The 72089-nt window shown below is 39.5% G+C and overlaps 2 protein-coding genes across 2 annotated transcripts; both read right to left on the reverse strand.

Moving 5' to 3' along the window:
• Positions 1 to 17276: 17276 nt before the first annotated feature.
• On the reverse strand, positions 17277 to 30142 carry LOC132105996 (gastrula zinc finger protein XlCGF57.1-like). The gene is made up of 3 exons (XM_059511578.1): positions 30085 to 30142; positions 29224 to 29457; positions 17277 to 18421 (listed from the first exon to the last, which is right to left on the reverse strand). Exons 2-3 carry the CDS (start codon positions 29396 to 29398, stop codon positions 17277 to 17279), a joined length of 1320 nt encoding a protein of 439 aa, XP_059367561.1. The 5' UTR covers positions 29399 to 29457; positions 30085 to 30142.
• A 21103-nt stretch (positions 30143 to 51245) lies between these two features.
• On the reverse strand, positions 51246 to 53501 carry LOC132106128 (gastrula zinc finger protein XlCGF8.2DB-like). Its single transcript, XM_059511772.1, has one exon. It carries the CDS (start codon positions 53470 to 53472, stop codon positions 52636 to 52638), a length of 837 nt encoding a protein of 278 aa, XP_059367755.1. The 5' UTR covers positions 53473 to 53501; the 3' UTR covers positions 51246 to 52635.
• Positions 53502 to 72089: the final 18588 nt, after the last annotated feature.

The following is a 72089-nucleotide window of genomic DNA, read 5'->3' on the forward strand; positions in this document are numbered from 1 at the left end:
GACAACATACAGCATAAACACACACCATGTTCAGTCTGGTCTTCATTTATTGCCACATTCAAAATTGGTATTATTTTTCATAGTTTGTAATAGCCTGGTAATACCAAACGAAGGTCATAATTGACAAGCATTTACTTTTTCGTGAGGGGGCACTTGTCTGAGGTTTAAAATCATTGGTTACCCGTAAACCAAACACATAATGTTTGGTTATGACGTGTGTTATGCGCTGGCTCAGCCCCCTCACACTTCCACTGTAAACACAGGTATTCTGCAAAAACAAAACCATCGAGCAAGTTTCGCTGCCTCTTTAACCTGATCCCCCATGAGAGCAACCAAGGGGGACACAATCACAATTATCACCTTGCCAGACTTTGGCCTCCCCAGATTCCCGCTGACAATTGGTAACAGTTGATAAATTGAACTTTTCCCAAAACCTGTCGGGAGTAGGCCCACAACATCGCCTTCCTTCAAAATGTGAAACAAACACTCTTCTTGTTCGGGCTTCAGTTGGCAAATGCAGGGAATATTCTCCACAACAGAGGGAATAGCATCCTGTGTCTCCATGTCCGCTGTCGTTTTCGATTTCCCTAACCTAAACTACGATCTTAAATTTGGTGTTTACGCTTAGTTTAGCGTCTACGTCACCGCTCTCAGCCCGCCCTCTGTTCGTTGATTGGCCGGCTGGTTTGGAGCTGGAGGAAAACTGGGAGATGGTTTTCTATCTCAGACTGAGTACAGAAGCGAACTAAAATTGAGTACGAAGTCAGACGTAGTCAGACTAAGTTTGTGCTTAAACTAACAGAAAACATTAGCTTTGCTGTTATGTTGGTGTAGCTAATAATTTTCACTCTGTTCTTATCAAATTTGTGTTTGAAATCAATTTTGTTTTGTGAGGAGAATTGAGGAAAAATAATAGAACCCTTTAATATTGGGGTCATATGATGTTGCTAAAAAGAACATTATTCTTTTTATTTGGTGTATTGCAGTGTGTTAATGCGGTTTGTTTCAAAAACAAATTATTTTACACTTACTGTACATTATTGTATTGTATGTATGCCCCGCCTTCGGAAACGCATAGATTTTTACAAAGCTCATCGTTTTAAAACAGTGAGGTGTGCTCTGATTGGCCAGCTATCATGTGCATTGTGAAGGAAATGTTACACCCCTTACCATAATGTGATGCCTTGTCCCGGCACAACGACACAAAAACAATAAAAGCTATTACAAATTAGGCATACAGTGGGGACATAAATACTTATTATAATGACTTATACTGTCTTGACGTGTTGCATTGTGTATCGCGCCGTGTAAACATAACACCATGTCTGCATTTTTGATCCTATAACTACAGTGAGAAAGTTACACCTTTTTGCGTGAACATTTGAGTGGCATTATGCAAATCTTCCCACATTGTGACGTAGACATGTTGGGGGTGTGTTAGAACGAGACGTTTTTGGGGGACGTGGTTAACTCTTAACTTTTTATAAAGAATATCTCTTTGGTTTTGAGACTTTAGACTTTGCAACTTTACAGATCTTCTTTATGCACCAAAAGTTTGTAACACTCCAAAGAGAAAGGAAAATTTAAAATGGCATGATATGACAAAACTTATTTTTAATAAACATGCATAACAAATCAACAATTTATTTTAAAAAAGTGCAAAAGTGGCAAAACAATTAATTTAAGTGACAGTATTAGAGTTCAGCTGATAAGGGTTTTTCTAGCGATCAGTGACCAATATATGATGCCGATATGTTTGGCCATTTTCTTTTATTCCCCTCTTCATCTCATAAAATAGAGTTTGAATTATTGTTTATTGCCAGGGCACAAAGTTGGAAGTAGTAGCCTAGTTCATGTAATTCATAGCTCAAAACAGGACTTTCTCTCTGTAGTGTGTTTCATCATTGTTGCTGATGAAACCGACCACAGTTGTGATAAATAATGTTACTGACATTTGAAATCATTTAAAAGATGAACAAAATAGTCGAAATGTGAAATTAAAACCGCCAGTAGATGGCAACAAGTGGCTGTTAATGAGTGAGTCATTGAGATTTAACCAATTAATTCAAATGGCTGATTCATTTAGAAACAAAGCATTTGACTGTGTTAGTGAATCACTGAATTATTTATTCAACAGATTTGTTAAAAAAAACTGATTCATTCAACAACACTTGGAAATAATTTAATTGGCAGAATTGAGCAAAAGCAAGTAATTTACTAGCTGTGTCTCAATTTGAAGACTGCATCCTTTGAAGGCCGTATTTGAAGACTGATTGGCCGCGTTTGAAGGCCGATTGCATCACAGCTGCGCGACGAAGACTGTCCCAATTCAAACACGCACGCTTCGAAGGCCGCGTTTGAAGGCAGATTGCGTCACAGCAGTGCTAAGAAGGCTGTCCCAATTCAAACTCTGCACGCTTCGAAGGCCGATTGTGTCACCGCAGCGCGACAAAGGCTGCTCCAGTTAGGTATGTCATTCAAATGCGCCGCCAAATGCGCACTTCATTTCTCTGACAAACGAAGGATACAAAAATGGACACTTCGTGGCCTACCCTTCCCCAGAATTCATAGCGCGCCGGTGACGACGCAACTTCACGCAAGTTTATTCCAAAAAAATGTCGGGTGTCAGTAGTGTCGTGGCTGAGGAATTCACTTATAAATGTAAGTATTGTGTTTTAATTTATTAAAATAGCTAGCGAAACAAGTGTTAAAAGCATGAATATGGACCAAGCACTGAACCCCCTGTGTGAAAACAATCAACTGAGTTAAATGAAGCAAATACTAAATTTAATTTCAAAATGCTTTTCTTGCTTAGTTGTTTGGTTTTGTTCTAGTATATATATAATCTTGTTATATATGAAAAATAATCTTGTTAACAAGAAAAATAATCTTTTTTTAAGATTTTAAGAATTTTCAGATGTTTTAACTAGAAACAAGACAAAATATTACATTAGAAAATATTTTTTGCAGTGAATTTCAAGGAGGATATATTCAAGTAAATAAAACAGGAGCACAAATCCATCTTAAATGTGGTAGATAAAAATCCCTGAAAAACATATCTTGCGTTTCTGCAATACATTGTTTAATTTACCTGAAATAGCTAGCGAAACAAGTGTTAAAACCTAGGGGTGTTTCTTAAAAAACCTGAACTTAAACTAAAAAACTGCAGCTTCATTTATCAGGTGGTCTGAGGCAAAACCTGTTGTAATTCTTTTTGTTTCAGGGACCAAGGAGCAGACGGCTGACTTTATTCGTTTAAGGGCATAACATGATTATTTATTTAAAGGGGCCAAAAACTCGGCCACTGTGGCTTGGAGGTAAAAGTCAAAGTCATTAAAGGCATTAACCATTTGTAATATTTCCACTAGCTGCCTCTTGTATGCAAAAATTAGCCCTCACCCTATACAAAGCCCACAGCAATGAGACAACTAGTTAAGGCAATGTTCTTTCTCTTATGTAGTTTTTTTGTATATAAACGTGTTAAGCAAATTTGAGGATCCAGGAGTATTTTGTATGCATGTACTGCTGTGTGATTTTATCTAATGTTAAGATTGCAACCCTGTCTTAATATTTTTCATAATTCTTTCCTTTTTTCTCCTTTTTTAGGAAAATTCTGGAGAAAATGGACCTGCTGGGGAAGGTCACTCCCTTGCAGGCCAAAAGAAAATGGGACAACTTAAAAAAAAAATACAAGGTAAGCAAGTTAATTGACACATCTTTGCTGAAATGTATTGTGGTGTTCTTGTTGTTAACAACATGTATGGTGTATTTGCTCTGCCTTAGGATTGCAAGTGTCCTGGGACAGGTGAGGGGGTGAGCGGAAAATCCACTGCTGAAACTTGGCCGTGGTTTGTCCTCATGGACGAGGTTTTGGGACAGAGGCCTTCCAACAACCCCCCTGTCCTAATTGCCTCCCTCCCTGAGGACAAACCAGGGCCAAGTTCAGCCCGGGCAGTCCCAGCAGCCTCGACAGCCTCAGCCGCCCCGACAACCTCAGCCGCCCCGACAGCCTCAGCCGCCCCGACAGCCTCAGCCACCCCGACAACCTCAGCCGCCCCGACAGCCTCAGCCGCCCCGACAACCTCAGCCGCCCCGACAGTCTTAGCCGCCCCGACAACCTCAGCCGCCCGGACAGCCTCAGCCGCCCCGACAGCCTCAGCCGCCCCGACAACCTCAGCCGCCCCGACAGCCTCAGCCGCCCCGACAACCTCAGCCGCCCCGACAGCCTCAGCCCCCCCGACAACCTCAGCCGCCCGACAACCTCAGCAGCCAGAAAAAGGGGCCATGACGATTCAAATTAATGGTACATAAATCAGATTGGAAAAAAAATGGACACTTTCAGCTGAACAGGGAGACTCTGATGGTGCTGCTTGGACTGGGATGAGCTCCACAATAGAGACCCTGGTAAAGCCTCCTGCTGGTGGGACATCGTCTGGGATGGTCTCCAGAGTGTTTGAGTGCATCTTTCCACTGTCCACTGCATTGTATTTCAACAGGTTTGCAGGGCTGACTTAATCAACGGCTGCCATCTCACTGAGATATTTTCAGAAAGAGGGATAAACATACAACATACATAAAATATTAAATATTTTAATATTAAAATTAAATATTTCGACATGCAACAACATTAAAAAATTTTCCTTATGCATTGTAACTTTACAATTCTCTTACTTGCGTGTTACAAATAGTCGTGGTCAATTGGCACCTCCTCCAGGGCAGACACCTCTGCAGACAGCTGGTCACGCCAGGGAGCACCACTGACCGTCTCCAAACCGTGCTCCCCCTCATCCTCTGCATCATCCTCCTCATGCTCATCCTCCAGGGCCATGATGTCACCGACCCCAAGGCAGATGTTATGGAGGATATGCACAGGCTGTTATGACCTGAAATGGAATTAAGGAATAAATTTATATTTTTTAACAGATTGCGTTTATTATTTTGCAGTATTTTTAAAGTGTATTTTTAATTCACTTACGTGAGGTACAAAGGTGTGGTGCACCTCCAGCGCTTTCAGGAAGATGGATCTGAACCTGGTCTTCATCATCCCAAAAGCACGCTCTATATTGGAGCGTGCCCTGGAATGATGGAGATTAAAGCACTGGGCTCCCACACCTCGTACTGGCCTCTTGTAGGGAGTGATGAGGGGGAGTGGGTGTTGGAGACATGGGTACCCGCCGTCTGCGAGGATGAATTGCCCTGGAGGAGGGTACACTGACCTCCTGAACAGTGGGCTGTGGCGGAGCACCCGTGCGTCATGCACTGACCCGGGGCAGCCCACGTAGGTGTCAGTGAAGCGGCCCTGATGGTCACAAACAGCCTGCAGGATGATGGAAGGGAACAGTTTCCTGTTCCTGTAGCATTGACCATCAGGACCGCTTGGAGGCTTGATGCGTACATGGCAGCCGTTGATTGCTCCTGCAGCTTTCAAGAAAGCCTGGTGTCTTGCCAGCCCTGCAAACCCACGGCAAACTGCCTCCAGGTCTTCTGGGGTGTTTGGGAGGTGAATGACTTGGTGGCGGATGGCCACCACCTCCTCAGCGACCCGGTGGACAATGCGGTGGACAGTGGAACGAGGCATGTCAAATGCTCTGGAGACGACCCTGTATGATGTACCACATGCCAGCCAGAAAATAAATATCAGGGTCTCTATTGTGGAACCCCATCCGTGTCGCCGGTCACTTCTCAACAGGTCCAGCAGCACTTTCAGGGCCTCCCTGCTCAGCCGAAAATCAGGTCGAGTGTCTTCCATTTCATTAAAAAACCTGTCCAGCACTGGAACGTTCAGGTTTATTCTGCAGTACAGGGGTCTGTTCTTAATTAGGGAAAGAAGGAAAAGAGAAATTTGTGTACCACATTGGGGAAAAACTTATATCATATTTACACAAAAACAAATTCCTCGTATGTGTAAACATACCTGGCAATAAAAGCTCATTCTTCTGAATAGGTTGAATGTTGTTATATTAAGTACTTTATAGCCTACTGTTGGGTAGTTTAATTTACAAAATTACATCATATTGTAAACGACCATGTTTTTTGTAGTATTGCTGTCCTGTGAGGGGAAAAAAGTACTTCAGTACTAACAAATGTAGTTCCTTACAGTCCACCATCACATTTACAAATTGTTGCTAACTAACTTATGGAGGTCTTGTTGCCTAGCAACTGTGACAGCTGCAAATAACTAGTTGCAGTAATGTGTTTCCCACATTTATTTTGTATTTTTTTTTTTAATGTTTAAACTGTGTAAAATAAAACAGGGTTCAAAATATGTTCACCATGGTCAAGAGAATAAACTATATAAAATTGAATCTTGGTAGGATTTAAGTCAACATTCAAACCGTTTTGTGTATTTTGTATTTTCATATGTATCATTAGATTATTCAAGTAAGTTGAACCAATAATTAGCTACATTTAAAAGTGTAATCCGTCAATTAAGGACGCAGCAAACCAGTTAAATTTACCTGCCCATGGTCTTGGCAAAGCCTGAAGATAAATCACCCGGCGGCGCCAGGGATGAATCCCTAACACCATCTCCTCCAGTAACATATAAAAAATAAAAATAAAAATGAGCAATTCTGGCTCCATATTTACTTGTTTGAATTTGGAATTTTTGAAATTTCACAAATGTCATGTAGGACGGCAGTTCTCCTCTCGCACCGTTTAAAAGGCGGCAATTGGGGACACCTGGTGGCTCAATTAGATATCCAATGAAGGCTACATTCGTAGCCTCCTTCGAAGGCCACGTAGGCTGCATCCTTCGAAGTCTGCAGGCTTCAAATTGGGACACAGCTACTTTCTAAAATGTAAGTCACTTATTTAAATATCACCTGATATTTGCAGAAAAACCCCGTACACTTTGTGTGATATAGAATAAGTTAGCAATATTAAATCTAACTTATTCTATATCACGCGATCTTCCCAGATGTCCTTCACGCGATCTTCCCAGATGTCCTTCACTGCGACGCCGGGACACCACGGACCCTGGGTGCATCCACAGCGGAGGACGCGAGCCGGGTCCCGGGCGACGACTTCTCCCCCTCCTGCCTTCGACATCTCCATCCGGAACCGCTTCGCTCCCCTCCGCGAGACAGGACGCGACGCTGTGATCATCGGAGACTCCATCGTCCGACACGTAAGTGCTACGTTAGCCGAAGGTAAAGTGCACACTCATTGTTTGCCTGGTGCTCGTGTTCTCGATGTTTCTGCGCAGATACCCGCGATCCTGAAGGTCGACGAGAGCCCCAGAGCGGTCGTGCTTCACGCCGGGGTTAACCACACCACGCTGCGGCAGACGGAGACGCTGAAGAGGGACTTCAGCAGCCTGATCGAGACGGTTCGCAGCACGACGCCCGCGGCGACGATCGTCGTGTCAGGACCACTGCCCACGTATCGACGAGGACACGAAAGGTTCAGTAGACTTTTTGCTTTAAATGAATGGTTGTTGTCATGGTGTAAAGAACAGAAACTGCTATTTGTTAATAACTGGAATCTTTTCTGGGAGCGTCCTAGGCTGTTTCGCGCTGATGGATTACACCCCAGCAGAATCGGAGCGGAGCTGCTCTCTGACAACATCTCCAGGACACTTCGCTCCATGTGACTAGTAAGACAATTCTCTAATAACTATTATGATGAGTTTTGTTCCACCCGCTTAAATGATAAAAGTACTTGTGCTGTAAAAACTATTAAGACTGTGTCTGTTCCCCGAATAGTGAGGTCAAAATATAATGTAGGATCTAGAAAAAATCTTATCGTAATTAAACCAGAAAAATGTAAAGTAAATGAACAAAAACAATTTTTAAAGTTTGGGCTCATAAATATTAGATCACTCACACCCAAAGCAGTTATTGTAAATGAAATGATCACAGAAAATAGTTTTGATGTACTCTGCTTGACTGAAACCTGGCTAAAACCAAATGATTATTTTGGTCTAAATGAGTCTACTCCACCAAACTACTGTTATAAGCATGAGCCCCGTCAGACTGGTCGTGGAGGAGGTGTTGCAACAATATATAGTGATATTCTCAATGTTACCCAGAAAACAGGATACAGGTTTAACTCTTTTGAAATACTTCTGCTAAATGTTACACTGTCAGACATGCAAAAGAAATCTAATGTATCTCTTGCTCTGGCTACTGTGTATAGACCACCAGGGCCGTATACAGAATTCCTAAAAGAATTTGCAGATTTCCTCTCAGACCTTCTAGTTACAGTTGATAAGGCGCTAATCATGGGAGATTTTAATATTCACGTTGATAATGCAAATGATACATTAGGACTTGCGTTTACTGACCTAATAAACTCCTTTGGAGTCAAGCAAAATGTCACCGGGCCCACTCATCGTTTTAATCATACACTAGATCTAATTATATCGCATGGAATCGATCTTACTGCTATAGATATTGTACCCCAATGTGATGATATTACAGACCATTTCCTTGTATCGTGCATGCTGCGTATAACTGATATTAACTATATGTCTCAGCGTTACCGTCTGGGCAGAACTATTGTTCCAGCCACCAAAGACAGATTCGCAAATAACCTGCTTGATCTATCTCAACTGCTATTTGTACCCAAAAATACACATGAATTAGACGAAATTACTGACAACATGGGCACTATTTTCTCTAATACATTAGAAGCTGTTGCCCCCATCAAATTGAAAAAGGTTAGAGAAAAACGTACTGTGCCATAGTATAACAGTAATACTCACTCTCTCAAGAAAGTAACTCGTAGTCTTGAACGCAAATGGAGAAAAACTAACTTGGAAGTTTTTAAAATTGCATGGAAAAACAGTATGTCCAGCTATAGACAGGCTCTAAAAACTGCTAGGGCAGAGCATATCCACAAACTCATTGAAAATAACCAAAACAATCCAAGGTTTTTATTTAGCACAGTGGCTAAATTAACAAATTACCAGACACCACCTGATTCAAATATTCCACCAACGTTAAATAGTAATGACTTTATGAATTTCTTCACTGATAAAATAGATAACATTAGAAATACAATAGCGAATGTAGATTCTACAGCGTCTAACACTTCAGTTTCATCCATCGCACCCAAAAATAAACTGCAGTGCTTTACAAATATAGGACAGGAAGAGCTAAATAAACTTATCACTTTATCTAAACCAACAACATGTTTATTAGATCCTGTACCCACTAAATTACTAAAAGAGCTGTTACCTGTAGCCGAAGAACCGCTTCTCAATATCATTAACTCGTCGTTATCTTTAGGTCACGTCCCAAAACCATTCAAGCTGGCGGTTATCAAGCCTCTTATTAAGAAACCAAAACTAGATCCTAGTGTACTGGCAAATTATAGGCCTATTTCAAATCTTCCATTTATGTCTAAAATTTTAGAAAAAGTTGTGTCTGCTCAATTGAGCACCTTCCTGCATAAAAATGATCTGTATGAAGAATTTCAGTCAGGTTTTAGGCCCCACCATAGCACAGAAACTGCACTTGTTAAAATTACAAATGACCTGCTTCTTGCGTCAGATCAAGGCTGCATCTCATTTCTAGTCTTACTTGATCTTAGTGCTGCGTTCGACACCATAGATCATGACATACTCATAGATCGATTACAAAACTATACAGGTATTCAAGGGCAGGCTCTAAGATGGTTTAGATCCTACCTGTCCGATCGCTACCATTTTGTTTACTTAAATGGGGTGTCATCTCATTTATCATCAGTAAAATATGGAGTGCCACAAGGATCCGTCCTAGGTCCCCTTCTATTTTCAATATACATGTTGCCCCTTGGTAATATTATTAGAAAATACGGAATTAGCTTCCACTGTTATGCTGATGATACTCAGCTATATATTTCAACGAGACCAGATGAAACTTCCCAATTATCTAAGCTAACAGAGTGTGTTAAAAATGTAAAAGATTGGATGACAAATAATTTTCTCCAATTAAATTCGGATAAGACAGAGATATTAATTATTGGACCAAAAAACACCACACAGAATCTTGTAGATTACAATCTGCAACTAGACGGATGTACTGTTACTTCCTCTACAGTCAGAAATCTGGGTGTTATATTAGACAGCAATTTGTCTTTTGAAAATCATATTTCCAATGTTACAAAAACCGCATTCTTCCATCTTAGAAACATTGCCAAGCTACGAAACATGTTGTCTGTTTCTGATGCAGAAAAGCTAGTTCATGCATTCGTGACCTCTAGACTGGACTATTGTAATGCACTTCTAGGTGGTTGTCCTGCTTCGTCAATAAACAAGCTACAGGTAGTCCAAAATGCAGCAGCTAGAGTCCTTACCAGGTCAAGAAAATATGATCATATTACCCCAATTTTACAGTCTCTGCACTGGCTACCTATTAAGTTCCGTATCTGTTACAAATTATCATTACTTACCTATAAGGCCCTAAATGGTTTATCTCCTGCGTACCTAACTAGCCTTCTACCACGCTACAACCCATCACGCACCCTAAGGTCACAAAACGCTGGACTTTTGGTAGTTCCTAGGATAGCAAAGTCCACTAAAGGAGGTAGAGCTTTTTCACATTTGGCTCCCAAACTCTGGAATAGCCTTCCTGATAATGTTCGGGGTTCAGACACACTCTCTCTGTTTAAATCTAGATTAAAAACGCATCTCTTTCGCCAAGCATTCGAATAATGTATCTCTTAAATTGTGAGTGTAGTTGCATCTGCATTTTTATTCTTCAGCTTGGATTAAACTAATTTTACTTTGTTGGATCAGCAGCTATGCTAATGATGTCTCTATTTTGTTTCTATGTTTTGCCACGGGATTTACATCCCGTGGTAACTAGGATTTACACAAGCTCCAGTCTGGATCCAGAACACCTGAGAAGAGATGATGCTGACCCTCAGAGGACCCCAGATGATCCTAACCTTGAATCAACAAACAGAACTAACAATTATTGCTACATGTGTGACTGCATCCTATAATTACTATTAATTAATAATATTGATAGTTCATCATCTAGCTGACTACGTCTTGTATTATTATTATTATTTTTATTTTTCTAAAATCCTGTCAAACGTGCACAAACTACTAGCTACTACTAAATATTGTAGAAACATAATTTTCTGTAAAGTTGCTTTGTAATGATTTGTATTGTTAAAAGCGCTATACAAATAAACTTGAATTGAATTGAATTGAATTAAATTATATAAACAGTCAATAAGCATATTGAGGCATTTTTGGCATCTACAATTTAAAAATGGCTGGAATTATTACAGACATCCCAAGTCTCCCGGAAGTTCCGGGAGTCTCCCGCTTATTGAAAGCGGCTCCCTGAGACCCGCAAATTAGTTAAAATCTTCCGGAATCTAGACCGAGCGAGCAAAAGCGCGCATGCAAAAAAGATACTGTGTTTCAAACCGTGTAGCGCACGCACGGCAGAGAGGGAGAGGGAGCAACTCGAGCGAGAGACCTTGCGTGTGTGTGCTAATGTGCGTGTGTGCGAAGCGCATGTAAGACAGAGAGCATCCTGATTGGCCTGTTTCTGCAAATCAACCAATCAATTGTCAGTGTGGGCGGGGTTTTATCTCTTCTCCGGAACAAAATTTTAATCAGTTATGTCTATCTAGAAACAGGAGCACCATGGCAGAGGGAGAGTGTCTATCTAGAAACAGGAGCACCATGGCAGAGGGAGAGTGCCACAAAACAAAAAAAGTATAAGACACATTTTACGGCAGACTACACGAAAGTGTACCCCTGTCTTATAGCCGTCAAACATAATGACAGTCTTGCTCAAGCATTGCCCATGGCGGGTTATATGATTGCAAAAGGCATGTTGAGGTGAGTTGACAGGTTTCTTTTCATCTGCATATTATTCAGGCTAGTTGCCAAGGCTACATGAAAACAAACTCCTTAGACCGGTTTAAAGTTGCAATGGAAAATAAATAAAAGCAGTTTACATAAATTGTATAAGCAGATTATATAAATAGTAAAGTAATCTACATATTTAAACATAATTAACGAATAATTACATAGGCCTATAGCTTATAGAAATGATATTTTATGCTTTTATATCTGTTAGGGACCACAACATGTTAGGGAGGCTAAGCGCAGGGAAGGCTGCTCCAATATATCTCAGTTCTCCTATTCAGCAAAGTCTCTCTGAGAAGGTGACTACAGCTGAGATGTATTTCCTTCTTGGGGGGGGGGGGGGGGGGGGTATCTCCCTGAAATGACTTTTTGCAGGTTGGGATATCTGTTATTATAATTTTTTTTATAGACTAATAAACCATGTGTGTGCACTGTGTGTATAACTTGGTGAGATACTTGATAATGTCAGATTGCACATCATCACAACAACACTTTATTTTAACACTTTATTAACAACATATCACAGACGATGCTGTATCGCACACACCCCTGACTTGACTTGAGTGGGTAATGAATCATGTGTAGCTAAAGTTGGCTAAAATATAGAAACTCAAATAAAGTACAGATACTCCCAAAAAAGACTTAAGTATTGTAACAATTAGGGGTGTAACGGTATGCATAAATCACGGTTCGGTACGTACCTCGGTTTTAAAGTCACGGTTCGGTTCATTTTCGGTACAGTAAGGGAAAGAAATGCAAACAATAAACTGAAGGTTGTTAATTACTATAAACTTTTTTTAACAATTTGTTTACACTTTTTTTAAAATACTTTTTAATAAAATATATATAAAATAAAAAAGAGGAAATTAATTACTGCTGCAAAGTTCTCCACTAAATAAAATACTCTCAGTCTCAAACCAATATCATATAGTAAAATATAATCAAAAATATAAATAAATAACTATGATTACAGTGCAGCATTACCAATCCCAGCTTGTAGGCCTGCTCATATTTAAAATATATATGTAACTTTTCCAAAGTGTAAAGTGCAGCATCAACAGTTTCAGTTTTTAGACCTGCTCAGATTTTGTTATTGCGTTGTCCCGATCGGAAATTAAGAGCAAAGGTCTGTTTAAATGCCGACGGGAGCTGTGTTTGAATTACAATCGTTTTTTTCCAAGTTGTAGTGATGTTCACACTCGCGTGATGCCTTTTGAAAACCTTAGGCCGGTGACACACTGGCATATTGCACCTGTCAAACATAGTCTATTTTTTCAATACTGTTGACGGTGTCCTTCAGTAGGCTTTTTATTAATGCTCAACATGAAGTATAGATATTGTTGTCGTGAAGACAAGATCCTGGTCTGTCGGCGCCTCGGCGACCTCCCTCTATGTCACCTAAAGTAGCAGTAGCACGCCAGCGCCGTGTCAGGCACGATTCTGGTGTGTAAAGACACAGAAAGCGCGAAGCAGCCGTCACGCAGCAGAAACGCCACACTCATGCCACGCAGCCAGTGTGTCTTGGCCTTAGAATCAGCCGCAAGGCGGGATTTGCGCTGAACTCCACGACTCCTCGACTTCCGCCACATAATATGTTTGTTTGGAAACACGAAAATGTACCTATGTTCCGCACACAAAATATTGCATTCGGTCATTCGGTACACACGTGCACCGTACCGAAACGGTCCGGTACCGTTACACCCCTAGTAACAATGTATTATTACTTTGTTACAATACACCACTGTCTTTAAGTTTGCGTGGCTGAAGTCACCAGCTATTATGAAAAAGTAATTTGGGTTATGTGTTAGAATTATTTTAGCTGTTTGCTGATGCCACTCTACAGCTTGCTAAGTACATCCTAGGCGTTTGCACATGGCAGATTGTAAACTGCGACAATAACAATGGCCGTGAACTCCAGTAGCAGATAGAATGGTTGAGCGTTTAACAGTGTTTTGTCTGCGATGAACAAAGTTTTGTCAATGCTTTGTCACTACCACAGCATTACTACACCATCCTTTGTTGACGTACAGACACAACCCAAGGCACAAGCCATCCCCCAGGAAACATGTCGTTTAACCTGGAAGCCGTAGTAAAACGTTGCACACCAGTTTGAACTAGAATGTGCCCCAGGTATCTGCTGGGTCAAGCCAAGTCTCAGTTAAAACTAAAAAATTCTATTCAATGATGCAATAAAATCGCATAGTACACACACTGAATATGCATTTAAGCCCAGTCAGAAAGTTAGCTTTATTTATAAAGCGCTTTGTAAAATATAGATAGAATGTTAACAGAAATGCAAGGAGTTAAAAATAATTTATCTTTAAAAAAATTTATTTTGATTATTAAGTGAACAAATAATGTGTAATATGATCGTTGTGTGTAGGTTATTAGTATGGCATTAAAATGGCAGTTTCCCAAATTAAGGACTGTTATTTTCAAATGATGTTTGTAATGTAGAGAACTGTGTTTATGGTTTTGCAAAAAAGTTTGTCTTACAATATCAAACTGAATTTAAATCACGAGTGAATGGTTCAACTGGAAACTGGACCTCAAGTATCACTTTTAGTCATACCTATCAACATGGGGGGGGGTATTTAAACATTTATTATCAAACAATTATATTAATTCAGTAACATTAATATATCTGGGTGGAGGCTATATCTTTGGAGTTTTAGAATTCACTATCTTCTTGTCGATCCAACTGTTCTTCACATTTACAACTACGTGTTTACTGCATAAAAATAAGGGTTAATTTTAACAAAGAGCAGAAGGGCTTATTGAAAAATGCTAATTAATTCTCTGCCAGCAGTTCCCTCTTTTGCCAGGAATACAGCCATTTCCCCGGTAACAACTGCAGTAAACAAAGCAGTGCATCACCTGACTTTAAAACTTGCAGCGCTCATATTTAAGATAAAGTGCACTTAATGCATGGAGGTGCCAGCAGTAGAAATACAGTGGGAACACCTTAAAATACTCCATCATTTAAAAACAAGGATAAAGGATCTACTTTTATTTGAGTGCACTTTGGTTTTTGTAAAATAAAATAGATTTAAAAAACAAACAATAAAAAACATACAAGATGTGCTTCCTGTCATCTCACAAAAATTAACTGGCGGAACTGGAGACTCGGTAGGCCATGGCAAATATGGAGACTTGGGAGGCCATGGCGGAGCTGCTTCAGAGTCCACGGCTCCAACCCCCGCCTTGGCCTCTATGGCTGGATCTCTACTGAGCCCCCCCAAAAAATACTTGGGAAACATTAAGGGGTACTCGGGGTGCTCAGGAGATGAGGAAGGGATGGACAGAACCAGGGGAGACACAGGATTTTATGCTTGGCGGAGACACAGGCGATACAGGGCTTAGGGCCAGGGTGGAGATCTAGAGGCCTCGGGGAAGGGCTGAAGTAAAGGAAGGAGTGGTTTATTTGGAGTGGTATGTGGAGGGAGCTGGAACACCCACATGCTTTCGGATGGGAGGATAAAGATCCTCCAGATCAATGAAGAACTTGGAACCATTTCAATTGAGAACAAAATAAAATCTGCTACGGGTCTGCAGCAATCTTGAGGAGTCCAAAAACAAAACAGATAGTCATCTTTTAGTCCCATCCAGAAGCATGCCTTGAGTGCGGATTCGCTCCAACTCACCAGAGGTATCAAGCTCAAGAACCTCTCCAAAGGCCTTCCCTCCTGCCAGAGGCCATAGAGATCCAGGTCATTCTCTGTTTTAGTCCCATCTTCTGTAACACATGGACTTGGGAACAGAAGGTTAAAGGTTGACAGTTTTTTTTTTAAAACAGGCATTTATGTAATTTCAGAAAGAGATGCAGGTGAGTAAATCTGTAAGTCACACATGACTGCGTGTCTTCGCACAGCTCCACATCCATTATCAAATTTGCTGGTGATACTGTGGTTCTGGGCCTCATTCACAACAATAATGAGACCGCATACTTGGATGAGGTAGAGAAATTAACATCATGGTGCCAGGACAACTGTCTCTTTCTGAATGTGAGCAAAACTAAAGAGCTGATTGTGGACTTCAGGAAGAAACAGCAGCAGCCCTATACTCCTATTATGATCAGCGGGACCCCTGTGGAGAGGGTGAGCAGCTTCAAGTACCTTGGTGTAAACATCTCCGAGGACCTGACTTGGACTACTCACATTCAAACACAGGTTAATAAAGCCAGGTAAAGACTGTACCATCTGCGACAGCTGAGGAAATTCAGGGTCTCACCAGCAATCCTGAAAACTTTCTATTCTGGGGCTATAGAAAGTGTATTGACTCAGTGCATCTCAGTGTGGTATGGGAACAGCTCCAGTCAAGACTGCAAAGAACTGCAGAGAGTTGTGCGCTTAGCTGAGCGCATCTCAGGGTCTGCTCTCCCCTCTCTACAGGACATCTACCTCAAATGCTACAGAAGTAGAGCTACTAAAATCATCAAGGACTCCATCCACCCTAGTAACCATATTTTCACTTTGCTGCCATCTGGTAAGCGAGGAGGAGTTTCAGGAGGAGTTTCTTCCCACAGGCCATCAGGCTCCTAAACTCTTAACCAGCCCCTTAACATCCTCATGCCTCCACTTAATGTTCACTTTATCTTTTTCACTTTATTCACTACCTCACATAGACACACTGACAGTGTCACCATGTTTGCACATTTGCTTCTTGTACATTCTTGTGTATCTTTATATTTAAAACCACATCAACTCTGGGGACCCACCGGTGGGTCCAATATTGCATATGCCTAATTCTCAAAAAATCAAAATAACAGCTGAAGTGGTTAAGACCACAGTAAAATGCATATATGCACATTGTACATCCCTGTACATCTTAATACTTAAGACTACAGTTTACGTTCATGCACATTATTTTGCGTTCTATATTTAATTCTACAATATACATCTTTTTTATATTTTATTCTTATATTTTTATTGTTTACTTTTATTTCATTCTTACATAGCTATAATTATGTATATTTTCATCTGTGTTGTTTTCTTTAACAATTGCACTGTCCATGGAGCGGACCTGACCCACATTTCACTGCTGGTTATGTATGCTATATATAATTTAGTATGTGACGAATAAAACTCTTGAATCTTGTAGAAGGCGTTGAGTATGGTATCGATGACTGGAATTGAGATTGGTTTTCTCTGTGCAGATAGTGGGGTGACCAGTATGGAGGAATAGTTGCACACATCTCAGGAGAGACGTAGCAGAGGAGGACTTAGAAGGGGAATCCCTGGAGACACACAGGAGTCTAGGAGGTTTGTGTTAACAAAGAGGTAGGTAGAGAGGTAAGTTAGAGAAGTCAATTCAGGTAACTTGGAACAGGGAGCTTTCCACTGTGCAGCTACGAGATCGGACAATGGAAGTGACTGAGGTGTGTGCTTTTATGTGGTGGTGAGTGAATGAGATCAGGTGCTGGTGATTAAATGATTAGATTGTGAACAGGTGCTGGTGATTAATAGTCGAGTGAGGGAGTGCCCTGTAGGTAATGAGTCTGACCAACTTGTGACAGTGTGTTAAGTTTCTCTCCAGTATGAATTCTCATGTGCTTTTTAAGGTTTGATTTTTGAATGTAGCTCTTTCCACACAGTTTGCAGGTGAAAGGTTTCTCTCCAGTATGAATCCTCTTGTGGTCAATGAGGCTTTGTTTATATGCAAAACATTTTCCACATTGAGAACATGAGTAAGGCTTCTCTCCAGTATGAATTCTCATGTGTCTTTTAAGGTTTAATTTATTAATGAAGCTCTTTCCACACAGTTTGCAGGTGAAAGGTTTCTCTCCAGTATGAATCATCTTGTGGTCATTGAGGTAGTGTTTATGTTTGAAACTTTTTCCACATTGAGAACATGTGTAAGGCTTCTCTTCAGTATGAATTCTCATGTGTCTTTTAAGGTTTAATTTATTAATGAAGCTCTTTCCACACAGTTTGCAGGTGAAAGGTCTCTCTCCAGTATGAATCCTCTTGTGGTCAGTGAGGTGTTGTTTACATGTAAAACTTTTTCCACATTGGGAACATGTGTAAGGTTTCTCTCCACTGTGACTTATCATGTGGTATTTAAGGATTGGTTTTCGAATGAAGCTCTTTCCACACAGTTTGCAGGTGAAAGGTTTCTCTCCAGAGTGAATCCTCATGTGGTTGTTAAGGGTTCCTTTTCTATTGAAACTTTTTCCACACTGTTGGCAGGTGAAAGGTCTCTCTCCAGTATGAATCCTCATGTGGTCAGTGAGGTGTTGTTTATATGTAAAACTTTTTCCACATTGAGAACATGTATTAGGTTTCTCTCCAGTATGAATTATCATGTGTCTTTTAAGGTTTGGTTTATTAATTAAACTCTTTCCACACTGTTGGCAGGTGAAAGGCTTTTCTCCAGTGTGAACTTTCATGTGGACTTCAAGATTTTGTTTTCTGGTGAAACTTTTCCCGCATTGTTGGCAGGAGAAATAACTTCTATTCGCTGTGTTTTGAGCTCTATTTTGTGTCTTTTCAGTATGTGAGCAACTAAATGATGTTTCTCCAGTCATGAAATTATATTTCTCATGCTCAACATTATCTTCCTTTTCATCGAGTTCTTCAGTCTCCACTTTCAGTGTCATCAGGTCTAATGCAAAAAAAGACAAATCCAGATTAACAATAATTTTAAATGGCACAAAGAACAAACATCAAAACCAACAACATGATGTTCCTTACTTACGTTACACACATGACTTTGGTGAGACCTTTGAGCTTTACTTTTTATCAACCAGATTTAATAATGCTTTTGCTAAGTGCCTTTGAAAATGTTTTACAACACTGAATTGTTTAAATTTGATATAAAAATACATAAAATCTTTCCTGGATTCTATAAAATCTATAAAAGTAATGGGTTGAAAGTCACGTCTCATGAGTTTCTATTTCAAAATTTTGATTCCTGCAACCATTTTTCTGAGACTATGTCTAGTCCCCCCCCCCCCCAAATATAAATAATATTTACCAACTGTATTGAAGGGTTATACAAACTATTTTAATCATTAAACATACCACTGCATAGTTTTTTTTCAATTATAAAACAATAGACAGAAACTTAGCCATCATGTAAATAATCTGAGCACTAGAAAGATACAATGAGAATAATTTTAGTAAGAAAAATAAAAAAAGATTTAACTTTGCATGCCAATTACAGTGGACCCTGAGATTGCTAGAAATGCATCAATTTACAATTAATTCTGGTCATAACTCAATTATCACGTGCTGATGTGCTGATGGCCAGTTATAGAGATGGTTATAATACAAATGCACCATAAAGTCAATAATTCGCACTCTTTATATAGATGGCGTTCACATTGATAGCCGTGATTACAAAGTAATAGCGAGGTGATTTGCACTCATGCAGATACAGTCGCATTCAACATAAAACACACTCACACATATATGAAAAATGTTGAAAAATAAATCAAATTAAGAAAAAGACGATTGCTAAGTTCCGCCTCCATCAGCTGACAGGTGCGTCAGAGCGGGTCACGAGCCGTCACAAGAGAGCACCAGAATTCAAATAAACCATCTTCCGCTTTTCTTTCACTTTTTTTTTAAGTGGATTGTCTCATTCTGTTTGTGACATTGTACGCTGCAAACCGTGCTGTTTTTTTACTACCAAGATGCAGTTTCTGAGCGTGAGTTATTCCATAACGGACTATAACAATTTTGTCGCTGAAGAACTGAAATGTAAACAAAGGAATTATGATTAATATTACAATGTTATTGCTTTGTTGGACCAAACGTGCTCCATGAGATGTCGTTCAGTGGACCCTTAACTTTCTAACTAAACCGGGATTTACAGCTGTGGATGTGTTTATGCTTTGTTATTACAATAAATCTGGTATGTACTACATTTTCATTCTTCATGTTTTGATGTGTACTGCTTACACAAATGTAGCAAATACAGTCTTTATAAGCTTTCCACTGAAAAACAGCGATCTGTCGTCGATGCTTGAGGCTTAGATCTTTATAATGATATATAGTTTGTCAAGATTAAATTTGTCCCATTTCATTTAATCTATTCGTAATTATTGACACGTGCAAACAAGGGGAGCTCAGGACGCCAGTGTCGGGGTGCAGGCTAAGAGGTTAATTTAATAAAAAAAATAATTAAAGCCAGTTTAAACAATGCACCGTGTGCATTGCACAAACATAAAATTTCATGTAATTCCTCCATGAAAAAACGTTTTCTATTAGAATTTTTTTTTTCATCATTTCACTGCCTATAGATGCATTTGTCATACACTTTTCAAAGTTTCAAAGTTTCTCACACAAGTTAACATGACTGCGATGGCTGAAACCACATATGCTGTTTGCTTTAATTATTTAACAGATGCGCGCCATTTTGTTTTTATTCTGAGTGCATACAAATAAACGTAGAGTCTTTACAGATTCGAAAGATGTATTACCTGTACGACCAAAAACTACGGAGTATTTTAAGAGCAAGTGAGCACACCAGTGCTTCCATCTGTCCCTCAGTGAGCAAGCTGCTGTTCAGCTTCCACACACACACACACACACACACACACTTCAATAGCGCACATTTCTGTAGGTTAACATTAGATTGATCGGCCATGTAAAGTTGTTATACATCTTTCAGATGAAAAGCTATATTTCGATGAACAATATGTGGGATTTTGGAGGTCCTGCCTGATGTTCTGTATTACCACATAGACCAACCAATCACCAGTAGGGTTTTCCCAAGTATTGTCTTGTGTGGTGTAATTTAAAGTTAAACTTTGCCTAGATCCTGGGCTACCTAGCTCGTAGCTTATAAACTATCATTTTGTTTGTATTTCTCGTTGGCCACAAAGTAGTATAAACAGAATTGTGAAGATATACGGATTTTAATGTTAAACTAATTAAATTTGCAACAAGTTCAATTAAAGAACTCGCTGCTGTGGTGAATCCGCGATGCCATAGAGCATGGTGGAGCTGTCTTCTGCCATGGACGCTCGAGGCGGTGGGCTGGAGTGAGTTGCCGGGGGGACATTTATTTTATACCTTGTGATACAAGGGTTTTTCTTTTGATTTTTTTCAGTTCTATCTAGTTCCTTGTTTTTGAGTTCCTGCCTTTTAGTTTAGTTGTTTTTTTTCCTACCCCTTTTGCTCCCCAGCTACCCCTTCGGCTCTGGCTGTTTGACACCCTACTGCCTGTCTCCTCCCTCCCATCCATCCCTCGCTGTTCTCGGGCCCATGGTGTTCATTGGAGAGCTAGACTGTCTGGTTGCTCTGGGACTGTTACTCTCTGCTATTTGACCAGGAACCCCTCCCCTAGACGCCTCCTTCTGAACTGACATTCACCTTCTTGGACTCGACTGGTTTTCTCTTCTGGTTATCCCCTTGGACTGAGGCTTAGATCCTGTTTTGTGTTTGAAACTCAATAAATCTTAGTTATTTCTGCAACTGATTCCTCTTCCGTTACCACCTTGAAATTAAGAGACTTTAGGATTTTTGACTATTAGACATACAAATAAGAGTGAGTGTGCACATTTTAAAATAAAATGTTTTTAAATGGTGTAAATTGATCACTTCTTCATATTAAAAGTTCAGATGCAAAAGCCTTTGTGCCGTTGAAAATTTTCTTCTAAAATTAGCATTTTGTATCAGGCTCCCATGTATATGTTCAATAGTTTCACCTTCAGTCAACTGGTCGAGGACAGGGCACCTATTATACCTCTTTTTACAAGATAGATGTAATAGAAGTCTCAGTTGTCCCCAGAATGTTTCTGTGAAATTTCAGCTCAAAATACCCCACAGACCATTATATCTGCTTCCTAATTCTGGGGAACTTTAATGTACAGTCGTGGCCAAAAGTTTTGAGAATTACATAAATATTGGAAATTGTAAAAGTTGCTGCTTAAGTTTTTATATTAGCAATTTGCATATACTCCAGAATGTTATGAAGAGTGATCAGATGAATTGCATAGTCCTTCTTTGCCATGAAAATTAACTTAATCCCAAAAAAACCTTTCGACTGCAATTCATTGCTGTCATTAAAGGACCTGCTGAGATCATTTCAGTAATCGGTCTTGTTAACTCAGGTGAGAATGTTGACGAGCACAAGGCTGGAGATCATTATGTCAGGCTGATTGGGTTAGAATGGCAGACTTGACATGTTAAAAGGAGGGTGATGCTTGAAATCATTGTTCTTCCATTGTTAACCATGGTGACCTGCAAAGAAACGCGTGCAGCCATCATTGCGTTGCATAAAAATGGCTTCACAGGCAAGGATAGTGGCTACTAAGATTGCACCTAAATCAACAATTTATAGGATCATCAAGAACTTCAAGGAAAGAGGTTCAATTCTTGTAAAGAAGGCTTCAGGGCGTCCAAGAAAGTCCAGCAAGCGCCAGGATCGTCTCCTAAAGAGGATTCAGCTGCGGGATCGGAGTGCCACCAGTGCAGAGCTTGCTCAGGAATGGCAGCAGGCAGGTGTGAGCGCATCTGCACGCACAGTGAGGACAAGACTTTTGGAAGATGGCCTGGTGTCAAGAAGGGCAGCCAAGAAGCCACTTCTCTCCAAAAAAAACATCAGGGACAGATTGATCTTCTGCAGAAAGTATAGTGAATGGACTGCTGAGGACTGGGGCAAAGTCATATTCTCAGATAAAGCCCCTTTCCGATTGTTTGGGGCATCTGGAAAAAGGCTTGTCCGGAGAAGAAAAGGTGAGCGCTACCATCAGTCCTGTGTCATGCCAACAGTAAAGCATCCTGACACCATTCATGTGTGGGGTTGCTTCTCATCCAAGGGAGTGGGCTCACTCACAATTCTGCCCAAAAACACAGCCATGAATAAAGAATGGTACCAAAACACCCTCCAACAGCAACTTCTTCCAACAATCCAACAACAGTTTGGTGAAGAACAATGCATTTTCCAGCACGATGGAGCACCGTGCCATAAGGCAAAAGTGATAACTAAGTGGCTCGGGGACCAGAATGTTGAAATTTTGGGTCCATGGCCTGGAAACTCCCCAGATCTTAATCCCATTGAGAACTTGTGGTCAATCCTCAAGAGGCGGGTGGTCAAACAAAAACCCACTAATTATGACAAACTCCAGGAAGTGATTATGAAAGAATGGGTTGCTATCAGTCAGGATTTGGCCCAGAAGTTGATTGAGAGCATGCCCAGTCGAATTGCAGAGGTCCTGAAAAAGAAGGGCCAACACTGCAAATACTGACTCTTTGCATATATGTCATGTAATTGTCGATAAAAGCCTTTGAAACGTATGAAGTGCTTGTAATTATATTTCAGTACATCACAGAAACAACTGAAACAAAGATCTAAAAGCAGTTTAGCAGCAAACTTTTTGAAAACTAATATTTATGTATTCTCAAAACTTTTGTCCACGACTGTACATTTATGTTGTGGTCACGATGCAGTGTCTAAAGAGTTTTTGAACATGATCAACTCTTTTGATCTGAGACAATGTTTATGATTTAAAATATTATTTTACTTTTATGTTACTTTTAGGATCCATTTTTCATAAATATAATGTGTCCTTTCAATGTTATGTGGATGACACTCAGATTTATCATCCAGTGAGACAGTCAAACTTAAAGGGTTATGCTCTTTTACCTATTATGCTCTTTTACGAAGTCTTGATTTTGTTTTGGGGTACACTAGAACAGACCCTCATACTAGGTTGTTAGAAAAACAAATATTTTCCACATATTTTACATTATTACAGCATTATTATAACACTATGGGAGCCCAAGACTGGTCGCCCATTGAAGGTAAGCAGAGTTGAGCCTGGTCAGTACCTGGATGGGAGACCTCTTGGAAAAAAACTAGGTTGCTTTTGGAAGTGGTGTTAGTGAGGCCAGCAGAGGGTGCTCATCCTGTGGTCTGTGTGGGTCCTAACGCCCCAGTATAGTGACGAGAACTCTATACTGTCAAAAAGCACTGTCCTTCAGGTGTAATGTTAATAGGGCTGCAACTAACGATTATTTTGATAATCGATTAATCTGCCGATTATTTTTAAGATTAATCTTTATGTACTTATATTTTAATTTTGCCCATTTTTTCCAATTAAATTATTAACAAAGGGCTTTTTCATTCAACATAGACTTTTAGAGATTTTAACCATTTTGCATTGTCATATCCTCATCAAAAATATACCTGGAGATTTGTTTTATTATGTGTTAGTAATCCTTTGTCAAACTCTTCTGCAATCAAAACACTGACCCAAACTCTAGCAAATTTCACAAGGAGATTTCAAATAATGTTTTCAACATGGCAGTCCTTAGAGCTCCTAAAGTAGTTTAACAGCCTGAACAAAGCTTATTAAGGAATCTTTAAGAACATATTTTCACGAAGAATAAGGATAAAATTGCAGTACATTGCATTTTATTATTTTTTTCCTGTAAACTTATACCTGGGAAACAGCTTTATAGCTTATGCTGTGAAATTGTAAACAATCCTTCGATTAAAGTGCCAGTGGCATGAAACCTGAATGGAACTCACATTTGAAAGTAAAATCCATCAGAAGGTTGTCCAGAAAAATATATAAACATTGACACACAAAAAACCTGCTGTGTGAAAAAGAGCAGTGAATACTTAGGAAAAAAAAGTGCATTTCAAATACATTTAAACATTTACCTCTCTCTCATTCAGTCATAATTAGGCTGCAAGACTGAATTATGAACTGGTAAACGACAAACTGATCACAGAACATGTTTGAAAATCTTTAAATGTTAACTGTTAAAAAGCAATTTTATTAGCTTTTACGACAAAACATTTGCAAACAACATTGTACTGGAGAATCTGCACAAATATAAGTCCTAAACAGTTCAGTAGTGCAGAGTTTACAGGTTACTCTTGTTTTTTAAAGGCACAAAGTAAAGTTCTCCCACACTTTGGATGACTTTGTTCGATTAGTTTTATCTTCCGCTTTTTTCTTTCTCTTTCTCAAGCTCACTCCACTGCCGTCTGTCTCCACCATCTCGCTGAATGCTGCAGACGCAGTTCGGGAAGCACGTGACATAAAACGAGGCCAGCTATTGACTATTCGCTACTTCTCCTGCTGTACTGGCTGAATAAAACCTGCGGTGGCTCATTACTGCCACACTTTGTTCATCGCAGATTTAACATATGCACAAAATGAGCCACTTGCGGCAAATAAAAGTTGTTTAGCAACTAATTGATGACTAAATTAGTTGACAGCTATTTTAATAATCGATTTTAATTGATTAACATCTAGAGCTGAAACAACTAATCGATTTAAACCAAAATCCTGACTCTCTGGGGTCATTAAAAGTCCCTGAATGTCTTTCGAAAGGAGTAGAGGTGTGACCTCGGCATACTGGCCAAATTCCCCCATTAGTCTCTGACCATCATGGCCTCCAGACAATTCCCCATATCTGCTGATTGGCTTCATCACTCTATCTCCTCTCCACCAGTAAACTGGTTTGTGGTGGGCATTCTGGCGCACTTTGGCTGTCGTTGCATCATTTAGGTGAATGCTGCACACTGATGGTGGACGAGGAGATCCCCCCTCGCAATATAGAGCGCTTTAAGTGCTTAGGAAAGCAGAAAAGCACTACATAGATGTAATGTTCCCAGTCTGGCATGAATGGATTGAATAGTTCCTGTATCAAACAAAGGCCTGCCTTCTGAAATACGAAATGTGTTGTGATTGGTTAATTGGGCCAGTGTGTGCCTGCGATTGGTTAGCTGGGCCAGTGTGTGTTGTGATTGTTCAGCTGGGCCAGTGCGTGTTGTGATTTTTCAGCTGGGCCAGTGCGTGCTGTGATTGTTTAGCTGGGCCAGTGTGTGTTGTGACTGTTTAGCTGGGCCAGTGCGTGTTGTGATTGGTCAGCTGGGCCAGTGTGTGTTGTGACTGTTTAGCTGGGCCAGTGCGTGTTGTGATTGTTCAGCTGGGCCAGTGCGTGTTGTGATTGTTCAGCTGGGCCAGTGCGTGTTGTGATTGGTCAGCTGGGCCAGTGCGTGTTGTGATTGTCCAGCTGGCCAGTGCGTGTTGTGACTGTTTAGCTGGGCCAGTGCGTGCTGTGATTTTTCAGCTGGGCCAGTGCGTGCTGTGATTGTTTAGCTGGCCAGTGTGTGTTGTGATTGTTCAGCTGGCCAGTGTGTGTTGTGATTGTTTAGCTGGCCAGTGCATGCTGTGATTGTTTAGCTGGCCAGTGCGTGCTGTGATTGTTCAGCTGGCCAGTGTGTGTTGTGATTGTTTAGCTGGGCCAGTGCGTGCTGTGATTGTTTAGCTGGGCCAGTGTGTGTTGTGATTGTTTAGCTGGGCCAGTGTGTGTTGTGATTGTTTAGCTGGGCCAGTGTGTGTTGTGATTGTTTAGCTGGCCAGTGTGTGTTGTGATTGTTCAGCTGGCCAGTGCCTGTTGTGATTGTTCAGCTGGGGCAGTGCCTGTTTTGATTGTTTAGCTGGGCCAGTGCGTGCTGTGATTGTTCAGCTGGCCAGTGTGTGTTGTGATTGTTTAGCTGGCCAGCATGTGTTGTGATTGTTTAGCTGGCCAATGCGTGTTGTGATTGTTTAGCTGGGCCAGTGTGTGTTGTGATTGTTTAGCTGGGCCAGTGTGTGTTGTGATTGTTTAGCTGGGCCAGTGTGTGTTGTGATTGTTTAGCTGGTCAGTGTGTGTTGTGATTGTTCAGCTGGCCAGTGCCTGTTGTGATTGTTCAGCTGGGGCAGTGCCTGTTGTGATTGTTTAGCTGGGCCAGTGCGTGCTGTGATTGTTCAGCTGGCCAGTGTGTGTTGTGATTGTTTAGCTGGGCCAGTGTGTGTTGTGATTGTTTAGCTGGCCAGCATGTGTTGTGATGGTTTAGCTGGCCAATGCGTGTTGTGATTGTTTAGCTGGGCCAGTGTGTGTTGTGATTGTTTAGCTGGGCCAGTGTGTGTTGTGATTGTTTAGCTGGGCCAGTGTGTGTTGTGATTGTTTAGCTGGTCAGTGTGTGTTGTGATTGTTCAGCTGGCCAGTGCCTGTTGTGATTGTTCAGCTGGGGCAGTGCCTGTTGTGATTGTTTAGCTGGGCCAGTGCGTGCTGTGATTGTTCAGCTGGCCAGTGTGTGTTGTGATTGTTTAGCTGGGCCAGTGCGTGCTGTGATTGTTTAGCTGGCCAGTGTGTGTTGTGATTGTTCAGCTGGGCCAGTGTGTGTTGTGATTGTTCAGCTGGGCCAGTGTGTGTTGTGATTGTTCAGCTGGGCCAGTGCGTGTTGTGATTGTTTAGCGGGGCCAGTGCGTGTTGTGATTGTTTAGCTGGGCCAGTGTGTGTTGTGATTGTTCAGCTGGGCCTGTGTGTGTTGTGATTGTTTAGCTGGGCCAGTGTGTGTTGTGATTGTTCAGCTGGGCCAGTGTGTGTTGTGATTGGTCAGCTGGGCCAGTGTGTGTTGTGATTGTTCAGCTGGGCCAGTGCGTGTTGTGATTGTTTAGCTGGGCCAGTGCGTGTTGTGATTGTTTAACTGGCCAGTGTGTGTTGTGATTGTTTAGCTGGGCCAGTGTGTGTTGTGATTGTTTAGCTGGGCCAGTGTGTGTTGTGATTGTTTAGCTGGGCCAGTGTGTGTTGTGATTGTTCAGCTGGGCCAGTGTGTGTTGTGATTGTTTAGTTAGGCCAGTGTGTGTTGTGAATGACAGCACTCGAGGCCTGATCGGGAAATGTCATGTCCTTTACCATAGCCACCTGCTTCAAGCTTCAGAGCAAATATTGCGTCAAAATCAAATGAATTTGAGCACAATTAAAACCCAGCTGTTTGTAACCACTCTTAAGTTCGTCTGCCTTTGGAAAGCTTGCGTCTCCAACATAGAGATAACACTTGTTGCGATTAAATCGATTAGTTTGTTTCAGCTCTAGATGTTAAACCAAAATCCTGACTCTCAGCGGTCATTAAAAGTCCCTGAATGTCTTTCAAAAGGAGTAGAAGTGTGACCTCGGGATACTGGCCAAATTCCCCCATTAGTCTCTGACCATCATGGCCTCCAGACAATTCCCCATATCTGCTGATTGGCTTCATCACTCTATCTCCCCTCCACCAGTAAACTGGTGTGTGGTGGGCATTCTGGCGCACTTTGGCTGCCGTTGCAAAATATGACGCGTGACCGAGCGCCAACCTCCCGCTCTCTCTCGTGAGGCCAATAAGGAAGTGACTAAAACTGCAATTCATCGACTGGCCGCTTGAGGCTGGCTGCAAATGGGAGTCTGTCCCATAGACTCCCCATGTTAAAATGCCCAACTTTACAGCAGGAAAAACATGTTTACAGCCTGGTTCAAAAAATGATTTTGGTCTAAATAGCTAATTTTGCCCTTCATGACAACTGTGAGGGGGGTGAATTTTTTATAACTCATCCGTTTAAATTATATTAAGACTTAAAGTTTTGCATAATTTGCACTTGAGTGACAGGTGGATTGCCGCTGCTGACACTGCCGTCGTGCTAGGTTGGTGTGGCTACAGCAACTAGCTCCCGCCTTTTTGCCCATTTTTGATTGTCCGGGAGAGTCGCGCGGTGACGCGCTGCCAAGATGGCGATGGCTCGCTCTGCACACTTTAAGCTTCAAAAACACACTTCAGGAGTCTACTGGTGACGTCACGGACACTACGTCCATGTTTTTATACAGTCTATGCGCGTGACGCGTACTTTGTCTGGAGTCTGGATGTTTGCACATGAAGCGCTGGTATCGATCCTTCTTTCAGAAGCAATCTTTGCACAGCTCCAGCGCTGAACTGACCCTCGTTTGTGAGGCAGTCTGGTGTTAAATGTTAGCACAAAGTATAGGACCTTTTATCCGGGACATTTCCTACGAAAATGAATTGTAACCACCATGTCCTCCTCGGTCTGTGGAGACTCCTATGTTCATTGGTGCATCCCAACAGATGACACTTTTACAGACAAAAAGGATTGGACTGCTGCTGATTGGCCAGCAAACTCGCCTGACCTTATTGAACCTTATTGTGTGAGCAGTGCCACAGACTGATCGACTCCATGCCACGCCGCATTGCTGCAGTAATTCAGGCAAAAGCCCCAACTAAGTATTGAGTTCTGTACATGCTCATACTTTTCATTTTCATACTTTTCATTTGGCCAAGATTTCTAAAAATCCTTGCTTTGTATATTGGTCTTAAGTTATATTATTATAATCATCAAAATTAAAAGAAATAAACATTTGAAATATATCAGTCTGTGTGTAATGAATGAAAATAATATACAAGTTTCACTTTTTGAATGGAACTAGAAATCAACTTTTTGATGATATTTTAATTATATGAACAGCACCTGTTCATATTTACATCTAAAAAAATGTGTTTTGGGGTTTCATGACACTTTAATTACCACAATCAGGAGATATTCACAAATATCATTAATTTTTTTAGAGCTGGACATTTTAATAAGGATCAAAGAAGTGCGTTCAGATTTAAGAATAAAAACCAACCTGTTTGTTCCTCAGTATCTTCATGCTTCAGACTGAATACTTCTTCAATCTTAATGTCTTCACTCTCCTCTTTAATAAACTCTATCAATGTTTGATCCCCAGTATCTTCTTCATGTTTGACTCTGAATGTTTCTTCAATCTTTATGTCTTCACTCTCCTCTTTAATAAACTCCATCTTTATAACTGTGTCGTGTGGATCTCCGTTACTTCAGCAGGAGTGTTTCTTTCTTTGTCCTGTTTAAGATGAGAATAATTAACAGATAGTGAATTATTTTCAAAATTCAATGCAGACTAAATCTCTGGGTGCATCTCAATCATCTCCCGAGTTCAGAGGTCAGTGCACTGATGAGGGAGTCAATCAATCGGAGTGAGAGAGTTAAAGGATTTAAAACACCTGATTAAAATATATATTTAAATGTAAGATCATATTTAGGTAATTATTATTCGTATTTGGTATTCAATTATTTGTAAATAATATGAAATAGATTACTCTTTTAAAAATTGCAGCTGGTTTGTAAAAGTTGCCATCACACAGTTTGTGTTTGTTCTCGTTTGTTTTGAGCACGCGCTGACTCGAGCGATTCGAATCACTGAATCATTTAACGATTGATTCGGTTCAGATGATTCGGATTCTCAGTTTCTCTCTTTTCTTTCTCGTACTTGAACGATGTATTGATTCACGACATCGGGAGTGAAATGAGACGCGCTTTTTCTGTTATTACTATGAGGATGAGCTTTACTCACTAAAATAACGTTAGAAAAATATTATGATATTTAAGATTGGCTCATCTTTATTTAGCTTGTAAAAACGTGTAAATTGATAGGAACCGTTTGTACTGAATAAAAAACTTAGGCACAAACCTTACTTCAGCCCAATCACAACAAAAGCAGGAGCGCGGCGAAGCTTTATGATGTCACATCGCCAGACCAAAATAAAAGTCCAGTTTCTTTTTCTTCTTCTCTTGGTTAATGACGGATTGCAAACAACTGTACAACGTTTTCCTTCTGAGCCCAGTACTATTTTCACCATTCTTTTCCCCATTAAAAACAAGATGCTGTTCGGTCCTGTGTGATCCACTCTTAATATTGTCATTATAATTTCTTCCTGCCTGTTGCTTCCTCTATAACTTTCAAGGCTGACTAACTTTTGTATTTTATAATATCCCCTTCCTTCTTTGTCTTCCTCCCACTATCTCTATCATATTTCAGTCCATCTTACTGCTTTTCGTTCACCTTTTCCAAGTGGTACTTGAACTGATATTTCTTTTTGCAATGCCTCAGTTGTTAATTTGTCTGCACCACAGTTTAACTTCTGTCCATAACGTATATTAAAAAAATAATAAAATAACAGTTTCAAAGAGTTTCAAAGTGTCTTTTTGGAACACAAGCGTGCAAACCTTTTCCTACCACATGACAAATAATAAAAAAAATTTATCAACAGATCGATGCATTTCTTACAGATTTCTGCTAATTCGAAATTGGATACAGATGAAGTAGCACTTTAAGATTACATTTGTTTGAATGCATTATTGAGAGAGTGAAAGTGTTTGAATAAGTGTTGTAGTACTTGTTTAAATCATGCTTTCAGCTGAAAATATTCAGTAGGTTATCTAGAAGAATCAAACATCCTTGAGAACTGTAACTTTCTGCTCACGTGAGTGATCCTTATCAAACTAGCTAAATATGTTTAACGTGAATTTATGCTAAATATGCAGTTATATATATATATATATATATATATATATATATATATATATATATATATATATAATATATATATATATAACATAAGCACATACAGAGGAACTAAAAAAAACTTATAAATCAGTCGTATTTCCAAAACAATCCTCATAATATTTCAAAAATCTATAACTTGCCTTGTTTTTAATCATCCCAAGATATTTAAGGAAAGGGTCGATTCAATAAAGAAATGTGAAAAAGACGGCTGCGATTTACTGAATTTTGTTTATGAATAAAAAACTTTAATTCACTGATGTACTAGTTTTATCATTATAGTAAAAAAATTATATATTTTCACTGAGAAGAATCGAGGTGTTTACCTATATAAATAAATAAACTATTCCAAAAGTATACAGCCAGGCCGGCTTTTGAAATTGGCTTGAAAAAGACAACTTACTGAAATCCTATTTAAACTTCTTCTTCTGAGAATACATTTTAAAATGTATCTCCTAGAGCTTTCAAGCTAGAACCACCAAACTCGGGTCAGACCTTCAAACTACCGTTTTCGTAAACCAGACTATCAAAACCACCTAAAATCCCATAGACTTACATTTAGGGGGTGAAAATTTTAGACAATAAGACTTGTAATGTATTTTAGCTGTCTACTACTATAGCAAAGCTTAAAACTCCCTACTGAGCAGCTAAACCAAAAGCATAAGCTGATCGGTTGCTTTGGCTGGTCTCCCAAGCTGGTGGTTTTTAAGTTGTTTTGGCAACTGTCATGCTGGTCTTAGCTGGTTTTGCTATTTTTTACTGACTCAACTGGTTTTAGCTGGATTAGCATAGAAACATGTTAACAAAATGCTAGTAACTTGCTAATCAGGCTAGAAACATGCTTTTAACATGGTTTTTAAGTGGTTTTGGCCACTGTCACGCTGGTCTTAGCTGGTTTTTTACTGAATCAAATGGTTTTAGCTGGATTTGCATTAAACGTGCAAACAACATCCTAGTAACTTGCTAAACACTTTAGCTGGTTTTTTACTGAATCATCTGGTTTTAGCTGGTTTTAGACTACCATCACACTTGCTAGTCATGTTGGCAAAATGCTAGACATGCTAGTCATACTAGCAATGTGCTAGCCACTTGCTAATCATGCTAACAACATGCTAGTAACTTTGCTCATCATGCTAGCAACATGCTAGTCACTTGCTAGTCATGCTAGCAACATGCTAGAGACATGCTAGGCTGCGTGCAAAATACTTCCCTACTATATAGTATGCAAAAAACAGTATGCGAGCAGAGTATTATGTCCGAAATCATAGAATTCGAAAAACAGTAGGCGAAAAGTACCCGGATGACCTACTACTTCCGGCGAGATTCCGAAGTGCGCATACGATGGACACTTTACTATCCCATGATGCCACGGGGGAGGAGTTGTCGTCATAATATTTGAAAATGGCGGAAAGCGCAGACGCGGCTCTATTCAAGTGCAAGTTCTCTATAAAACAATTTTAGTTTTTTTGTGGTTAAACTGTATTTGTTTAACATCATATAAGTAAACGATTGGCTTGTTAAAAGTTTAAAAAATGTAAATTGAGGGTGTCCTTTTCCAGCCAATTCAGAAAAAATATAGTTTTATCATTATTATTATGGAATAGTCCGAGCTAATGTAAATCATCTAGTTAACACTGTTTTCTTTAAACAAAGACGTTCGTTGTTTAGCAGTTTAATGAGAAGGTTACAAAACTACAGTAAACTAAAACGTTTTTATTTCTCCTGTTGATATTATGCAATATTTGTTGGTTACATAGCAAGCTGCTGTTAACAACTGTTAACAAGTTACCTCAGCTTTTCCATGTAACATTAATAGATTTACCATGGTTCATCACGTCTGTGTTGATTTTGCAGGGACTGATGAACACACCCGTGCTATACAGTGGAGATTTGCTAATGAAGCCCTCTTCACAGAAAGAGAAATGCTGCAATTAAAGGTTTTGAGTAAGTAACGTTAACGTTATACAAGACAAATTTAATATGTTAATTTATTCTAGTGTAGATTCAATGGTAAGTTAGTTGTAGAAGTTAAAACTTCTACTCAAGCTCTTACTGCATTCCTGTTATGCTTGATTTCTGTGCATTTATTGCAGAGTTTTTATCACAGAGCAAAGGCTGGAGGGCAAAATGTCTGCTCTTCAGATAAAAAAAAATGGGAGAACCTTAAACAAAAATATAAAGTAAGATTTTTTATTATTATTATTGTAGTTCACCCTAAAATGAGAATTCTGTCATGATTGAATCATGCTCATGTTTGGCCCTGTAATGCGATCATTTAACAAATCATATGTTTTACAATGTAATTGACTGTCTTGATGTTCTGTTTTCAAATATTTGTAGGATCTGTAATGTCCACAGACTGGGGTGAGCACTGAGGATGGGGGGGGGGGGGGGCTACAGCAGCATCCTGGAAATAGTCCTCCATCACACCACCCCAGATGCCATTGAAAGGGAGGAGAGGCGATGGAGAGAGATGGAGGAAAAGCAGAAAGAGAGCGACGAGAGCAAGAGAACAAAGAAGAGTGTGTGAGAGAGAGAAAGGGAGACAAAAGAGAGAGAGGAAAGATTTCTTCAGCTGCAAAAAAATAAAGGAATCAAATGATACACACTCTGTTTCATTTATTTGTTAGTAAGTTCACTGTGTCATGCTGGTTTTGCAAGTTTTATTACAAAACACTTAATTCCCAGGGATTTGCAGTAGCTAGATTGTCAGTTGTAAAGTGCTTAATATGTGGCATTAAGTAATTAATATTGGTTAAGTGTTTTGTATGTGTATTTTGTAGCAGATTCCAGATGTTTTTGAAACAAGTGCCGCACTGTAGAGAAATGCCCACACACTCCAGACACCAGTAAAATGGATTGGTTTTATTTTTGAGTATTTAACTTTTAAAAGGATACAGAATACAAAGCTTAAAACTAAATCGCACAATTTTGGCATAAAGTAGTATAATAGAGCTTAAAGCACCGCCAAAGGAAAAGTATTAAAAATATTTTTATTATAGTGTCATGATGAGGAAAGAAAATGAACTTCAGCAGCTTCAGTAAGGTAATTTTCACAGGTTTCTTAAAGATCTAAAGGGACTTTGATACTAGCAATGTCATTTTTTAGAGCATTGCTTTAAAATAATTCAATGTATGTTCCTTTCAAAGCATGTGTACAAGATGAGGACTTTACACCTTGGGAAATTTTGGATTTGAAGTAAATAATTTGTAATTACGCTCAAGTATGTGATATGTATTTAGAATGTTAAAGATTTGTTATACAAATTCACACACAGCCTAAGGCAGTGTGCCAGTGGTCAGTGGGTGTCACCTCTAGGGACCACTGTAGCTCAGAGATCCCCTGTCGATTCCGGTCTGCAATATCCCCAGTTACCATGTGCAGCCGCGAGGAGGCCGACAGGAGTCGCGGTGATGGAGAGGTTTTGTCCAGCGGCAGTGAGCTGTAAGACAGAGGGATGCACACAGATAGCCATGCACCTCTCTAACTAACTACTACTGGCCACACACACACACACCTAACTATTTACATAATAACTAACATAGACAAGCTGGAACACTGTCAATCTAAGAACAAGAACTGATTTTAACCGGTGTTAAGTGTCCTACAGGTAATCGTGCTCATGAAGAGCAGATACACCGTTGCCAGGTGCAGACACAGCTGGAGCTAAATTGTCCCGCACGTGCTCTCCTGCGCTGGCTTCTGTGTTGCGGGGTTCAGGTGGGCCATCTTCATCCTCCGCAACTTCTGGATCAACTATATACAGCATTCTGTACAGGCTCTCTGTATGGCGTCATGAGGCAGATCAGTGCACTCAGGCAAGGACACCCACCATCTCCAAGGATGCATTTTCCTGCAGGGGGAAACAGGCGGCCAGTGTACACCGGGCTGTTCTTCAGCACCCTGGCATCGTGCATAGACCCAGGATACCCCACAAAAATGTCTAGGAACTTCCCCTGGTGGTCAGTGATGGCCTGCAGCTGTACAGAACTAAAGAGCTTTCGATTAAAGTAGCACTGCATGTCACTTGCTGGTGGTTTGATGCGGATGTGACAGCCATCTATAGCACCAGCTACTGCTCTGAAAGCTGGAGACCCTGCCAGCTGGGCAAAACCTGCTCCCACCGCCTCCAGATCATCCGCACTGGGGAAAGCGATGAGCTGCCTCAAAATCCCGATGACTGCCTTGCTCATTCTGTGCACAATGTCGTGCACAGTAGACTTCGAATGTTAAAGGCGAATGACACTACCCAGTATGATGCTGCATGGGCCAGCCAGTAAAGGAACACCAGCACCTCAACGTCCTTTTCCCAGCCATGGTCGCATTCAGGTTTCACTGCAGCAATCAAGGACTGGATGGACTGCCGTGAAAGTCGGAGTTTGGGGCGGAGGTCAGCTCCATCTTCAAAATACAGCCGAAGAATTGGCACAGCAGCATTCAGGTGGCACTAGATTGTAGGGCTCACAATCTGTAAACATGAATATGGTTTTATTTTAGAATACAACTTTAATTAACAAGATACTTGTTTCTTCTGTTGGCTTATTTATAAATATAGTATGTCTGTATTTATATGTATACGGTCCATTTCTTATGTATGATGTATTTGAATATATGTATGTGTGTATATATTTTATATATTATAAATATAATGAAGACATCAGATGTAAAAGCCTCTAAGTGTCAATTGAAATCTTCTCCTAGAATTATAAGAGAAATTCTTTAAATGTAAAAAATTAAAATCAAGTTTTGACAAAACATTATAATTAAATTGATCAAGCTTGTATATTTATGTTCAGTTATTTCACTAATGGTAATGAAAAAGAGCTATTGCCATTAAAATTAAATAAAAATGTATCTTTATTGATTCATTCATTGATGGTAATTTCACAAGCTGTACGTTATATATAGATAAATAGAGTCAATAGAGATACACACATAAGTTACATAACGTTATCTCTATTGATTCATTCTTGTTTATTCGTCGATGGTAATAGCACAAGCAAAAAAATTACTTTTTCCTTGCCAAAAATCAACATCTGTCATCGTTCACAGGTTTGTGTGTTTTTCTGAGGTAAAATTTATTTGCTAAATAAATTATGATACTTACGTTATTTGGGAAATTCCGTAAAAGCTCTCGACGAAGGCGTGATCTGCGAGTAGCTGACTAACGCCTCCTCTGGATTGTGAGATTGAATGACATAAAAACGCAGTTGAAGGCAGAAAGCAGAACTAAAAACATCGCTCGCAGTTGGTGCAGTCAGTGGAATGGGCTCTTCAAATTTTCGCTGTTATGATAGCGTATGTCATGTGACATGCTCTGTTGGCAGTGTATGTCATGTGACATTTCCAATATGGCGCATGTAGTACGTCCGGACTCCTTTCATACTACCCATATTCATACTATATAAAACGGATATTTTTAACGGGCGTGAAGTACGTTCTCATTTAAATGTAGTACCTACTCAGAAAAGTATGTTACTTGCTAGTCACTTGCTAGTCATGCTTACAACATACTAGACACATGCTAGTCACTTGCTAATGACATGCTAGTCACTTGCTAGTCATGCTGGGAGCATGATAGTTACATGCTAGCTTCAATTTTCAAAAACCACTGTCACGCTGGTCTTAGCTGGTTTTAGCCGTTTTTTTACTGAATCAACTGATTTTAGACTACCATCACACTTGCTTATCATGTTCGCAAAATGTTAGAGACATGCTAGTCATACTTGCAACATGCTAGTCACTTGCTAATCATGCTAACAACATGCTAGTAACTTTGCTAACCATGCTAGCAACTTGCTATTCACTTGTTAGCAGTGTTGGTCATCTTACTTGAAAAAAGTAATTAGTTACAGTTACAAATTACTTCTCCCAAAATGTAATTGAGTTAGTAACCACATTGTAAAAGTAATTAGTTACTCAGCAAAGTAACTGTGACATTATTTTTTATGTTCTATAACGCTATTATGTCCTATAACATCTTTAATATATAAGATGTTTATATTAACTGATTGAAGAATAAAAACACTATAAGTATTTTAGAAAATGTTTTATTTATTTGAACTCAAAAGATTGCAGCCTGCCATATGATATGCATAGAAATAAAAACATATACAAAATAAATATTGAAAATAAAGTTCAAATACAAAGTTAAGACAAACAAATTTAAACTTCCGGGGTAAAATTAAACAAAGGGAAACCTGGCCATTAGTGCAAATCTCCGTAACTGTATATTAAGGCTAAAGTTACTACGACTACAATAAACAGGGGTGCGTTCTCCGAAAATACCTTAATGCTACGTCGTTCTTAAGTTGTACCTTAAGAAGTACCTTATCGTTAATACGTGGTTTTCCGAAACCTTCTTAGTTAAGTATACCTTCTGTAAGTCATACGTTCGTAAGGTTGGTCTGGAGCGCTCTTAGCTATACCTTATAGCTGCTGACGGTTCATACCGCTAGTGGCCACCACTACGCAAAAAGCTTTTTTACATCGCAGTTTAATTACACAGAAAATTTTATATGAACATTTAATATAAAATCTGATTTAGTATTAAAATTACATTTTTACTTTAAATTTTTACACATACAATACTTAAGTTGTTATAGCCTACACCCAGTGTATGGAAGTGTTTTCATTAATAAAGTTTCCATACACTAATGGTTGTTAGCTTTTTTAATTACTATCCTAAGGCACATCAGCTGGCGAACCATTTGACAGAAAAGGCTTAGGAGTCTATAAAGAAAGATGAGTTTACACAAACTTCATAGCTATGGCAGCGAGACAGCGAGTACTTGTTTTAAATCAAAGACGGCGCCGTCCGCGGAGGCAGTTAGTGTATGTCAATTACTTTATAAGAGAACACTTTAGTCCACTGACTACCATGTCAGAAGAGACCATTGTAAAAAAATTTCGCCTGCCACGGGAGCAAATTCTGCAGCTCTTGCATCTTGTTGGCCCAGATTTGTCAAGACAAACTCGACGGAGCTACCCCCTCAGCCCCAAAATTCAGCTGCTGGCGGCTCTTCGTTTTTATGCCGTGGGGAGTTTTCTGGAGGTTGTTGGGGATGGATATGGGCTGAGTAAGACATCAGTGTGGCTGTGCGTTCACTCAGTCACAAACGTACTGCTTCGCCACGCCACTGATTACATACGTATGCCTTTCACAATGCACGAAGTGATGGAGACACATCAAGGCTTCCATGCCATTGCGGGTATCCCGCGAGTAATTGGCCTTGTGGACGGGACACTTATTCACATCTCCAACCCATCAGCACTCGACCAGGCCTTCATTTGTCGCAAGGGCTTCGCGGCTATCAATGTCCAAGTGGTAGTTGATCACAGGGGAGTGATTACAGACGTAGTGGCAAAGTGGCCTGGTAGCACACACGACAGCTTTGTGTGGGCCAATTCAGCGGTGGGTCAAGACGCAGAAAGAAGAGTTTTTGGGCAGAGCATTTTTTTAGGAGACAGCGGCTACCCCCTAAGAACATACCTTCTTAATCCAGTCACCAACCCCACCACGCAGTCTGAGCACAGTTACAACGCTGCACATGCTCGTACCCGCAACTTGGTGGAGCGCTCGATTGGGTGCTGGAAGATGCGTTTCCGTTGCCTTCATAAATCTGCTGGAGGGTTGCGTCTGAAGCCACAAAGATGTTGTGCAGTAGTAGTAGCTACAGCCATGCTACACAACATTGCAGTTACTGGAGGTGCAGCTTTGCCAGAAGAGGTGGAAGAAGAGGAGGAAGAGGAAGCAGGTTTCCACAACCCACCTGAATTAAGAGATGCCCTACACGCTGCTGGTGTGCAAACGAGGCACCAAATGATTCACTCTATTTTTGGTTAATATTTTTTCAAGCAATTTCTTTGTTTAAATCGACCACTCAGGTTCCTCATTTATTTGTGTTTCTCTAATAAATTGAAGTTGTGCACACAGTTCATTTGTCACCTATTCCCATGCCATTTCACTTAAATGCTGAAACCCCAATCACCTTATTTTTTTACTTTAGTACTTCAAAAGGTGGTGTCACAATACCTAGGCTACCCGATCTCCTTGCGCTGTGTACCTACTATATACTGTAGCATGTGTGCTATTTGTACTTACAATTGGCTTTGCATGCATATATATAAAAAATAAATAAAATACACAGCATTAACCTCGTAGTGAAAATTGATGATGTGGATACGGGTATATTATATACTTGGGGAAAAGTGTCACTCATAAGGTGCTTTTTGCATGCCTAAAAACACCCCGGGGAAAAGTGTCACTCATAAGGTGCTTTTTGCATGCCTAAAAACACCCCAATTAAAAGTAATGTAAACTTCTTACACACACTTTCATGAGATGGAAAAGGATATTTCCTTTAAAGATGATCTGCAAACCCAACATTGATGACAACAGTTTTGCTTTTAATCGTGTTTTATTTGAAAATACTTTTGAAAGTAAATTTGAAAAGGCACACCACAGAAAACAGAAAAATGTGAATAAGCCTGTTACTGGGTCGGCGATGGTTCACCTGTAACGTAAAAGAATAGTTAGATTAAAAACAACACGACACTCATAAACATCATAAAACCTTACCTTGATCTGGGAGTATTATTGGAACGGAAATTGATGGCCTTTGAAACTGTGCCTCGGACAAAGCATACTGCTTTTCCATAATATGAACCTTTGCCTTTTCCACCTCCAGCGTGGCTCGGGCGATGTCGTTTGCCTCTTGTAGCCCTTGCTCGATTCCCCACAGAAGTTGTAGCTTCTCTTTTTCTAGCTTCACCAGCTCATCACTGCAGTCGCATCGGATTAAAGGACGCCTTCTGGAGCCGGATTGCTGGTGCTGGGCTACCTCAGTCAATGGTAGTGAAGGTGCGGACAGGTGTGGTGACGCCGGTGCTGAAGAAGCGCTGTCACTGCTGGCAGGGGAAGAGGGTGTGTTGGGTCGAGGAGGTAAAGATGAAGTGCTCTGCGGCAATGTATCCACACCTGCTCTCAGATCAATCCCCCCTGAGATACCCTGTGAGGCCGCTTCTCCGAGGATTGCCAGGGCCCTTTCCTCATCGCGACTGAGTGCAGGCACAGAGCTGGGTCCCCCACCAGTTCTTTCCCGGTCTCTCCGGACTGCTGCGCCTCTCGCTTTGGCAGCGCTGGCAAAATCGTGCCATTTTTTACGGATCACGTCCCACTGTCTCAATGGGCAGGAACCAGACGCTGCCAATTTCATGGCTATGCTTTCCCAGAGTTCTTTTTTTTTTTTGTTGGAGACCGTTGTGCGGAAACTAGCGAATAATACACCTTTGTGGTGTTCCACCTCATCCAGCAGTATAGACATTTCGGCAGCAGTGAAGCTGGCCGATCTCTTTTTGCGGACTTTTTTTCCCGACATAGTGAATGTCGGTATGTCTCTCATGTTTGCGCTTTTATTGAGGAAATCATCCAATTACACAAATGAGCGATTTACGCCAATAATGTGATACGGCTGGTGGATAATCAGCATACGTTGTGGAGAACATTAACACACTTATGGCCATGAGGGTTTGGGATTGCACACTTGCTAAATTATAAACACATACTCATATTTATTTCTGCATGTATATTTCAATGAGCCCCGATAAATGCACTTTGTACTATTTCTAAATAATACGCTTCTTTATAAAGAACATTGTTTTCTCAATACTTTACCTATACCGCTGTGAAGGAAAGAGCGCACAATCGATCATCGAGGCATCGATTTCAACCTATTCAGCACCTCCACCATGGACAGCACCTGCTAAGGTCGAACTTAAGAAGGTTTACCTTAAGCAACATCCTAAGGTATAGTTCGGAGAACACACGTAGGAAAGGTATACATGTAGTTAAGGTGTACCTTTTGAGTCTTCGTAGCGCGCTAAGAGACAACGTTATCGGAGAACGCACCCCAGAACACTATCCAACTCTTATGGTGCGTTCACACCAGACACAAATAGAGCGTCTGGCGCAAGTGATTTCAATGTTAAGTCAATGCAAAGACGCAAATAGACAACCTCTGAAAATCGGCGAAACACTTTTTTAAATAAACCACATATTTGAGTTTAAAACAACTACATTTTCGTATGAAATACTTTTAAAACTACATTTCATGATGCGATAACTCAAAATGTTCAAGCGTCCAACTACGCACGAATAGCGTGATTTATTCGCGCAAGTCGCGTCTAGTTTGAACACAGCATTAAATATTCAGTATAGTAACATGTTAGCATGTGTGGATGTGAGATGGTTCATAAGATTCGACTTGCTTGAGGCAGACGTGGATAAAGTCTTCTTTCCTGGGCATAGCGTGGATGTTACAGAAACATTCTCGCCTTTAATTTCCGGTACTTACAGTAAGAGAACGCCATTACCGCTGACGCCGTCTTGTGTTTAGTGGTTGTCAGAGCGTGCAGTGAGATAGTGTGAGCAGGGCACCGCCCACCCAGCCAATCATCATCGGATTTGCAACGGTGTCAGGCAGCTGATGTGTAGCCACTAGCTAAAGCATGACCTCTCGCGCTTTATTCAACCAAATTGTAGTAACGCAACACTTTACATTCTCAGTAAAGATAATGGCATTGCAACGATGGGAAAAGTAATTAATTAGATTACTCCGTTACTGAAAATTAAATTCCATTAGTAACGGTGTTTAAGTATAACTCCCAACACTGCTTGTTAGTCAAACAAGCAACATGCTACAGCCATGATAGTCATGCTAGCAACATGCCAGTCACTTACTAATCATGTTAACAACATGCTAGTAACTTAGCTAATCACTTGACCAAATTTTGCCTGTCATTGTATGAATTATACAGATTCATAAACCCTTTTTTAAATGTTGTGCGATAGCTCGTTGCAAGCACTATCTGTGTTCATAAGCCGCCCCTCATGATTCATTGTTTAACAAAACCTGGTGAGAAATCGTGTATTTTTCCATGTAAGTACAGAATTATTATTATTATTATTATTATTATTATTATTTTTAATATTGCTATTATTTTTTTTTTTTTTAATATCAGAATACATTTCATTTCAGAGCTGCATTACAGAAGGTCTTAGGCTGCGGCTAGTTCCCCTTGCTGAATTGACATGCCTATGTTGGCGTTTTCCAGTTTTCCTCTTCATACAGTTAACATTGTGGATGTTTTTTAGCCAGCATCACTACAGAACCTTAATGTTCTCATGCGTCACACGACACGACAATATCAATAACTCTGTGTCACATCTGAATGGATGAAGCGGATTATCACTTTACGTTGTTGCTCAAACGCAGCGCTGTGGGGGAGACTCTGCTCTTGTGTGCAGCTGGCGGATGCAGTGTGTAGCGCCACTTCACACTTTTTTGGCAGTTTGGTGTAATTTAGAAACAGTGCCTAATGTGGGGGAGGTTTCCCCTGCTTCGGCGATCAGCTCTCAACTCAACCGGTCCAGAAATGTCCCGGTGCTCCCGATGGCATTTGAGCGGAATTCTCTCGCTGTATCGGTCACACGCACTCAGTAGATGATGGGTTGGGAAATGTGAAATTACAGAACTGATACTGCACCGATTACAACAAAGAATCACTAGTTTCACAACTGTTTGGTACACTATTAAGGGGAAACGAATCATGATAGTAAATTACAGACTTTGTGAAGCAACAAAACAAGTGGGTATACTTAATGGCCCCGACCACACCACGTGGTATGATTAGTGTGTATGTGATCGTGTTCGGGCCACATGACTGAGCGCACGAATGAACACTAGAGGTTAAAATATTAGTCTGTTAATTCCAAGCAAGTGCCAGCAGTTATTAAAAATATTAATGCAACCGTTGGCGTTTATTCTTCTCCTCTTCTTCTCTGGTAATTTGCATGTCATCGTAGGCCACTTTGTATGTCCCAAAATTGAAAGCACGAGCACATGTAAACACCTTATCGGATTAGATAACATCTCATGTAAACAGTCCAACAAAATCTTTAAATCTGAATGAAAAAGTAAAATACATGTAAAACGTGGCTACGTACTTACAAGCCTATGTATAGAAGCCGTAGAGCGATAAATGCGTGCTTTTGAAGCTGCGTGCATCTGAACACTCACACAGCTAATGTGACATCAACCTTAGAAATAAACACCAGTGACATTGAGATTTCGCCGCTAAATACAGCGAACCCCTGTTGAAACGCTTACACGAGAATGCTGGTCTCATTTGACCCTGTTCTCATGGCCTTATCTGCGTGTCCTTAGAGCGATTGCATGCTCAAGCTGCATATTGCTCCAGGTGTATGAACATAGATGTATAAATGCTGCTGCTAATATGCTTAATATTCATTCTAGGGCTGTAGCTATCGAATATTTTAGTAATCGAGTATTCTACCAAAAATTCCATCGATTAATCGAGTAATCGGATTAAATGGGTTTTTGTTTAATTAAAGTGCAATATTAATTATGCAAGAGAAAATAAGACTCCTGGGTCTCTTAAAACCAACAACTAAGTTTCCTTTTTCAGAAAAAAATATTTTTATTTTTTAAATGCATAGAATGCAATGCACACATAAAAAAATAAACATTTAATTATTACCCATTGTTTCTCTGTCTGTACTTGTACTGTGAACAATGACAATAAAGTTGACAGATGAATTAAGTGCATTTAAGTGCCAATCGGTTGGGGTTTTAAATAAAGCATTTTCTGAGATGCACATTAAACATTAAACACATAAAACATTAATTTAATTTATCTTTTAATTATTGAAAATTAAGCAAACTTAACTTTTTGGTAAACAAAGGGGATTTACTATTAAAGTGTAACTAAACCCCTGCTCAGAGCCTGACTCCACCCACTGACAATATTTAAAAAATGCTGAAAAGTGGGCAGATCACAGCGGAGATAGAGGGGACGAACCGAGGGTGGGGCTGAGCGAGTGCGGCGTGATCCTGAGACTCACAGTGACGGATTGATTGACAGCTGCTGTCAGAGACGCTAAAATGGAGAGTGACTGTAATGACGCAAGTAGCTTTGCAACAGAGCGATCATTTGAAGTAGAGGACTTTTCTCCCCCACTTTTACCTGAAGTGGAGGGTGTCGAGGTGTCTGTTCATATCAATTCAAGCCGCTGGCTCAAACTGCGGTCTTAACTCCTGCACCGCGTCGCTTTTCAGCGCGAGCTGTGTGGAGAAGCCCATCTCCACCTCCATTGCGTTGGAGAAGCAATCCCGTGTAAAATGCAGTTTGCACACTAGAGCTCTAGGCGGGAACTTGCAGTCTTCCAGGCCAAATGCATGCAACCACTGGCGCTTAATTTTAAAGTCTGCTGGTAAACTATGCAGTCCAGCAGTTCTGTCACAACCAGCAACACACCTCCGTACCATCCTGACCACTGTACTAAATACAGATAAATCCACGCTAACTTGAAGATCTAAATAACTATATAATTGCTATGCTAAATAGATGCTATATTAGTCTATCCTGGTCGTTACCAATACTCGCAATTCCAGCTCCTGACTCACTACAGTGATTTTGATGGTTTTATACTGCCAAGGGCGTGGTAGCTCGTACCAAGGGGCGTGGTGAGCTGGAAACTGCATACGTCACCTGCCACCGCTTACGTCACTTGCCACCGCAACATCCAATAGGAAAAATCAACTGCAGTAGCCACCGTTCAACCTGATGAGGGCAGCACTCACACGTTTTTACACCATATATTGTAGAATTTAAACACTTTATACTCAAATGTCAAAAAAGTTACTCGAATCAATGAACAGCACTAATAAAGCCCCATTCTTATAGATCATTAACTAAAAAAAGTTGGTTTAGGGTTTAGTTACTCTTTAAAAAAAACATGGAAGAAATTTTGTGTGATTAAACCTTTAAAAACATAATAAAAAAACAATGTTTGAAACAGGATTTTTATTTTGATGGGTTGCAGTTCTGGAGATGTTGTTAATGTGTTCACATCCTCATTTAGTGAGACAGCAGACGCTGAAATCACCGCGAGCGTCACGCGCGCTTCAGTGTTTGTGATAAAGGAAGACACACTTCTGCTCCATTCATTAACAGAGACATGTAGAACATGCAGGATTCATATTTAAATAGACTGTTCCGGCGTAATATTTACAGATATTAGTCTATATCGTGATTTGATGTAAGTGCAATGACCTATTTTTTATTAATTCATTCAAATTTTGTCAAATTCCGTGCCATTCCGCATTAAACTGTAAATTCCGTTTTAATGACTGGATTCCGCGATTCCCTCCGCATTTTCTGCATCGCGGAAATCATAGGGCCCTAGTTGTGGTATGTCAGCTGTATCTTGCAATGGACACAACACCACAACATTCTCTTTACGTTTGCCCGCGCCCTCAAATCAAAACACTGCTGACTCCTTGCAGTATGTGATTTCAGACTCAGGGCTTGTGTCTCCTTCCGCTTTGTGGGTGACGTAAACGGGTTGTGTCACATTAAAACACATTAAAAAACATTGCGAAAGAACCTGACGTGAGATTTAAAATAAATTAAAAGAGGCTTCGAAGCAGAGGAATTTGCCTCGATCATTTTTTGTAATCGAGTTACTCGAGGAATCGTTTCAGCCCTAATTCATTCCTGCAACCGATGCAAAATTATGTTAACCACCAGGCAACATGCACAGCGATGTGGATTAAAAGAGCATTCACTTATCTTAGATGCGGATTTCAGATGTTCTGAAACAAACTGCAACAGTTTGATTTGCAAGCAGCGATGCGATTAGTTAATTGCAAGCAGCGATGCGATGGAAGAGACACTGAAGAATGGGAATTTAAATAGACTGCAGGTGATAGGTGTCAAGACTGGATTGGTACACGTCAGGAACAGCTGACTGTCGGCTGATGCAAGCGTGACTAACGTGGCCTGACTGAACTAACGCGATGCTCGATTTTCATCAAAATTTCACCATCAAGTTAGGCACATCAACCATAACTCCTTCAAAAACAGCCAGAAGCCTTGGAGTTATGATTGATGATCAGCTGACTTTCTCAGAACACATTGCTAAAACTGTCAGATCCTGAGGATTTGCTTTATTCAACATCAAGAAGATCATGCCCTTTCTTTCGGAACATGCTGCACAACTCCTTGTTCAAGCTCTTGTTCTGTCCAGGCTGGACTATTGCAATGCCCTCTTGGCAGGTCTTCCTGCCAGCCAGTAACACAATTGCTAACAAGTGCTACCGAGAACAAATATTCTGTGATAAAGTAACTCATATGAAAACTACACGGTCAAGGTCCAGAAAAGTAGCAAAAACATTGTCAGAAAAGTCCATCTGCCATCAATTTTTCGACCGTAATTTTATAAAGTCACGAGAATACTTTTTGTAAGCAAAGGGAACGAAAAGAACTACTGTATTCAACAATTCCACAGTCTCCTCTGTGTCTGTCCATATCACTGTATGCTGCGTGTGCTCTTCTGTGTCAGCCGCACAACAAGGATGCAGGGTTTCTATATGTATTTAGCTTTGATTTGAAAGAAAACAGTGCATACAATTTTGGGACTTTCTCAGGCTATAAATTGAATATCTCTAAAAGTGAATGCATGCCTGACTCTGCGTTCCCCTTTCGCTTGGCAAGATCTGGGTTTAAGTGTCTAGGCATCAGTATTGCACATGACTTTAGAGGAGTATTTGAAAATAACTTTATTCCTCTTTTGATTAAACTTAAATCTGATCTTCAAAAATGGAGGATTCTTCATCTGGCTGGTAGGGTGAACTGTACTTAAATGACAGTTCTCCCGAGATTCTTATATTTATTTCAATGTCTACCCATCTTCCTATCCAAAGTTTTTTTTTCAAAAGATTAGACAAACCTATTTCTAGCTTTATATTGGATGGAAAAACACCTAGGATTCAAAAAGAGTTTCTTCAGAAGCATAGGAGTGATGGGGGCTTAGCTCTCCCTAATTTCTTATATTATTATTGGGTAGCTCAAGTTCAAAAGATAGTCTACTCGATGCGCCCATCAGGTACCACTAATTGGTGTGAAACAGAATCTAATTCCTGCACAGAAACCTCCCTACAAGCTTTATTAACATCCAGCCTACCTATTAAAATAGCACAATATACATCAAATCCAGATGTTCATTCTACTCTTAAAATTTGGACTCAGCTACGCCAGCATTTGCAGTTGAGACAAGCACTTTTGCTTCAGAGCCCAATATGCAGATCATGCATCAAACAATGGCAAGATAAAGGCATCGTTCAATTTGGTGATCTTTATATCGATGGTCTTTTTGCTAGTTTAATAATTTGCATTCCAAATTCAATCTTAAGCAAGCTGACATTTTTCGTTATTTTCAGATACGTCATTTTGTGAAAGCCCAAAGCCCATCATTTCCACATATTCCATCTAAGTCTCCTGCAGACTCTCTGTTTGAAGCTCCCCTACATCTACATGGTTTTATTTCAAGAATATATACAATTGTTATGTCTTTAAAAAGTGTAGGAACAGACAAAGTTAAAAGTGGATGGGAGAAAGAGCTTGGAACAGTATTCTCAGAGGAGTTCTGGAGCAATGCCCTTCATAGAGTGAATGGTAGTACCTCTTGTGCCCGATTGAGTCTTACACAGTTTAAGGTTTTGCACCGTGTGCACCTAAGCAGGGCAAGGATTGCTTCTTTTAATCCTACTTTTGATAAGACTTGTATAAGATGTCACACTGAAGAAGCTGATGTGACTCACATGTTTTGGACGTGCCCTACACTTACTGTTTACTGGTCAACCATATTTGATACACTCTCTCAAATATGTAATGTACAACTGAAGCCATGTGCTGAATTTGCTATATTTGGTGCTCCAACTGATGAATCGAATTTGACTCGAAGACAACTAAACATTATTGCTTTTGCATCCTTATTGGCTCGCAGACGTGTGTTACTACATTACTACATCTGCAAACCCACCTAAAGCATCGCATTGGCTTCAGGATCTGATGTTATACCTACATTTGGAAAAGATTAAATATTAAATTAGATGTTCCCACAAATGTTCATATATCTGGCAACCCTTATTATCCTATTTCATCTGCCATAAATGTTCTTTCTGGGGAGTAGTGGGATTTACAATGGTACTATATATATATTTTTTTTTCTTTTTTTTATGTATATATGCACACCTCTCTATATGCCAAACTCATGGTCTTTGATGCTTTGGCACAAGTGCTCCAGGTGTTGCTCCAGGTATTTACTTGTGTAAATATACAGGGCTTGTGTTTTGATAGTGGTGTCCAGCTGTTTTTCTCTCTCTATTTATTTATTTTATTATGATTTTTTAAAAATCTATTTGTTTATTTATTTTTAATTTACATTACCATTGTTTAACTGTGGCATATTTGTATTATTTTATTTTAATCTATCATTATTATCCTTGTTATCATTTTCAAACAGTGCATCTTTGTAAAAGGTTTTTAAAGAATCCAGAAACAGTATTATACCATCAAATGTGAATAATCTTACAAATCTAACACAAGCCGAATATTATTATGCATTAGTCAATTTGGAAGAAATCCAGATTGTTTATCACTAATAAATTCACCTATACCATTTTTTTTTTTGTAGAAAATCTGAATATTAGAAGGATTTCTGAAGGATTGTGTGACTGGAGTAATGCAATGTAAAATTCAGCTTTGATTTATTCCTAATAAACTGTTTAACTGCACTCGCAAGTGAATCTCGAATTATTTTTTGGGATAATTAAATATATTCAAAATAAACTACAAACATAAAAATATATACATTTATTTTGTCCTCACATTCTTTCTTGTAACTCTAACCTCTCAGTCACATGCCTGACTGAAAGACTTATTATGCAGCTCATTTTGCAGGCCTTTGTCTTCTCAGGTGTAAATCACATGATATTAATGATAGTTGACGCCTACTCGCATAGGAATTTTACAAACAAAAAATGTCTTAGAAATTTTAAATCAATATGTTTTTTGTGAGTAAACAAGATGATTTTCACATCCTTTTGAAGCACAAAATCTAGGCTACAAGCTCCAGGTTTGACTTTGTCTTGTGAACCAATGTTCTTTATGTGTTTTATGACCTTATTTCGGTGACTTCAAAATTTTAGTTTTTCACTAACCACGCATAAACATTGTTTTCTCAAAAAAACAAAATCATGTACATACTTGCTATTTACATATTATTGTAGCCCAGTTAGTAGTGAATACAGTAGAGGTATTCACAGTGCATCCGAGACCCGTCCACCCCACCCCGGGACCTGTACGGGTTCGGGTCTATATTTTAAATGATCAGCCGGGTCCAGGTCGGTTCCGAATCTATTACTTCGGGTCCCGGGTCTGTTTAACATTGTGGGTAATACCCATGCGATCGGAGTCATTGGACTCGGAGAACACCTGGCCGTGATCAGACACTGCTTGTGTTTCTTGTAACTTGCAACTTGTAAAATTAGGAAAAGAAAAGTGTGAGCCAAAAAAAAGAAAAAAAAAAGCGATCTCTCTCTCTCTCTGCCGTTAGAATCAGAGCGCGCAGACTCAGAGTTAATGCAAGGGCACGCACGGTAATAATGCTTGCAGACTTAACACTTATATTTAATATATTTCAAATCAGCAACAAGATCTGAGGTGAACTGTCACATGAATGTTTTTCGATGACGCTCAGATTACGTTAAAAAACATATTTCAGGTTGATCCGGCCAGCACACATGTGCAGTCTCGAGCCCGTGTCATGTTTCTATGGCAACCAGTGAGGGACAAACCACGCTTTACATTTTCTCCCATTTTTATAACAATATAAATGAACCGTTTATTCTTAAAGTTTTAGTGGTCAGATTCAGACTCGATGCAGAGCAGAGAGCACAGAGATGATAGCAAATAAATAAGGTCAGGGGCCATTGCTTTGCACGAGCGATCGTTATTATAGTTAAAAAGGGCAAACAGTCGACATTATTATGCGAGTTAACTCAAGTCAGAATGTGCACAGTAGCATTTGTCATTCGTCACCGTGACATCGAGCGGACTTTTGAAGCTGAAATAATGAGTGGATTAAGCCCGGACTTGGAATAACGAGAGGAATAACATGGATAACTTTCTTGTCGGATGATTGTAATGCATCACAGACAGTCAGGTACAAGGAAGAGAAACTACGGCTCCTTAAATTAGGTAAGACAAAAAGCTGTATTTTTCGCAACAGGTTTATTGACTTGTAATAGCAATTTAAGGTGGAATATGTGACAATCCGGTCCAGTCGGTTCTGTGTCTTCCTGGTGGGTTCAGGTCCAGCTTTCAAATAATAGACGGATCCGAGTCGGGTCTGGGTAGGCATTTCTCGGATCTACACAGGTCCGGGTCCAGCTTTTTAAATAATAGACGGGTCGGTTCGGTGTAGAACATTAAGGGTCTCGGGTTCGGGCACAAACAAGACCTCTAGAATACAGTACAAAATTCAAGGCATGTCAAAACTTCTCCAGGCCCCCAAAACCCCCTAGACCTCAGAGGGTTAAGTAACGTAATTGGCATTAAATAGTCAATAAGAGTCTTGTCTACACACAATTATAGTCTGTTTCACTGAGGCTAGTAATGCATTATTTTCTAATGCTGTGTTGACACCAAGAATGGGACAACATTCCTATTCCTAAACTTAAGCAACTTGTCTCCTCACAACTTGACTGTTATAAAAAGAAGAGGGGATGCCACACAGTGGTAAACATGGCATTGTCTGAACTTTTTGGAGATGTGTTGATGCCACGAAATTTATAATCAACTTATAATTCCCCTAAATTATACATTTTCTCAGTTTAAACATTTGATATGTCATCTATGTTGTATTTCTGAATAAAATAATGAAATTTGAAAGTTCCACATCATTGCATTCTGTTTTATGCACAAATTTTACAGTGTCTCAACTTTTTTGGAATCCGGTTTGTAGAATATTATCTCAGTAAAGGTCTTAAAGTATGTGATATTTATTTTAGTTAAGTACAAAAAGTATATATCTTAAACATACTTAAGTAGTGAAAGTTAATGGAAAGAGGCAAATAAATATATAAAATATAAAAAATGGAAAGAGGCTAATAAATATATAAAAAATGTCTTAAAAAAATTTTTTTATCCATTTTGTACTTTTGAATGGAATAAGAAGCACTACATCTGTACTTAGTGTTTTTAATACCAACATACAAAACATTTCTGGAATCTGCATCTGAAAAAGCATTTAGGTGTATTTACAGTTTATGTATCTCGGAGAGGACGTGGATGCCAGCAGTGCAACACCTGACTTTAAAACTTGCAGCACTCATATTTAAGATAAAGTGCACTTAATGCATGGAGGTGCCAGCAGGATCACGTGCTTCTTTTTTTTTTATTACGTTGGAAACACTTTAAAATACACCATCATTTTTGCTCATACAGATAAGACTAATACATAATTCAATACAGTAAAGGATCTACTTTTATTTGAGTGCAATTTTGCGTTTGTAAAATAAAATACATTTAAAAAACAAACAACAAAAAAAACCATACAATATGTGCTTTTGTCATCTCACAAAAATGAACCAAACCTCAGTGAATAATAGCATCATACATAACAAATATATTGTTACAGCCAGAGTTATTTAGTTGTTTATTTGTATCTCTTTCATTGATCCAGTTCTCTCTTTCTTAATAGGCTCCGCCCTGCGCACCTGCAGCCAGTTTAGTATCTAGGCTGGATAGCCTATATAACATCAGAGTAAAGAGAGAAGAGCGCGTAACTTGATGGATGCATTGGTTTTCCACAGCAGCGTGATCGTTGTGATCCTGTGTTTTAGCTCTGTGAAGAGCTTGACGTACACTGGGGGAGAAGGACTTGAGATGATTGACGAGGAGTCCTGTGAGCATCATGATGTTTCTGCCAGCTGCTGCTCAGCTGTGTTTGAATGTTGTTTGGTTCTATGTTGCGTTAATCTATGTCTGTCTATCTCTGTCCTTGATCAGTTGCCTGCTGATACGTGAGTTTTGATCCAATAATAAACAATTTCAAATTGCTATCTTGACATTGCGTGTCTTTATGTTGCTTACCCCTTATAACGAGCACTTTAAAAACGGGGTTCGTAACATAAATGGGGGCTCGTCCGGGATCTCTGTTTTGTGTTTGCTTTTAGTCTTATTTCTCCTTATTCTCTTTTGTTTAAGGATGGCGAGTGATTGCCTGTTTAGTTACCACAGAGTACATAGAAAGCATGGGCAAGTGAGCTGACCCGGAAGACTTTTGCTGTGTTTTATTTCTTCCTCGAGAGATAGGTAGTTTTTTTGATGCTTGAGTTAGTGGTAGTTTAAATTAGTTAGCTCACCAGTCCTTATTTAGCATTTATTTGTTTAAATACACTTTTTGTTGTTTTCTTATTTTTTATATTAATTCACCTGTATAATAAAACTTTGACTTTTTGCCCCGGCCAATGTGGTGTTTGTTGCCTTGCAGAATGACTTTCTTATGTTGGTCCCTAAACAGGGTTGTAACATAAATTGGGGGCTCGTCTGGGATAAACTGATTCTGAAAATATATAGACCTAAACCCGCGACACACAAAATCGCGACACATCAGCCACTACATTCTCAGATCCTTTCTTCTAACGGATCTCTAAGTTATATGGTTGCACAATTAGTGCCCATCACATCATACGTTGATTGTGATCATACATCTTACTCAAGAAAATTAACGGATTGTGGTTCCACGTTTAGAACGTGATAGGTTTCTCTCCAGTGTGAACTCTCATGTGGTTGTTAAGGGATCCTTTTCTGTTGAAACTTTTTCCACATTGTTTGCAGGTGAAAGGTCTCTCTCCAGTATGAATCCTCTTGTGGTCAGTGAGATGTTGTTTACATGTAAAACTTTTTCCACATTGGGAACATGTGTAAGGTTTCTCTCCACTGTGACTTATCATGTGGTATTTAAGGATTGGTTTTCGAATGAAGCTCTTTCCACACAGTTTGCAGGTAAAAGGTTTCTCTCCAGAGTGAATCCTCATGTGGTCAATGAGGTTTTGTTTAAATGCAAAACCTTTTCCACATTGAGAACATGTATTAGGTTTCTTTCCAGTGTGAAGTTTCATGTGGTTGTTAAGGGTTCCTTTTCTATTGAAACTTTTTCCACACTGTTGGCAGGTGAAAGGTCTCTCTCCAGTATGAATCCTCATGTGGTCAGTGAGGTGTTGTTTATATGTAAAACTTTTTCCACATTGAGAACATGTATTAGGTTTCTCTCCAGTATGAATTATCATGTGTCTTTTAAGGTTTGGTTTATTAATGAAACTCTTTCCACACTGTTGGCAGGTGAAAGGCTTTTCTCCAGTGTGAACTTCCATGTTGACTTCAAGATTTTGTTTTCTGGTGAAACTTTTCCCGCACTGTTGGAAGGAGAAATAACTTCTATTCGCTGTGTTTTGAGCTCTATTTTGTGTCTTTTCAGTATGTGAGCAACTAAATGATTTTTCTCCAGTCATGAAATTATATTTCTCATGCTGAATATTATCTTCCTTTTCACCGAGTTCTTGACTTTCCGCTTTCAGTGTCATCAGGTCTAATGCAAAAAAAGACAAATCCAGATTAAATTGTTTTTGAAATGGCACAAAGAACAAACATCAAAACCAACAACATATAGATCTTATAGACACTAAGCTACAAAAGGAGGTGTTACTTTAACAATTCTTCCCATTATTTGAAGTGTTGATTAAAAAAAGAGCCAAGTTTGTTTGTGTAATCTTAGTTGCGTATGTTTATATAATGGGTCATCTGATCTCAACATGTCCACTCACTTGTTTTTCCTCCCTAACTCCTAAATAAAGAATGCAAGACATTGATTTTGGTTACAAATCTTGTGTAGAATGTAACTAGAGACTTTTTATATGCTACGCAAGGTTGTATCTGGCCAAGCTACGGGTGATTATTGGAAGCACTTCTAAAGTCTTCTGAGATGGTGGCTGCATTTTCACAGTATTTGGACAAAAATGGATTGAGCTCCAATACCTGATCTTCTTGCGAGTTATGGTATAACTTTAACTAGATGGTAAAACTGCATCTTGGTAGCAAAACAACGGCATTGTTTTGTAGTGTACAGTGTCACAAACAGAATGAGATGATGCACAAAAAAAGTGAAAGAAAAGCGGAAGATTATTTATTTGAATTATGGTGCTCTCTCGTCCCTGTATCTGCATGATCACCATCTGTTTGGGTGCAAATCAGCTCGCTATTACGGTGTAATCACGGCTATCAATTTGCGCTCAAACAAATGGTAATCATGCAGATACAGTCACATTTAACATAAAACACACATATATGAAATCTGTTGAAAAATAAAACAAATAAAGAAAAAGACGATCGCTAAGTTCCACCTCCATCAGATGATAGCTGCATCATAGAGTGCATCACGAGCCATCACAAGAGAGCGCCAGAATTCAAATAAATAATCTTCTTCCTTTCTTTCACTTTTTTGGGATGGATCATCTTATTCTGTTTGTGACACTATGCTATAAAACCATGCCATTTTTTTTATTACCAAGACGCAGTTTCTGAGCGCGACACAAACAATACTGTCCCTGAAGAACTGAAATGTAAACAAAGGAATTATGATCCATACTACAATGTTATTGCTTTGTTGGACTAAACATGCTCCATGAGATTTTGTTCAGTGGACCCTTACCTTTCTAACTAAACCAGGATTTACAGCTGTGGATGTGTTTATGGCTCGTTATTACGACGAATCTGTTATGTACTGCGTTTTCATTCTTTGTGTTTTAATGTGCTTACAAAAAATTTACAAATAGAGTCTTTATAAGCTTTCCATTGAAAAACAGCGATCTGTCGTCGATGCTTGAGGCTTAGATTTTTATAATGATATATAGTTTGTCAAGATTAAATTTGTCCCGTTTCATTTAATCTATTCGTAATTATTGACACGTGCAAACAAGGGGAGCTCAGGACGCCAGTGTTGGGGTGCAGGCAAAGAGGTTAAATGAATAAAAAAAGGAATTAAAGGCAATTTAAACAATGCAGTGTGCATTGCACAAACATTACATTTCATGTAATTCATCCATGCAAAAACTTTTTTTTTCATTTGAAAGTAGACATTTCACTGTCTATAGATGCATTTGTCATACATTGAGTTTTGAAGTTTCTCGCACAAGTTAACATGACCGAGATGGCAGAAACCACATATGCTGTTTGCTTTAATTAATTAACAGAAGCGCGTCATTTCGTTTTTATTCTGAGTGCATACAAATAAACATAGAGTCTTTACAGATTTGAAAGATGTATTACTTTTATCTGTTTTTTAACAAAAACTATGGAGTATTTTAAGAGCAAGTGAGCACACCGGCATTTCCATCTGTCCCTCAGTGAGCGAGCTGCTGTTCAGCTTCCACACACACACACACACACACACACACACACTTCAATAGCGCACATTTCTGTAGGTTAACATTAGATTGATCGGCCATGTTAAGTTGTTACTACATGCATCTTTCAGATGAAAAGCTGTATTTCGATGAATAATAGGTGGGCTTTTGGAGGTCCTGCCTGATGTACTGTATTACCACATAGACCAGTTGTTAACAATCTGTCCGTCACGGACTGCGTACCTCATTCACTTCAACTCTGTGGCCTCAGTGGGACCCACGTGTGGAAAAATCTAAATTGGATTCATAATTCTTTACTTTTATAGTCGAACTTAAGGGAGTGCAATCTTTTAATTTTTATATATTTATAACAATATTATATAATATAACATATATTCTTATAATTTAAATGTAATAAAAATTTAAATTCAATATTTATGTTACAGCTTAGAAAAATTTGGCCTTGGAGAGTACTTTATAAAGTGGGTGCTGATTCCCTTTATGGAGACTCTTCATGCGGTCATTACTAATAGTCACAGATCTGAAAGTTTTCCTTCATTTCAGGCTACAAGACAGCGCTGCCCCCTCTCTCCATTGCTTTTTGCAATAGCAATAGAGCCATTTGCTCAGATGATAAGAGAGAAATCTGCCAGAAATTATAGACCTTATTCAGGAGTTTGGGCAATTCTCTGTGTACAAGAAAAAATGTTTTTTAATCAGTTGCCCTGTTTTTAGGTAATAATAAGTACACAAATCAGTCTCCCTGATTTCCCTATAAATGCTTTGATGGTGGTTTTTATTATTTGGGTTATCATGTAACTCCTACTTTCAAGCAATTGTACAGGTGCTGGTCATATAATTAGAATATCATCAAAAAGTTGATATATTTCACTAATTCTATTTAAAAAGTGAAACTTGTATATTATATTCATTCATTACACAGACTGATATATTTCAAATGTTTATTTCTTTAAATTTTGATTATAACTGATAACTAAGGAAAATTCAGTATCTCAGAAAAATTTGAATATTACTTAAGACCAATACAAAAGAAAGGATTTTAAGAAATCTTGGCCAAATGAAAAGTATGAACATGAAAAGTATGAGAATGTACAGCACTCAATACTTAGTTGGTGCTCCTTTTGCCTGAATTACTACAACCTACCAAATGCAAAGTTTACTTTCATCAGAGAACATAACTTAGCTAGTCCTTTGTTGTCAGTTATTATTAGGGCTGTCAAAATTGCTCAAAAATGACGTTCGAATATTCCCTCTAAAAAACACACAAATATTCGAACTATTCAAACATCTGGTTGCACATGTTGTCAATGACGTGCATTATGTCAATAACAGGACAAAATAATACAAAGAGACATAACTACTTGTATAGGTAGTCTATTTAAGTTTAAACATATATGACATCGTATTACTTACACAAAAACAAGGAAATCAACTAATGGCAAAGACTGCAGCCATCTCGCTCTCTCTCACCCTCACGTTCTCTGCGCATAACAGTTTAAATGAACAAACAAATTTTTGTGCAAGCAATTTAAGGTCGCGACTGTTGTCCCAAATATAGCAGGCTTCATTCAGTGATTGAAACAAATATTATTAATATTAATTGAAGTTTTACAGCATATAGAACTGACATTGAATGCTCCGAGCGAGCTGTGCTGTGGTAAACATGAAACTTTTCCTTGACATGAAACGATAATCAAACCTCGGATCCATTGCTTGACAGAACTCCCCAAAGCGTGCCCCATCCGCGATACTGATCGGTCTCATGTCCTTACAAATGAACGAAAATAATTTAATCTGTTATGGCCTCTTGTCGTGACGTTTTGCAGAGAAAGAGCTTGCGGCAGGCGATGCAAAGTAACGTTAAGTGTCAAGACGTGACTGTTTAGCTGGAGTTCCACACATTATGCCATGCTCATTTGGGTGCACATTTTTGAGATGTGACCTCATGTTGCTAGTGGTCGAATGGTATGCTAACTGTATCTTAAATAGCTTGCATAGAACTTTATCTCGCGGGTCAACAATTTTACCTCATTTTCTCTGCTGCGGTCGAGTTGGGATCTGCACTTGCTGGCATCTTCCATGAAGACGCGTCAACTTTCAGCAGTGATGCTATGCCAGACAGTGCGACTCCTGTGAGGCTGTGACCTGTCCCTGAATCCTCAGGCGCGCTAGCGCGCCCACTCGCAAAACAAACAACCACGCCTCTACTACTGCGGGCGTTTTATCCAAAAAAATTTTTATTCGAATATTAATTTTCACCTTCGAAATTCGTTTTTTCTCATACATATTCAAATTTAGAATATTCGTTGACAGCCCTAGTTATTATCATAATAATTAAAAGAAATAAACATTTGAAATATATCAGTCTGTGTAATTAATAAATATAATATACAAGTTTCACTTTTTGAATGGAATTAGTGAAATCAACTTTTTGATGGCATTCTAATTATATGACCAGCACCTGAGCACCTGTACGAAGCCAATTTTACACCAATGCTAGGAAAAATCTGTGATGATTTGAACAGGTGGATTTCTCTCCCCCCGTCTTGGCTGGGGAGGGTGGCTCTGATAAAAAATTATTGTCCTGCCCCATTTACTGTATCCAATGCAATTGGATTTCTAAATATAGGCATCTGCCATAGAAAAATCCTTATCAGTTGACCTCTATTGCTGACACTTAAATTAATTGTTGTGCCACTTTTGCACTTGTAATTACCTGACTTGTAGCCTAAATTATTAACTACAAGATGTTATCAAGTGAACATCAGCGTTGTTAGTGCTCTGTATACAACAGCCTTACTAATGTGCTCTGCATCCCCAATAAAGAAGCCTACCGAATAAATATTAATGTGGATATGGCACAAAAAAAAAAATGAACTCCCTACAAATTGATACAGACTCCTCATCTACACTATAAAAGGACATGCAATTTTTACAGTGTCTGGTGTTTAAGGGGGGAGGTAGGGGAAACAAAAATGAATCTTGTTTAAGTTTGCATTAAAAGGATTTTTTTACTCAAAAAAACAAGAAACAGGAATAAAAATCGTATATAATTTTACTCGTATAAAAAATTCATCGTGATTTAAGAATTGTTTTGACATTTGTACTTGACATAAAATTTAAAAACTCTGTAAGAAGTATTTTTACAGCTTGAATGAATATCTTAAGTTTTTACACATCCCTTCTGCTAAAATGGGAGAGGAGACTATAAGAAACTCTGGGTTTATTGAAGAAAACCTGTTACCAACCAGGTTAGATTCAAAGACTAATTTAACATGATAACTGACTCTGATTATAGGGGGGCATTCACACTAGCACTTTCGGTGCGCACTCGGGTTCGACCGACGTCAGAGTTTGGTTCGTTTGGATGATGTGAATACTGTCTTCTGAACTTGGGTGTGAACCCGCTAACTTGTATATTTCCATGAGGATGTACAATTTTATCACTAAAATACATTTTTGAAGACCAAGAAGAGGGAGTGGTCATGGTGAAATGTCCAATAATTTTGTATCTCTGAAAAGCCCTGAATGTGGTCTGTACATGACATCCAGACTTGTGGCATGTATAGTCTCAGAGAAATTCACTGAAATATAATGTCCTCATATAGAGGGTCTCATAAGGTTAAATGTAGCCCTGCTACAGACAACTGAAGCCATAGTCACATTAGACTTTTAGCATGCACATTTTTCTTGGATGCTGCAACAATGTCATACTCTGCAGCGTTTTTTTTAACTTAAATTCAACACACATATAATAATACATCTAAAAATCTAAAAAAACATACAATCTACTCCACTTTCCTGCAGTTGTCCCAAGTTGGTCAGGCTCACCAACCAGCCAATCACAGCGCACTCCCTCACCTGAGTATTAATTACCTGCACCTGTTCACTCACATTGTTCGATCTCACAGCCAGTACATGGAACCTCTCTGGTACTCTGCTACTAGCATTTGCTCTCCAAACCAACCCTTATACTAACTTCCTTGATTACCTGAATCTCCTAGACTCCTTTGTTTCCCCAGCCTCCAACGACTTCTTTCAAGTCCTTCTCTCCTTCGTCTCTCCCGAGGTGTGCGCAACATTAACCCCATTCTAGTCATCCCACCGGTCATAGGGAGTATATCCCCCATTCACAATACCAAGTTCAACAGATTCTCCTTACTCTCCCATCTGCTACTTTCATTCAGCCATTTACATACCTGCCTTTAATAAATCAACTTAACATCTTACCTTCTGTCCCTGAGTCCGTGTGCTACGGAAGATCGGCCCTAAACAGAGGATGAGCAAACCGAACCCTTTCCAAGAGCTGGTGTATTCTCTACGGCAAATACTACAACCTGCCATCCCACCACCAGTTTCCACAGTCCGGTCTCAACCAGCACAACAACCCACTTTTGATTTCCCCCCTCAGGTGGTGTATGCAAGCCCAATCGTTGGTGCGGTGGAAGAATGCAACGGGATTCTTCAGGGTTCCCTCGCTATTCACACCCAGCCTCAACTATATCCCACCTAGCAAACAAAAATTGCCTTTGTGGTTTCTTCTCTTACAGGTCCCACTGTCTTCATTGCACTACTTCATCGGTATTTGGTACTACAAAGGGCGATTCTTCAACTGGTGAACAATTGTACAAACTGTCAATACATGAATATAACCTACAATTAAGAACTCTTGCAGTGGCCAGTGGATGAAATGAAGCACCCTGATCACTGCATTTTGCCAAGGTTTCGAACCCTGACTCCGTCTCAAGATGGCCTCAAGATGGCGTCACACGATGACTCTCAGGGGTTAGAAAATTTAATCTAACATGCCACCAGATGTTTCAACCTCTTAAAATCTTGCCACCAGGAATTCTCACCAACCAACGCTGCACCCCGTATTCACCAAGCTGACACCCAGAATCCTCCTGAAACTTTGGGTCAGCCGGGAACTTCATATCCGACAACCTCTGCCGCCAGCTCCACTTACCAATCCCCCGTACAGTAACCACCTACCAAATAATCTCCATCACAGGCAAAACATTGAACCACCAGAATGTCCGGTCATGTGTGGACCCAGGTCAGTTAACAATCGGCCTATTACACACAGAATCCATTGAGCTCCTAGTCCTTGAAGGCTCCACGGCTGATGTAATTCTGGGTCGTCCCTGACTGGTAAAACATAACCCTATAATTTCAAGTACTTCTGATGAGATCTTAAAGTGGGGTCTGTGTTTCCCTTCATGTTTATGACATAAAAATCTACAACGCCTTAGAAAAGCAAAACGTCTTAATCCTCACCAATCTCCTATAAACCCGGTCCTTGTAACATCAAGGCAGATGCCCTGTCCCGACTCTATGCTCCCAAGGATGGTATGGATGTGCCTGAAAACATAATTCCTATGCAACTCATTTCTAGCCCTATTCCTGGACCTCACCACCAGTCATTGCAGAAGCCCCTCCTGCTGCTCCTCTGGGCTGCCCCCCTGGACGTCAGTATGTTCCACGGACCCAATTCACTCCACTCATACATCCTTAGGCACTGGCCACCCTGGGGCTGACACTACTATCTTGCTGCTAAAAGACTGCTTCTGGTGGCCCAACATGGCAGGAGATGTTAGAGGGTTCATCAGGGGGTGTTTGTGTCGGACCGTGAACCCTAATTAATTTTCTGAGTATGGAAAGGTGTGACCGTAAGCCTCTCCACCGGTTACCAACATCAATCCAACGGTCAGACAGAACTTAAGATTCCAGAGGTGGGAAGATTCCTTAGAACCTTCTAGAACTCCTTGAACCAGTTCCTGAGCTGGGTCGAGTATGCCCAAAACTCACTACGTCAACTATCTTCAGGGATCACACCATTCCAATGTATTCTCTGGTACCAGCCCCCTCTCTTACCCTCGTCAGGAGATGCCTCCGACATTCCTGCTGTGGATTACTGGTTCTGGAAGAGAGAGAGAGTCTGGAACAAAGCTCATCACCATGTTCAATGGGCAGTGCGCAGGCAGAAAACGGTAGCCGACCTTCGCAGGGCATCTACTCCAACTTACCAACCAGGTCAGAAGGTATAGCTGTCCACTCGGGACATCAGACTATATCTGCCGTCGGAAACTCAGTCCCAAAATCGTCGGCCTTTTCACCATTCTGGAACAGATCAATGCCATCATGTACAAACTCCAACTTCCCCCACAATACAGAATTCACCCCACGTTTCGCTAATAAAACCTTTTCACCCTCTTGTCTCCACGGAGCCTGACCGGACAGTGCACCCCCTCACCTGAGTATCACCTGCACCTGTTCAAAATTATCCAATCAGCTCACCACCTCATTTAAGCACACCTCAGTCACTCACATTGTCCGATCTCGTAGCCAGTTCATGGTACTCTGCTACTAGCATTGACTCTCCAAACCAAGCCTTATACTATTTCACCAGCAATCCTCGAACATGCCTCCAGCAACTCCTCTCCTATGTCTCTTCCGAGGTCTGTGCAATGTTAACCCCATTCTGGTCAACCCACCGGTCATATGGAGTATACCCTGATCACCATACCAAGTTCAACGGATTCTCCGAACTCTCCCATCTGCTCCTTTCATTCAGTTATTTACATACCTGCCTTTTTAATAAGTCAACTAGTAAACATCCTACCTTCTGTCCCTGAGTCCGTGTGTTATAGCATGGCAAATATAACATGGCTAATTTAACCTTTTCGGTTTACTGTAAATGTTTTTCTTTTTTGTCATCTTTAATATTGTGATTTATTCTTATGATTTGATAGCTTATTCTCATGGTATTTGGACAATATTATAATTCACAAAATAAATACAAGTCTAGCCTAACATTAACAAAAATTTAAATAAATGGAATAAAGATCAGACATGCATCGATAGTGCTATAGGATATTGGGTGAAAAATGATTTCCAATCAAATATTATACCATGAATAAAACATGTTGTGAATGGTCACTTGACACTTTTTACCTCAGAAAAGACAATATCAGTTAAGTTAACAAGCTGGAGAGCACTTCAACCTTTAGAAAATTTATTGCTGTTTTTAATACGTTAAGAATGAAAGAATGTACGCCACATATGTATTTTTTGCGGTGTAGGTGGTTTCTTGTTTACTTTAATATTTTTAATAATTATTTAATTGAACAGGTATTGAAAAAAATATATATATTTTTATTTTTCCTTCTTTCTTTTTTTTCTTCTTTTTTCTTTATATACTTTGTATATGTATGTGTGTCTCTTGTATTAATCACTACTAGTGGAAAAGTGCCGCTCATTTGATTGATAATTATGTATAAAGGGTAGGCTTAATAAGCTGAGGCTTCAGCCTACACCTTTTCGGTTATTATGTATAACTATTTATTTTTGTATGATTGATTGTCTGTGAGGACCGAATTAAAAAAAATCATGCAATATACTGGTTTTGCTATGAATTTATTCACAAAATATTTTAACTTTAATGTTATATTTCTACTTTTTTTCACAATTGAAAAAAACAGTCTTCCAGAATGAATGCATAGATGATTGTGGAAATCACTCCTTTTTCTAAATCTTGTCACTGACGAAAATGTTGAGTTTGCAAATTATTTTTCATGCTGCTTTTACATGTGAAACTCTTCTCACACGTAGGACACTTGTAAGGCTTCTCTCCAGTGTGAACTCTCATGTGAATACGGAGGTTATCTTTTGAAAAACTTTTTCCACAGTGATGGCACATGAAAGACTCTCCTCTGGTGTGAGTTATTACATGATTCTTAAGGTGATTCACGTCTTTGAAACTCCTTTTGCACAGATAACATTTAAAAATTTATTTTGAGTGAATCTTCTTGTGACTATGAAGGCTTATGTTTGTAGCTCTTCCCACACAGTTTGCAGGTGAAAGGCTTCTCTCCAGTGTGAATTTTCATGTGGGCATTAAGTTGTTATTTACGTGTCCAACACTTTCCACACTGAGAGCAGGTGTACGGTCTCTCTCCAGTGTGAATTTTCATGTGGGCATTAAAGTGACTTTTCCATGTAAAACATTTTCCACACTCAGGACATATGAACGGCTTCTTTTCATTGTGAATTTTCTTGTGGACTTCAAAATTTTCTTTTTGATTGAACATTTGTCCACACTGTTGGCAGGTGAAAGGTCTCTCTCCAGTGTGAATTCTCATGTGAGTTTTAATGCTTCCTTTACTTGTGAAACTCTTTCCACACTGTTCACAGGTGAAAGGTTTCTCTCTAGTGCAAATTCTCATGTGGGAATTAAGGGCTTTGTATTTTTTTTTAGCTTTTTTTGGTGAGGAGGCCTGTGAGCAACTAATTGATTTTTCTTCAGTTTTGAAATCATGTTTTTCATTTAGATCTTTGTCTTTCATTGACTCTTGACTCTCCTCAAGAGAAATACACCAGTTTAATGCAGCAGCATGTCTGCCTCAGTGGTCCAACAGCGCTCATCAATGTCAAAATGATTGAGATGGCCTGTCAAATTAAAGAATGCGGGTCTTACTGTCAATAAGCCCTTTCACACATACAGACTTTTCAGAAAAACATTACCTGTAAATTGCCGTAAAGAGATCGTTCTGGCAATTTACTGGTATGAGAAGTTGTAACATAACCAGTAAATTGCCGTAATTCTGCTGTGTGTGAACACAGAAGGAAAATTACGTTATGAGCACGTATGAATTCAGAATGCGGTGACGTAAGATGTCTACTCCGGGCCAATCATAAAAATTTGTCGCATTCATGCACTGTTTATAAAAATAAATGACATTCAACTGAAGCAACAGTGAAATTAAAGCACTTCTCCTTATCCAGGCGAATGAAGAAATCTGTTGTCATCTGAAAGGAACTGTTAGTGATGCAGTAACGTATGATAGGAGACTTACGGTTTGCCCCGCCACTCACTTGAAGATGTTCAGCCTGTCTTTTTTTCCCCCTTCTCCCAAAACAGCTTATACTGTTGTTTCAGCTATTAAAATAGTTCAGTTCTGTATGTTTGGAAAAAAATTTTTTGTCTTTATATAAGCCTAAAAGTTTTTTTTTAAGTAGGCCTAACTACCAAGCGGCCAGCACAGAGAGTGAGCTGATCATAGCCCATGTTTGATAAGTTTAGCCTGCTCAAATCATCACGACTTGTCTAAAATAAAATCCAAAGATATAATACAGTTCACACAATGTAACAATGTTTTAACGTTAAACCCAGATAAATGTCCACTATATCCAATAATTTTGTGCGGGTAGTGCAAGATAAAGCATGCTTTTTGGGACATAGAGGTGCCAGCGCGATCATAAAATAAAAAAAGAAATATAAAATAAAGAAAACAAACATGATACGCTTTCTGCCATCTCGTCTTATCTTGAACAGGAGCGCTTACAAAAAAGAACCGAAACTCAGCGAATGTCGTTGACTGTGTGAACAGCGCATTTTTGATTTTACTGGTAACGTCGTTCCAGTAATTTTACGGCATTTTACTGGTATTACTGTGTGAAAGGGTCAAACATCACAATGCAACTACAGTTTCTGGAAAGAAGTAGTACTGTATTAGAAAACAACGATATAAATGTTGGACAAATGACTGACAGTAATAGACTATCTACTGATGCAAACTACTCAACATTTTATGAAATTTCAAGTTTTGAATAAAAAATATGAGATCATGATTCATGTAAATCATAAATTGATGCATCAAGAAACTTTTACATTTTTGACTATTAGACATACGAATAAGAGTGTTCACATTTTAAAATAAAATATTTTCAAATAGTGTAAATTGATTACTGATTCATGTTAGGAGTTCAGATGCAAAAGCCTCTGTGCTGTTGGAAATTTTCTTCTAAAATGAGCATTTTTATGAGGCTCCCATGTGTAGGTTCAGTAATTTCACTTTAATTGCAATTGTTTATTTCCTTTCCCAATAAAATAAAATAGCTGAACATAAACATAGGACCATGAGAAAATAATTTTAGAAAAAATGTTGGTTTCACGGCATGGCAGAAAGCGCCGAGGAAAGAACAGGGTCTGGGTCCAAATGCAGGGGAAAAAAACTCCTTTTAATAAACAAAAACCCAACAAGGCAAAAACAAAACACTGGCCAGTGTGTGTTGTGATTGTTTAGCTGGGCCAGTGTGTGTTGTGATTGTTTAGCTGGGCCAGTGTGTGTTGTGATTGTTTAGCTGGCCAGTGTGTGTTGTGGAGGAGGGCGTCGGGGTGCAGGCTAAGAGGTTAATATTTTTTTCAGAACATGTGATACTTTTTTAGTATACTTTGATGAATAAAAAGAAAAAAAAAGGAAAAAAAGCTATGTTTTAAAAATATAATTATTTTGTAATAACAATATTCACTACTGGTCAGTAATTTGGGGTCAGTCATTTTTTTTTATTTCTTTAAAAAAAAAAAAAAAATCAATACTTTTATTCAGCAAGGATGTGTTAAATTGATAAAAAGTGATATTAAAGAAAATATATTATTAGAATATATATTATTAGAAAAATAATTATTTTGAATAAATGCAGTTCTTTTTAACCTTTTATTCATCAAATATATTAGACAGCAGAACTATTTCCAACACTCATAATAAATCAGAATATTAGAATGATTTCTAAATGATCATGTGATAGACTGGATGTTACATGTGACACTGAAGGCTGGAGGAATGATGCTAAAAATTCAGTAGAGCTGAAACAACGAATCGATTTAATCGATTAAAATCGATTATTAAAATAGTTGTCAACTAATTTAGTCATCGATTCGTTGCTAAATAACTTATTTGCCGTAAGCGGCTCATTTCGGGCATATTTCAAATCTGCGGTGACCAAAGTGTGGCAGTAATGAGCCACCGGAGGTTTTACTCAGCGAGTACAACAGGAGAAGTAGCGAATAGCCAATAGCTGGCCTCGTTTTATGTCACGTGCTTCCCGAAACAGCATCTCTCCAGCATTCAGCGGGATGTGGGAGTACTTTACTTTGAGCCTTCAAAAAAGAAGATTAACCTGTAAACTCTGCACTACTGAACTGTTTAAGGGGCCGTTCACATATCGCGTTTTTTGCGCGCTCATGTTCGTTATTTCCAATGTAGGCGCGCAGTATGCGCGCTCATAATGGAATCGACGCGGTCGCGACGCGCCCGTTTTTCCAGGAGCGTCCGCACCACATCGAGTTAAAAACATTTAAACTTTTCAGAATCCGGCAAGCGCACCGCGGGTCATGTGACAAGAACTAAATAATCAGCTTCATCCTTTCCCGTAACAACGTTTAAAGCTCGGCCAAGATGAAGGAACAGCTGATCATAGCTGTATATGGATTTCCATTTTGAAATAAATTTAGTAGCAGAGCTACTGCAAGCGATTTTTAGAGCTGCAAATCCATTTATCCTTTGCTGAAATTTCCGCGTCTTCAAGGAGAGAGCACGTCATGGTTGCTTAGCAAAGGCAGACGCCTCAGGGGCTCAACTGCACGAGCGCTTTGGAAAGAAGGAGAAAGCAGTGCGCCTAGCGTTTTCCACGCGTTTTTAGGTGCGATTTGTGAACGGCCCCTAAGACTTTCATTTGTGCAGATTCTCTAGTACAATGTTGTTAGCAAATGTTTAGTCGTAAAAGCTGATAACATTGCTTTTTAACAGTTAACATTTAAAGCTTTACAAACATTTCTGTGATCAGTTTGTCGTTTACCAGTTCATAATTCAGTCGTGCAGCCTAATTATGACTGAATGAGAGCGGTAAATGTTTAAAGATATTTGAAATGCACTTTTTTCTAAGTGTTCACTGCTCTTTTTCACACAGCAGGTTTTTTGTGTGTGTCCGATTTTTTTTTTCTGGACAACCTTCTGATGGATTTTACTTTAAATTGTGAGTTCCATTCAGGTTTCATGCCATTGGCACTTTATTCAAAGGGTTATAAAGCTGTTTCCCAGTAAATAATAAAATACAACGCACTGCAATCTTATTCTGTTTTATCCTTATTCTTCGTGAAAATATGTTCTGAAAGATTCCTTAATAAGCTTTGTTCGGGATGTTAAACTACTTTAGGAGCTCTAAGGACTGCCATGGTGAAAACATTATTTGAAATCTCCTTGTGAAATTTGCTAGAGTATGGGTCAGTGGTCTGATTGCAGAAGAGTTCAAAAAGGGAATACTAACACATAATAAAACAACTCCAGGTATATTTTTGATGAGGATATGACCATGCAAAATGGTTAAAATCTCTTAAAAATCTATGCTGAATGATAAAGACCCTTTATTAATAATTTACTTGGGGGGGGGGGGGGGGGGGGGTGGAAAAACTAAAATATAAGTACATAAACCGATTAATCATAAAAATAATCGACAGATTAATCGATTATCAAAATAATCGTTAGTTGCAGCCCTAAAATTCAGGTTTGCAACACAGGAATAATTTTTTTTTTATTAAGTATATTCAAATATAAAACTAGTATTTTAAGTTGTAATAATAATTCACAATATTACAGTTTTTTCTGTATTTTTGATCACATAAATGCAGGCTCGATGAGCAGAAGAAACTTCTTTCAAAAACATAAAAAATAGTAATGTTTCCAAACTTTTGGTCTGTACTGTATATCTGATATGAATTTAAAAAAAATCTGCAAATTACATTTGAATGGATTGTTATTGTTGCTTCCATAGACATATGTGTGTATTTTTTCAAACTCTAAATGTTTTGTTTTACTAGTATTTATATGTCTGAAACATAAAATAAGCATTATGTGGTTAAAAACACTGTATAGTTGTGATAATATGACAAGAGCAGTGCAAGGCTGTCTCTGGCTCAGCGCCAGACAACGTATGAAAACACAGTTTGAATTTGACAGTTATGTGACGTCACCGAACGTTCTAAATCCCGTCTGTGGGACCAGACCAGGGGTCATCAACTATATTTGTCCAAGGGCCAGAATTTTTCTCTGCAGACACTGTAAGGGCCAGATACTCGTAACATAAAATACAATTTGAATTATATCCTTATATGTTATTATTTGATATACTAATTCTAATTCCAAATTTATGTTATTTTTTACATATTACCTGTACTGTAGCAAGACACAAGGGGGCGATAGCGATATTTTAGGCTTCATATTTGTGAGGCTGTCAAGCTGTCCATCACTGTCACATGCAGGTCGTAGTTTGTGGAGAACATTAGAAGAAAGGCCTTCTGAATTTGAATGAAAAATGGCACTCTCAAAGAGCCTTAAGCGAAAAGTTGATTCAGATAACCGTAGTTTTAATGAAGAATGGACTGATAAGTACGTATTCATATTGCCTACATTTAGAAATGCTGTACCTGAGTGCCTCATTTGCAACGAAACTGTCGCTGTCGCTAAAGAGTACAATCTGAGGCGTCAACACAGCACAAAGCATGCAAGCTTCAAGGAGTCTTATCCTGAACAGTCAGAGGCCCGTCAAAGAAAAGTTGCTGCTTCGAAATCTCAGTACTCCCATGCCAGCGGAATTATTAACCGAACTTCAACTGAACAAGAGAGGGCAACAAGTGCGACTCTGCAGGCTGCCTGGATACTCTCCAGGCATAACAAGCCATTTACCGATGCAGAGGTTTTTAAGGAGTGCATGGTGGCTGTTCTGGAGGAACTTGCCACTGACAAATCTACGGACAGGATAATTGCGTCTGTTAAGCAGATACCTCTGTCTGCTAAAACTGCTGTTCGCCGTGTCCATGTTTTAGCAGAGAATGTCCAGCGACTTGTAATTGATGAGATCAAAGAAGCCAGATACCTATCGCTGGCTATTGATGAGTCCACCTACAATACTGACATTTCCCAAATGTGCATTTTCGTCAGATATTTTAATGGCAAAGATTTCAAAGAGGAGCTGCTGGCCTTGATTCCACTGGAGGGCCTGACCACTGACGCTATTATCTTTGGTAAGCTGGAGGAACTATTTCAAAAGCATGGACTGTCATTTGAAAAAGTCAACCTGGTTGTCACAGATGGTGCTCCTGCCATGATTGGCAGAAACAGGGGAGTAGTGAGCAGAATTAAGGCTGTCGCTCCCAGCATTAACGCACTTCACTGTCTCATTCACCAAAGCGTGCTGTCGGCAAAATTAAGTGGCGATCTTAAAGAGGTTATGGACAAAACAATGAAAATAATAAACTTCATCAGGGGGAATTCAAGCACACAGCACCGTTTATTCCGCAAATTTGTGCAGGAATCTGAAGGCTCTTATGATGACCTCTTACTCCACAACGACGTGCGCTGGCTCAGTAAGGGCAAAGCACTGGAGCGTTTCGTTGAACTCAGGGATCAAGTTGTGTATTTTTTAATGCAAAGTCAATTAAAAGCGGCAGCTGACCACCTGCGCATCATTCAAGACACAGAATACATGTACAACGTTGCATTTTTAACAGACATATTTTCTCATTTGAACGCACTGAATTTACAACTACGGGGAAAGAAAAAACTTGATGCCTTTGGAAACAAACTTGCTCTTTTCCACGAAGATTTGTTGTCGGGAGGCTGCTACACTATATCACACTTAAGACAGTGGGTCACAGCAAGGTCACAGAGAACATGAAGACATTTATCACACAGCTGAGGGAAAATTTCTCTGCCAGATTTGATGACTTTGCCATTTCCAGGGATGTCATTGGATTTTTGCGTGACCCGTTCACTATCAGCCCAGGTGGAGAATTCTCCGCTAATGTGAGGAAGGTGATGCCCCTGGACGAGGCGGCTATTCAAAGTGAACTGATTGACATCCAGGCAGCTGGTGACATGAAGGCAGCTCTCCGTGGTTCGGAAAGCTTGAGCGCCTTTTGGGTGGCTTGTCCCCAAGAGTATAAAACACTGAAGATATAGGCCATGTATGTGCTCACCATGTTCAGATCATCATACACCTGTGAAGCTGCGTTCTCAAAAATGAACTCTATAAAGACGCACGAGAGGAACCGACTGTCAAACCAGTCTTTGGAGGACTGCTTGCGTATAAGCCTGACAGCTGTCAAGCCGGATGTCAAAAAGATGGTGTCGGAGGGGAAATGTAACTTCTCCCATTAAGCAAACGTAGGTATTTGAGTTTGATATTTTCTCAGTTTTACTTTATTTGTGTTTATTTGTTGGATCACAGGCTACTTTAATTGTGTGTAAATAGTAACATTTCTAATAACTGAGGCCTGTCGCTTTTATTTGTCATTAGAACTATTTGCTGATGTGCAAGGCTTGCAATTACCATGTTCCTCTCTTGTTATGTTGATGGTTGTTATTGAGACACCGCAATTGTGCGCAAATCCCAGGCAAGGAAAATTTTGACATTTGTGAAAAAATGAGCACGTGAAACAATAAAAGATGTTCAATGAGAGCAACGCGTTTATCGTCATTCTTGACTGAAGGCAGGCTATGGCACAAGCTACTTTTCAGAAGGCTTTCCCGTTAGATTTAAAAATAATTAAATATGGAACAGACCCTAATAATCGAATATTCGTTCGGTGGGTTGGTATTAGATTTGAAAATTTGACATTCGAATTAGTTTTTTTTTTTTTTTGCACACCTGGGATCCCCCGCGAAACTGCCCCCCCCCCAGGCCAGCGACACATTGGCTGCGTTAGCGTCTCAGCTGTGGCGTGTCCGTTTTTATTTCGGCTCCCATATTTAACAGGTTGGAGTTTGCACATTGAGACACGCGTCTCAGGCACGCTCAAGCCATGTGCATGCTAGAAATAGAACGCGTGTTCCAGCAACGGGAGTGTTCTCTGGCTAGAGCTTGTATGGACCGAAGAGCATGTCTGAGCTTGTGTTTTGTTGCTTTGGCATTGTGGAAAATAGAATAATAGAAACAAAATGTATTAGCATTTTTACCCGTTATTATCAATCTAAATTAATCTTGTTTTTAATTTAACTTAATTTCGTTTTGTCTTTATTTAAATATTAAATAAAGCTTCCCGCTCGCGCTATTCTGACTGTAGTTTACTAAAAGTTTATTAATTCTGAATGTGTCGCGTCTGGCGTGTCCATCTATATTGCACCAAATGCGACACTCCACTCCCTTGTGAAGTCGATTGGATGAACGGTTCTCGAAATAATAAAAATGCAAACAGACACATTCCTGCCTTTATTAGAGAGAAAAATATGTTCAGCCCCTCTCTTTGAAGCTCAAAAAATGGTATACGGACCAGCCCTAAACTTTTCCTCTTACAAGGCTAATCCTGAATTCATTATTGTTCTGGGGGCCAGATGGAAATCTCTGGTGGGCCGGATTTGGCTCGCGGGCCGCCAGTTGACGTTGCCTGGACTAGACTGTTCAAAAGGTTAAAGGTGGCATAGAATGCATTGATACAGTAGTTTAAATAGTTCTCTGACGACCCCAGAGTGTGAGGTTTTATCTCAAAATACCCCACAAATAATTTTTTATAGCTTGTTGAAATTGCTACTTTTAGGGTATGGGACATGCGCTGTGATGTGTATGTCCCCTTTAAATTAAAATGAGCTGATGTTCCCGCCTCTCTTTTCAGCAGAGTGCAGAGCTTTGAGAGCACATGCTCGCGCACCGGTGTCACGGTTTAATTGGTGGTGAACGTGTTACTGATCCTCACATTGCTTCCAAACACATTTTTGTGTTTCACTACCACATTCATCTTCACGCTCATTCTGGTAGCACGTGAAGGCAGCGTTAGTGAAAACAGGCTAAAGCAATGGTAGCTTTATCAACATTAGCCTTACAGAGAGCCAAGAAGCTTTTTGCAAAACAAAATATGACGCGTCATGCATACTTTTTCTGGAATCTGGACGTTTGTTTGCTTTTTACCATTATAGGCTGGTTGTTTTCACACACTACGGCGACACAAC

The sequence above is a fragment of the Carassius carassius genome, chromosome 26 (assembly GCF_963082965.1).
Source record: "Carassius carassius chromosome 26, fCarCar2.1, whole genome shotgun sequence".
Classification (NCBI taxonomy): Eukaryota; Metazoa; Chordata; class Actinopteri; order Cypriniformes; family Cyprinidae; genus Carassius; species Carassius carassius.

What these genes read in the sequence shown, in the direction of transcription:
- LOC132106128 (XM_059511772.1), bottom strand. Translation starts at nt 53,472, where the DNA reads ATGACACTGAAAGCGGAAAGTCAAGAACTCGGTGAAAAGGAAGATAAT.
- LOC132105996 (XM_059511578.1), bottom strand. Translation starts at nt 29,398, where the DNA reads ATGGAGTTTATTAAAGAGGAGAGTGAAGACATAAAGATTGAAGAAACA. An exon ending in AGATACTGAGGAACAAACAG is followed by an intron (nt 18,422 to 29,223) that starts GTTGGTTTTTAT and finishes TTTTTGCATTAG; the next exon opens with ACCTGATGACACTGAAAGTG.